The sequence below is a fragment of the Pleurodeles waltl genome, chromosome 3_1, assembly GCF_031143425.1.
Source record: "Pleurodeles waltl isolate 20211129_DDA chromosome 3_1, aPleWal1.hap1.20221129, whole genome shotgun sequence".
Classification (NCBI taxonomy): domain Eukaryota; kingdom Metazoa; phylum Chordata; class Amphibia; order Caudata; family Salamandridae; genus Pleurodeles; species Pleurodeles waltl.
The window spans coordinates 815,137,495-815,209,583 of NC_090440.1; positions in this window are offsets into that span (position 1 = coordinate 815,137,495).

Genomic DNA, 72,089 nt, shown 5'->3' on the forward strand with positions numbered 1-72,089 from the left:
TTCGACCGCTAAACCAGCAGCGCTCCCTCCCCCCCCCCCCACCCTCAGCGCCTCGAAACCCTGACGGGTACATAGCGCGCTTAATAAATATTATGATTGATTGATTGATTGATTGAGTCTCCCCAGTTGCTTCTCCTTCTTTCTAAAAGTGGATCCAATGTGCTGCTTCCTCATCCACTCCCAGTCTATCAAGGAAAACCTTTTTGATTTCTTCATAGGGTGTATTGCTCCTAGCAATATTGCACACATTTGGCCTGTTCAAAATGTAATAAAAAAGATTCTGGCTCCTCTCTGGAAGCCGTTTTCATTAGGAAATGGTTCGTTCATTGGGGTTAGAATCTCTTCCGTTGGCTAACCCTGAGGGGTAGATGTAATTGATCTTCTGATATGTTCAGCTTGAGTCCTGATCACATCTTTAAATACTTCAAAATCAGCTTTTGCCAATGACATGTGGCACTCTAATGACCATTCTAACTGTCACTGTCCTAGCCCTAGTTATTTTATGAAGTTGTCCATCTTGTATCAGTGGACTAAACTGCCCGCACTCCATCACTTGTGGCTTGGCAAATATAAAACTCTTGAAACTCTTGAAACATACACTGTGTTTTTCAAGTCAAGTTCTTCATTAAGTATTTCCCTTTAAGGGTTGTCCAAAGTGGCTAGGGACTCAGAGGATTTCTCAGTGTTCTCAATCTTTCTTTTCTTTTCATAGGGTCACCTTGGGGCTTGTTGCTGGCCTGTACCCTTAGAACAAACTAAAAAAAAAACAGGTAAAAGATTTTTTTATGGACTTATTTTTCTGTCCTTTCTCTACAGTAAGGCATCAGGATTATTTGAGTTATAGCTTGCTGTTTGTCTGGTAATGTATATCTTATCTTGCCTTCTTCTTTTTTCTTATCTTTCTGCACTTTTTTAGGCTCTATGGTGGGGGTGTTGTTCTTCTTCCTCAATAGTCCCCTGCTACTGCACTTAGTAAGCTTGCTTTAAATAAGGATGCTCAAACAAACATATACCTTCTGTCAGTTTTCCTTATCTTATACTGATTTCAAATTAAAATAAAAGATGCATGCTAAATAAAACAAACAACAGAAGGAACCACTCTGTGTAAAAAGGTAGCAAGTTAGACTCTCCCATCCCTCTAATGTTCTCCACCCGCCTCCTTGTGAACCCTTGAACCATTCTTGCACCTGGGTAAGTCATGCTCCTCTTGGAGCATGGCAGGGTGGTGCTGCTTTCTGGTCAGCTCCCTGGCTTTCCTCCACTTATACTTGAGTTACGTTTATCTCCTCTCCTGTTGTGGAGCGCATCTCTGCCTCTGCCCACTGGCAGCATTCTTTGCTGGTGGTGCGGCTCTCTTCCTCCTTCAGTAATATCAGTGTCCTGGCTTCTGTAGAGGTGAAGATGGGGACGTTGCTGTGGAATTGTTCCTCCTCTCTGCTGCAGTCCTTTTTCCCACTCAAAAAGGATTTCTGTCCTCTGCTGTCCACACTACTGTAATGTAGCTGGCTCCTCTGACTTCCTGCCTCGCGTCCTGAATAACCAGTCCGCTCTCGTCTTGGCGGGCATATAAAAAGTACTTAATCTCCTCTAGTCCTCTAGTTCCTCTTCAATTGCCGTCTCCTGGAAAAATAAATGTGTATTTTCTTTCAATATATGTAAAGAGGTATTGCGAGCATACCAGCAAGGGTCATAAGGTATATCATTCCCGGCCTCTCCCTCATCCTGGTGATACCACCCTACCATTAAACATACACGCAGTAATACTAAACAGAAGCAACTTCTCCTTCTTATGGATGTGCTACTCGCCATTTATGAACAACAAATATAACTATTCTGTACCACAAGCATCCTAAACATGCTCATTTGTATCTAAACTGGGCTTCATGTCACCCACATCACACTAAACGCAGCATCATTAGCAGCCAAGTACCCAGAATAAGACATGTCTGCAGCAGAGAGGACAAATTTGAAGAAAATATAAAGGAGCTTTCTGGATTATTTCAAATATGGGGTAATCCTCTATATGTCATACAGCAACAAATTGGTAAATCTTTGCAGTTACCAAGGGAAGACCTTATATGGAATATCAACAGCAGAATCAATAGTGACAGAATCACATTTATGGTTGACTATTATCCATCAGCTCCCAACTGCAGAAACATAATGAAAAACATATTCTCCTTATTATCCACTTGTGAAAAGCTGCAAAAGGTTTTTCTAAAACTACCTGCCATTCCTTACTGAAGATCTCCCTAGTTAAGATTTCTTATTATGAGAACTGAACTCAAGCAAGCTATAACAAATGGAGGGCACACTGCTGTTATTGTAAAGGTTTGTCTAATATGAATGCTTTCAACAAACATCATCAAGTAACTATGCAGTGCCAATTCCAAAGCTGTAAAAAACAATATGTAGGCCAAACAGTGAACTACTTTGGCACATGATTCAGGAACAACAAATCAGAAATAATTAATAAGAAACTAAGCCAGCCTGTAGCCAATCATTGAAACTTTACGGTCTCTCTGCTATCATTCCCTGTGGAAATGGCTTAAAGGAATAACTACTGTATGCACGAGAAACCTTCTGAATGTACCATTCAAATCATTGCATCCAGATGGACTGAACATCACTGACAATTCCACCTTACTGCATTATCTCAAAAGATCTCAGGATTGCATTGATTCCATAATGCAAATGGAATCTTCATTCATTAAGCTATCTATCTATCTATCTATCTATCTATCTATCTATCTATCTATCTATCTATCTATCTATCTATCTATCTATCTATCTATCTATCTATCTACTTGTCTATCTATCTATATATGCACACACACACATATGTATGCATGTAAGTGCTTGGGCTGATTGATTTTGTAATGAAAAATAGTGTGTCTGCAACCTAATGGGTTAAGGCACAACACTGGTAGTTAGAACCATTAATACGCCTGTTTTGAGTAACAGTATTGCCTTGAGAAGAGAAGTGTTGGATTAGGGAAAGCAGCCGTCTGACTGTGGGATAGTATAATGGCTGCATTGCCTAATCCTAGAATCTACAAAAGGATCTGAGATACAAGGCTACTCCTGGTCCTTTTGGAGGTCCTCAGCAACTTCCTTTCAGTTCTATACAGCCTTGACATGGGAATAAGGGAATCTAAATGAAGATCATAAATATCTTTCAACGATGTATCAGTTTAAAGTTGGCATACAGCTCATATTAGAGGATAATGTCATAACTAAGCAGCAACATCAGGTAAATATATAAGATAATGTACTTTATAGAAGCACTGAGCCTGTTAATTGGCAGTGACTAAATTGCAAAGGATGGTGAAGAGATGGTGCTATCTATGAAATAATATGTTATGCAATCCAACAGACTTCAGAAGGTGAAATTCCACAATGTATGTCAATGAGTTACTGTCCCTATACCCACATTGAAAATAATTACCTGGTGTCCTGCTTATAAAAAATGGTGGTCTCCTACCACCCGCTTGCACACCCTCTACATATACTCTCCTCCCCTATGTCCAAAATGAGAAATGAAATCCTAGCCATCTGCCACCCTGCAGTACTCTGTGCTTACCTCCCCTATCCTCAACCCAAACTTACAAACACCTGGCCTCTTGTCACCTACACCCACCACTCTTTGTGCCTCCTCTCCCTTCAAAAGCCAAACTCCGTGCACAAACATTGAGAGTGAATTGCTAGTGTTGTGCTCTGAATGCCACTTATCAGTGCTGTGTTATCTCCTATTCTTGTGTGTTTGGAAAGACCCACTGCTGACAGGTGAGAAGGTGGTAGGAGATGGCAACATGCTACCTGTATTCTGCAATTTCACCTCCTCACTTGAATGTCATCATATCCTGGCAAGGTGGCAGAACACAGGGGACTTAACAACATTAGAGGCAACTTTTGTTTCTCACTGTTGTTGTGTCCCAGGTCAGGGAGCCATGAAGAGGGCACAGCAGTGCAGCCTAAGCTGGCTAGAACATCTGCAGCTCGCCCTGTGGTGCTGGAGGGGATAGTGGCAGTACATTTAAGCTCTGAAGACAGGTCAGGTTCCTGTGTCTCCAGGTCAGAGGTTACAGGGGGGTATTTGCAGACTAGTAATTCCAGACCCACAGACACCAGCAATGACCAATAGCAGATTGGCCCCTGGGTAAACATCTCCTGGACACTTGTAATGAGGCCATGGTCAAAGGTGCTCAGATCACAAAGATGCTCCCCAGATTGCTTGAAACAAAGTAGAAAGCTGTGAAAACAGTGCCTTGACCAAGGATCTGATGAGCAGAAGGACTGTCAGTAGCACACCCTTCCTCCCTCATCCTCCTCACAGCAAATACCATGTGCCTTGTCAACGCAGTAAGGCAAGGAAGTGTTGATACTTCTGAATCATTACAAGGACATTTCAATGCAAATCCGGTGATTCACATAGAGACATCTTCACATTTGCCATTTCAAACGGCGAAATCCTGTGCATCTTCTTGCCCCCAGAGCAGACCATTGCCCAGAGGACCGAAATTTCAGAGATATCAATATACATTGTGGCCATAATTAAACAAAGTAGCACAGAATTTATCACAACTGCGTGCACAAAATTAGGCCTAATATCATTTGTCAGATGTAGTCATTATTGTATTCATTTCACTTTTCAGTCTTTATGTAAGCAGTTAATAATGAGTTATTTTTAGTGTTCAAAGTATTTTATTTCATTTAATAAAAAGACATGCAATCATATATAATTGCGATACAGGTAAAAAGTGGCAATTCGATACAATAATGTCAAACAGGTGGAATGCAATTTTCATGGAGAATATTGTGAGACATCATATATTTAGGACTGCAGTGCACCTGAAAAATGTCTATACTCCTCATGTAAGTGAGAACAACACTTTATAAATGATAGCTATGGAATCACTGTGGATCCGGGCCCACTTATAAGTTCCTCCCATATAAGATATCTAACAGCATGCATCGAGGAGTGGGTACAAATGTGATAAAACTTGTACATGTCATAACTGTGAGTGCATATTGTGGGGTATGTATATCATAATGATTTATCGCCTTGATGTCAGGAAGAGGACGCAAAAGAGAACTGGAAAGGTTAGTGGGGGGGGGGGTGAGTGAGATATACGGAGTCTAGGAGTAATTTTGTTTCGGATCCGGAGTCTGGCAGAGGATAAGTTGTACCCTGAATAGTATTCTTCCCTAATTATTTTTCTATGGAGCACCATTTTGCACTAGATATAGGCATAGAGGATTGCATATTAGACTGTAGGGTGTGTGCCCCTCTGAGATACTAGACCAATGCCTCACCAGGTATGATGAGAGAGAAAGTTAAATGATTTCCATTTGGAGAGGATAACTTTCACTGCAGTGGTCAAAAGAAGGTCTGACAGAGCCATATCACTGGTGTTAAGATTCACAGCAGTCACTGGAGCTCAGAGACTAAGAGCTACCATAGAAAAGCTTAGTGTTATATGTGTATCAAATATATCTGATAACTTGTTCTGTATTAGACGCCAATATGGTTCCAGGAGTTGGCATTCAAAGAACATGTGTTGTGGGAATCAATCTCTTAGTAGCAGTTCCAATATTTATGATTTTCTAACAGGTGTAGCTTATGTAGCCTAGATGGGGTCCAGTGTAGAAGGGTCATTGTAAAGAATTTGGATTGCATGAGAGAGGGGACAATTTTGTTACTTAACATGAATTTGCCAATCTTTTCCCAATTATTGTCAGTGATGTTGTTAAATATGTTTACATTTAAATGTTCAGTCCATTCAGTGTGCAATGCTGATGGCTGTGTTAGGTATGGGTCAGATAACAATTTGTAAATCTTTGAGGCAATATGCCCTGAGTGTTCCCATATTGCAAGTTGGGACGGAAAGAACAAGTGTTTGGTAAAAGTAAGCTTGGACAGATTCACTTTCATCTTTAGGAAACTATAGAAATCTAAATTGGAGAGGGTGTATATGCCGGCTAAAGCTGAAAAAGCAAGTTGATCATTGTTATTATCATGGAGATTCTTGATTAGCCCAATGCCCTTGGAGGCCCACTCAGATGCAACCTGTCTATCAACTTCTGTCTTAATCTTAGGGTTATGCCAAAGTGCCACCCATCTGGAGTTATGGATAGGATCCGGTAGACTTCTGTCCAGCAGTTTAATAGTATTCGCAGTATCTGTAAACATTCGTTGTGAATGGGTGGCAAGAATTTTGACATTGTAATAAATGAGCATGGACAAAAGGGAGAGCATATTTCCCATTTTATCTCTAGCTATCTGGGAGTATTGGGTGTTTCTGGGAGTAGCCAAATAGCGCCTTGGGTCACCAAAAAGGCTGATTGGTAGAGGTTCTAATGTGGCAGATTACAGCCAACATAAGGGGAGTTATTTTATCAATTTCCTGGTAGAAGCAGGTGGAGTGTTTAGTGATAACATGGAAGTCACTAAATTTACTATTGAGGTGATCATCATCATCAGAGTTTGAAGCCTGCCTGACCACAAAATGAACTTAGGTGGTGTGTTTCATTGTACAGTACAGCTTCCGTTAGATAAGTGCAGAACCAAATACCGACATATTTAAAATGTTTGGGCTGCCACTGAAGTCCTTAGTCACCCAGGTGTGAGGGAACTTACAGAAGATTTAGTGGAAAGGCCTCAGTTTTGTCCTCATTTACAGTGTAGCCAGAGACCTCTGAGAACGTCTTGATGATACTGGTAATACTCAGGACTGCAATTTCTATTACCGCTGAGAAGTTAAGAATGTCATCCTCTTAAGCTGTGGTTTTATAAAATTTAGATCTGAATTGAAGGCCTTTAATCACAGGGGCAGCATCGAGTAATTTAAATAAGGGGTCAATGGTGAGTAAAAAAAAAGCAAGTATGAAAGGGGGCAACCCTCTCTTGTACCTTGGTGCAGATCAAAGTATGAGGCGGTGGTGCCAATTCTCCTAATATTTGCTTTGGGATTTGTATATAATGCCATCACCATATTAATGCATGAGTTGCCAAGGTTATGGGACTCAAGGACAGTGTGGATAAAACGCCAGGATATTTTATTGAATGCCTTTTTGGCATCAAGTGCGATCGTTGCTGTTGGGAGTGAGGAAAGGGGGGACATTTCTATTATGTGGCAGAATATTAAAATATTGTCTCTGGCAAGATGACCCTTGACAAAGCACGTTTCGGAGTTGTGAATAAGTTTGGGTACGCAGTATTCTAGTCTGCTGGCTAGTACTTTAGCAACAATTTTGGCTTCCATATTTTGAAGAGAAATGAGACAGAAGTATTTAGGCCCGAATTCAATGCAGTTTAACACCAAAAAGAATATAGCGCTGGCTTTCGTCATTTTACAATGCCAGCCGGGTGCCGTATTAATAAAATGACACAAGCCAGTGCTAAACTTGGGCTAGTGTCTTAAAAAAAGAGGCTAGCCGGGTGGGGGTGGTGATAGGGAAGGAGACGGTTGTGTTTAAAAAAATTACGCTAGCCTGGTTAGAGGCAAAAAAATGCCCTTAACCAGACTAGTGCCATTTCCTGGCACACAACCACCAAAAACATGACTCCTGCTTTAGGAAAGACAGGAGTCATGCCCTGTAGGAAAGTACCCTCTTTTTGGCATGTTACCCCCAATTTCTCCCTGATGTCAGTGTGTTTGACTGTGTCACTGGAGTCCTGCTAACCAGGACCCGAGTGCTTATGCTCTCTCTCTCCTCTCAAATTTGTCACTACATACTGGTAACCCAGTATTTCATCCCAAATTGGCATACTGGTGCCCCCTTTTAAGTCCCTAGTACATGGTACTTATATGGTACCTAGGTACCCAGGACATTGGGGTTCCAGGGGATCCCTATGGGCTGCAGCATTACTTTTGTAACCCATAGGGAGCCGAGGCAAAGGCTTCTGCAGGACTACCATTGCAGCCTGCGTGAAATGGTGCATGCACCCTTTCACAGCCATTTTCACTGCACCAGGTCACTTATAAGTCTGGGTGCAAAGTACCTGTGTGTGAGGGCACCCCTGCACTAGGAGAGGTGCCCCCACATCATCCAGGACCATTTCCCCAGACTTCGTGAATGCAGGTACGCCATTTTATGCGTGCACTGGACATAGGTCAATACCTATGTCCAGCTTCACAAAGGTAACTCTGAATATGGCCATATAAGGTGTCTAACAGCTGGGAATTTTACCCCAATACTGATTCCAGTGGTGGCTTTACAATTCCATGCACTCTGGAGTCTCCACAGTGGACCCCCAGTACTGCCATACCAGCCTTCTGAGGTTTTCCAGGCAGCCCCAGCTGCTGCCACCTCACAGACAGATTTCTGCCCTCATGTTGCTTGAGCAGCTCAAGCCAAGGAAGGCAGAACAAAACAAAGCATTTCCTTTGGGAGAGGGCTGTTCGGCCCTCTACCTTTGGAAATAGGTGTTACAGGCATGGGAGAGGTAGCCTCCCAGTGCTGCTGGAAATGCTTTGAAGGACACAGATGCTGCCTTCCTTGCATAATCTAGTCTACACAGGTTCAGAGACCCCCATTCCCTGCTCTGGCGTGAAACTGGACAAAGGAAAGGGGAGTGACCACTCCCCTGTCCATCACCACCCTAGGGATAGTGACCAGAGCTCCTCAAGAGTGTCCCTGGGTTTTGCCATCTTGGATTCCAAGGTGGTGGGGCACTCTGGGAGCATCAGAGTGGCCAGTAGGTGAAGTCAGAGCCCTCCCCTGATAGATGCTTACCTGTGTAGCTGACCAATCTCCTTTTGAGGGCTATTTAGGGTCTCTCCTCTTGGTGTTTCTTCAGATTCAAATTGCAAGACTCCTGCAGGGATCCTCTGCATCCTTTACTTCATCTTCTACAGACAGAACTGCATCTGGACCCTCCAGGAACTCTACAAACTGCAACAAAGAAGCAAAGACGACTTCTGCAAAATTGCATCTTCAGCTCCTGCTGGCAACTGCAACTGTTTCCAGGTTGTGCATCCTCCAAGGACTGCCTGTCTTCAGCCTGCACCAGAAGAACCAAAGTAATCCCTCGTGAAGTGACGGAGTCACTTCCCTGCTTCAGCAGGCACCTCTCTGCAGGGACGACTGGTGGTGTGGGTCCCCTTGGCAGATGACGAGTGTGGATCCAGCAACACGGGTGGTAGACTAAAGTGACCCCGACAGTCCCAAGGTCCAGCTGTCCAACCTTGGTGGAAGTAAGAGCTTGCCTCCCCAAGCAAGGCAGTACCCCCATGCACCACATGATTTGCAGTTACCAAGGAATGTGTGCGACGTTCCACAAAGTCCTTTGTGCATAGCACAGGTTAGGCCCCCAGCACTCTACCCTGCGATGTACAGCTTCCTGATTGTGAGATCCCTTTGTGTTGTGCTGCATGGGCCTCCATTTTCACCTTCTTTGTCCCTGTGCAGTGGTACTCCTGTGCGCGCTGCCTGGTTGTCTGAGGGCTCTCTGAGTTGCTGAGAGCCCCCTCTGTCTCCCTCTCCAGGGGAGAGGGCACCAGGTCCCTCCTGGTCCCAGGCAGCGTCATTTACCACTAACCACAAGCTTTGTGCGTGCCAAGGCTTGTTGGTAGAATCCAGCAATGCAAACCAGACTGCAATCATCCATCCGGCGTGGGACATCTTCTGCACCAACCAGGAACCCGCATCTGTCTTCTTGGGTGCATAACTGAATTTGTCTTCTCACCGGTGGTTCTTCTTTCGCACCTTCATCCGGGTTAGTAGGGGCTCCTGTTCTCCCTGGACTCTGAGGTGCTTCTAGGACTTAGTCCCCGTCTTCCACAGGTCTTCAGGTCCAGGAATCCATCGTTGGTATCTTGCAGTCTCTTCTGGTTCTTGCATAATCTTCTATCATGACTTCTTGTGTGTTTCAGGAAACTTACTGTGATTTATTCCTGTTTTCCTGGGCTCTGGGGTGGGTTCTATTACTTCCCTTTGGTGTTTTCTTACACTCCCAGCGCCCCTCTACAGACTACACTTGCCTAGGTGGGAAACCGCCTTTCGCATTCAACTATTTTAGTTTATGATTTCTGTTCCCCCTAGGCCCATTGCAACCTATTGTGATTTTCACTATTTGCACTGTTTTCTACCTGTTTTTACAGGGTATAGTCTCTAAGGTATTTTTGGTGTTGTGTCACTAAAAATAAAGTACCTTTATTTTTGTAACACTGAGTATTTTCTTTCATGTTTGTAAGTACTGTGTGACTGCAGTGATATTGCAAGAGCGTTGCATTTCTCCTGGATCAGCCTTGGCTGCTCAGCTACAGCTGCCCCTAGACAGCCTGGCTTCTAGACACTGACTATGTTTCACAAATAAGGGATAACTAGACTTGGTATAAAGTGTAAGAACCTTTGGTACCCACTACAAACCAGGCCAGCCTCCTACATGCTCACCACCACAATGGCCAGCACATGGGGCAAGTGCCCCCTGGGCATGGCCATTGCACCCAGTGCCATGCGGGTGGGCCCCAAGTTAGTGCTCCTGATGGCAAACAAATAATATTTAAAAAGTACTTACCTGGACTTACCTGGGATGGGGTCCCCCGTCCTCCGGTGTCCCTCTGGTGGGGGTGGGGATGTTCCTGCGGCTTGGGTAGGGCACCTGTGGACCCATTCCATGGTGTTTAACCATGGAAATGGGTCCACAGGTCCCCTAACACCTGACCTGGTCTGACATAGGCGTTAAATCATGGCTTAGCACCATTATTCAGCCCCTCCTCCCACCCATGCATCATTTTAGCACAGGAGGATAAATATGGGGCTATGGGATAGCACCAGTTTTTGGATGGAAACGCCTACCTTGCATCTCATTGACGCAAGGCAGGTTCACTCATCCAAAAAATGGTGCAAACTAATATATTTTTATATTAGATGTGTCTAACATCAAAATATAAATATGGAGTTAAGTTTGCGCCGAATTTGCGTAAAAGAAAATGGCGCAAATGCGGCACAAAAGGAGTATAAATATGGGCCTAAGTCCCACATTTATACTTTTTTTGCACCACATTTGCGTATTTTTTGACACAAAAGCAGCACAAACTTACAAAATATAATTGTATTTTGTAAGTTTGCGCTGCTTTTGTGTCAGAAAATTATGCAAATATAGCACATTAAAAGTATTAATATGGGCCTTAGTATCTGAGTGGTCTTTTCATTCTTTGGGAAGAACTACTATCGTGATTGCGGACTCCATGCCAGATACCTAGCCCTGGAGAGCAACAGTTCTTTTTAGTTGTTTGATGAACGAGGACATAAAAACTTTATAAAAAATGCCTGTTTCTGTAGGCTGGTTCATACACATTCTCTCAGCACCAGAGATCGAAACCATGGAGAGGGAGTGGAGAAACTCTAGGTACAATTATTTGTTGCATAATGTTTGTGAAGTGTAGATTTTATCATAGAAGTCTTTTAAGACATCAAGAATTTCTTTAGTTTTAAATTTCTGGGAGCCATCTTGGGCCTTCATATGTGTAATTTGGTTTTGAGGTTGTTACATTTGACACTGGTGGTGAGTGTTTTCCCAGCTCTGTCGCATAGGAGTTGTCTAGATGTTTGTGTGTGAATACTAAGATATGCCCTCTTGCTTCTAATGAAATGATAGATATATTTACATTTTTTTAAATTGTCGAGTAGGGCCTTATTATTAGAGAGTCGAAATGCTTCTTTCTTTTTTATTTCAGCGCCTAAAGAATATAGGGCCATATGCACCAACGTTTGGTTTTGCGACTCGCAATTTGCAACCCCCTTGGGAATGGCGGCCCTCACAGGGATGGTTGTCTGCTGGAGACCGCAGACCACCATCTCTGTGACTGCTTTTAAATAAAGCAGTTTTTTTTTAAATGCAGCCCGTTTTCTAAAAAGGAAAACGAGATGCATTTCAAAATCAAAAAATGAAACGTTTTTGTTTAATTTTTTCAGAGCAAGCAGTTGTCCGTAAGATCACTGCCTGCTCTGAAAAACATTTTTCACTGACATTCACAAAGGGAAAGAGGTCCCATGGTGGACCCTTTCCCGTTTGCGAATGGGTTACCGAATCGCAAAAATGGGTTTGAACATGGGGACGTGCATTTTGCACCTCACAAACAGCCCATTCGCTGTTTGCGACGTGCAAAATCCTTCGTACACGTGGCCCCTAGTGTTCTCTTAATGTCACCATTTTCAAGTGCTTTATGTTTGATAATGTGTGCTCTGATGACTCATTTGAATACGTCCCACAAAATTAACGGGGAAATGACAGAGTGTTCCTTTTCTCTAAAAAAGTGATCTATTTCAAGCTTAAGATCCAGAGTGTCCAGGTCATTTACTAGTATTTCTTTATTTTAACACCAAAATTTGTTTCCGCTATTATCAGAGAGAATGTGGATTGACATTAAAACCGCAACATGATCTGAGACGAGAATGGGGTGTATCTTAGCAGTTGCCTTAAAAAGTGAGGTGTCTGCAAGTAAATAGTCTATGCATGAAAAAATTGAGTGAGGTGAGGAAAGAAAAGTTAAATCATTATCTTTGGAGTGATGTAATCTCCAAACATTGAGGAGGCGGTGTGAGAACCAAAGACTGAGCAATTGTTTATGTGCCCTTGGGGGTTCTACATTTGAAAGCAAAATGGCGGTCTAAGATTGGGTCTGGAGGGAGATTGAAATCCCCCCTCACTACTGTTTTAGAGGCTTGTGGAATGTCTGCTAATTTCTTATTGAAATTATGCCAGAATGTCAGGTCATCTATATTTGGGGCGTAAATGTTCATGATATAGAGATCGAGTCCCATTTTTCAGTCCAGTAAGTAACCACCTGCCATTGGTATTATGTTCTGGAGCTATGACAGTTAGATTACATTTTTTGGACCTTCTTCACACAAGCCTCAGAGCAAGCTACATCAGAGACCCAACCTTTCCTCATTAAAAGGGCTTCTTTGGAACCAATCTTAGTTTCTTGTAGTAGTACTATACCCCCAGCCAAATCCTTACATTAATGTAGGACTTTGGTTCTTTTAACAGGGTGGTTCAACCCCTTGGTATTCAAGGATGCAACATTTAGTGAGGACATTGGACAATTTTCTCAAGTGTTGATGGACGTCTTGGTTTAGGGGGCCTAGAAGAGGCCTTGAAAGACATTGGTTATCCCATTGTGGGACCAGATAGCTTACTCAGAAGGGGTGGGTTGTAGTGTAAAGAAACCGCCACAGGACCAACAGTCCACCAGGACCCCTCCCCCAGCAGAAGGAGAACCACCTGCAAACATTCCCTGCGAACCGGACTAAAGCCAGATACACTTGCCAAGACCCCTGCCTGGAAATGTGACTCTCCTGGTTGTCACCCTTGTGTCCCACACAGTCACCCTATTCACCTTGAACTGCCATTGCTCCCCTTCCTATGGCCCCTTGAACAATGCATCTGTGCTACAAATAGACTGGAACAATACCCTGGACTTTCCTCCATCATCACCCCATCCCATTGCACTTGTTCCTCTTTTTCTTAGCACTTCAATAAACACCCTTGGAAAAAATAGACGTATGGAGTATGTCAAATTTTTCAAACATGTATTCATTTAACCAGGTTCAAACAATGCAATTCAACTGTACAGTAAATTAGCTTATGTTAATGATCTGTAGTTGGCTGCAGTGATCACACCAAGAACTATTGTGAGGTGCCAACATCTGCAAAATGAATTGCCAAAAGGTACAGTAAGCGGGGATAGAAGTGGGAAATAACAGCATGCCAGTGCCACAGAAATTTTAAAAAAATACAATGAAATGTGAAGTAACACTGTCTTACCAGTGTGTCATTGGAAGTCCTGTCTGATGACTCCTGTTCGGTTGTCCTCATCCTCATCCTCTGCCTTCTCATCCTCACTGTCCACAGGGTCCACTGCTGCCACACGGGCATCTCCAGCCTCCTCCTCCTGCAGAAAAGGCACATGGTGCCTCAGGGCAAGGTTGTGCAACATGCAGGTTGCCACTATTATATGGCAGACCGTCTTGGGAGAGTAGCACAGGGATCCACCTGTTGGAGGCACCGGAACCTGGCCTTTAGGAGGCCAAAGGTCTGGTCTATAATCCTTCTGGTTTGCCCAGGTTGCCTCATTGTAACATTCTTCTGCCCTTGTCCTGGCATTTCTCACAGGGGTCAGCAGCCAAGATAGGTTGGGGTAACCACAGTCATCCTCAAGTATTGAGGGACAACCTTTCGCCACACACTATCTCAAATTGACCACAGCATACCCATATACCAACATATACTGGGTGGGGACCAGGGCTCACCTATTAGCCACACCCTGTGCCTCTGTAGTTGGCCCATCACATTTGGAATGCTGCTATTCCTCAGGACAAAGGCATCATGCACCGACCCTGGATACTTAGCATTGACGTGGGAGATGTACTGGTCTGCCAATCACACCATCTGTACATTCATAGAGTGGAAACTCTTATGATTTCTGTACACCTGTTCATTTTGACGGGGGGACAAATGCAATATGTGTTCCATCAATCGCCCCTATTATGTTGGGGATATGTCCCATTGCATAGAACTCGGCCTTCACTGTGGCCAAATCTTCCACCTGGGGAAATACAATGTAGCTGCACTTGTATTTAATCAGGACAGAAAACACTCTTGTCAGCACTATTGAGAACATTGGCTGTGACATTCCTGTTGCCAAGCCCACTGTCACTTGGAAAGAATTAGTTGCCAGGAAATGGAGCACAGATAGAACTTGCACAAGAGGGGGGATCCCAGTGGGGTGACAGATAGCCGATATCATGTCAGGCTACAATTGGGCACACAGCTCTGTGATTGTGGCCCTGTCAAGTCTATAGGTGAGTATTGTGTGCCTGTCCTCCATTGTTGCCAAGTCCACCAGGGGTCTGTACACGGGGATATATCTCCATCTCCTATTCATCTGCAGCGGTAACGATCTATGGGGCAAAAGAGTGAGGAGCCGGTCACAAACTGAACAATCGTGCTGGAGCAGAACATTGCATGCTGTTAGTTTGTAATAGGTCAGTGTGAATTGTCCTGTATGTCCACATTTAAACAGTGACGCAGCAATTATCCAGGGCTTGCTCCCACCCCTGAAATGGTGTCCGCCTGTCCTATGTAGATGGACAGGTGGAAGTGAGGTAATTCCGCTTACGTTGTGCGCCATGCAGGAGGCGGTCGGGAACCGTCGTGCAACTCCGCATTGGGTAACATTGAGCCCTATAGGTTACAGTGGCCAAAGGTGATCTAAGCCAGCGGTGACGGTATGCACCGCTGCGGACGTGACCGCCATTTTCTATCTGATTCCTCACTTGCTACCTGATCTTCAACTGGAGAGGACCTACACTGCATGTGCTGCTGTGACCTGTGTTTGGAACCTACCTTGGCCTGTGTGACTGGGGAAAGGGCGCATGTCTTCACTTCAGTGGAGTTGGAGAGACTTGTGGATGGGGTCCTGCCCCAGTATGGACTGCTGTATGGGCCTCCAGACCAACAGGTGAGAACACTGTGCGGACCCTGGGAGTCTACGCCAGGCGGAGCACCCACTGTCGGACACGGTGGGATGTGCAGGGGGTGCCCCGCGAACCCTGACCCCTTTGATGGCCTGCATACTGGTGGTGGCCTATCCAGAGCTGTATGGGAGCTTGAGGGCATCACAGCAGCCATAAGCGGGTGAGTACAGTGCCCATCATTACTACTAATGCCTGGTGGGGTGGTGGATGTGTGTCCTAGGCCAGACCTGACATTGCAGCATAGGTCCCCTGGTGGCTAGGGTTTTGAAGGGATAGTCCTGCTACCTAGCTCATAGGTATCTGCTACTGGTCAGGGCTGCATGGATCCCAGGTGTGCTGGATTTGCCGCAGTGTGCCCCTCCCCATTCCTTGGTGGCTAGCAATATCACTGGTAGTGCAAAGCACAGTGTGTAGGCCTGTTCCCTGTGTGTGAGTGTGAGTGTGCTGTGTACGCCAACGGTGGTGTTGGTGCAGCCATTGACCAAGTGTATCCTTTGTCTCTTCCTGCCCTTTTTTGTTTTGTCACCCTGTCCTTACGTGCATTAGCATCATCTGGCGGAGGAGCAGAGGCACCGGCGACGGAGGGAGCTGCATCCCACAGGACCCAGGAGGCAGAGTCCACCGACGCTGAGGGCCTCAGTGGTACGGAGGGCAAGGGGAGCACCATGGTGGGGACTGGAGGGGACAGTTCTGACACAGATACCTCCTCTGATGGAAGCTCCCTGTTGGTACCAGCACCCCCTCCCAGCAGCCCCTCATTGATGTGCCGGTGCCCGCTCACCCAGGAGGGTGTACATCTCCTTCACCCCAGGCACCTCAGGCCCTGCCCCAGTGAGCCCTGCTGCCCTGAGTGAGGAGGCTATTGACCTTGCTGAGATCCATCTCTGTAGGGCAGTCAACCATTGTGAATGCCATCCAGGAGCTGGCAGCCCAGATGCAACAGACTAATGCATTCCTGGAGGGCATTCACACTGGCTTGGTGGCCCAACAGAGATCAATCCAGGCTCTGGCCTCCTCTCTGATGGCAGCCATTGTCCCTGTTTCCATCCTCCCCCTCCAAATTCCTCTTCCCAATCCCATTCTCCTCAACCCCAACCTATCCCAAGCACACAGGCAGACGAGCATGCACACAAGACAACACACAAGAGTGGTTCAGGCAAACACAAGCACCACACTTCATCCCACAGGCACTCAGCCAAACACCATCCAAATGCCGAAATGCCGACATCCACAATTTCCACTGTGTCCCCCTCCTCTTCCACCTCCCTCCCTGTTCTGTCTACACTTACACCTGCATGCACTACACCATCATCTACTACCAGCATCACGACCACACCTAGCAGAACACACACCTCAATGGCAGACACCTCCACAAAAGCCATGCACACGGCCCCTGTGATCTCTCCCACTGTGTGTGCCCCCCCAAGGTACACAAACGCAAGCACCCAGACACCCAACAGCCATCCACATCACAACAGCATCCAGCCCATGCACCTGCACCCAAAATCAGCAGACAGACACCTCCTACAACCACTCCGTCTTCCTCCACTCTTAAACCTTCTCCCTCTTCCCTCCCCAGTGTCCCTAAAAAACTGTTCCTATCCACCACTGACCTTTTCCCTACCCCTTCCTCCATCCTGCACGTCTGGCCAGGGTGGCAAAAACCCAGGCAAGCACCTCAGCCACCCAGTCCACGGGCCCAGTTGGCACCATACCCACGTGTGGTGGGAAAGGATCCACGGCACATGTCCTGAGGGTGAAGGAGCCTGCACCAGGCAGCCTCAAGGGAAAGGAGCCTGCCACAGCTGCTGGAAGGAGCAAAGAGCCTACCCCACCTGCTGCCAGGAAGACTAAGGAGCCTGCCCCAGCTGCTGCCAGGAAGACTTAGGAGCCTGCCCCAGCTGCTGGTAAGAAGTCAAAGGAGCCTGCCCCAGCTGCTGCCAGGAAGACTAAGAAGCCTGCCCCAGCTGCTGCCGGAAGGAGCAAGGAGCCTGCCACACCTCCTGCCAGGAAGACTAAGGAGCCTGCCCCAGCTGCTGCCAAGAAGAGCAAGGAACCTGCACTAGCAAGCAGGAAAAACAAGGGACCTGGAACTGTTACAAAGCCCCCAACACCAACCACCACTGAGCAGCCGTCCAAGGCCGCAGGGGATGGGCAGGAGCCTCCCCCCCACCAGCAGCAGCAGCACCACCACTGAGCAGCCATCCGAGGCTGCAGGGGATGGGCACGAGCCTCCACCCACCAATAGCAGCAGCACCACCCCCACCACTGAGCAGCTGTCCGAGGCTGCATGGGATGGGCAGGAGCCTCCACCCCACCAGCAGCAGAACGACCACCACCACCACCACTGAGGAGCCATCCGAGGCTGCAGGGGATGGGCAGGAGCCTCCCCCCACCAGCAGCAGCAGCACCACCACTACCACCACCACTGAGCAGCCGTCCGAGGCTGCAGGGGATGGGCAGGAGCCTCACCCCACCAACAAGAGCAGCAGCAGCACCACCACCACCACCACTGAGCAGCCATCTGAGGCTGCAGGGGGTGGGCAGGAGCCTCCCCCCACCAGCAGCAGCAGCACCACCACCACCACTGAGCAGCCATCTGAGGCTGCAGGGGATGGGCAGGAGCCTCCCCCCCACCAGCAGCAGCAGCACCACCACCACCACCACTGAGCAGCCATCTGAGGCTGCAGGGGATGGGCAGGAGCCTCCCCCCACCAGCAGCAGCAGCACCAACAACACTGAGCAGCCGTCTGAGGCTTCAGGGGATGGGCAGGTGCCTCCCCCCCACCAGCAGCAGCACCACCACCGCCACTGAGCAGTCGCCTGAGGCTGCTGGGGATGGGCAGGAGCCTCCCCCCACCAGGAAGAGCAGCAGCAGCAGCACCACCACCACCACTGAGCAGCCGTCTGAGGCTTCAGGGGATGGGCAGGAGCCTCCCCCCACCAGCAGCAGCAGCACCACCACTACCACCACCACTGAGCAGCCGTCCGAGGCTGCAGGGGATGGGCAGGAGCCTCACCCCACCAACAAGAGCAGCAGCAGCCACACCACCACTGAGCAGCCATCTGAGGCTGCAGGGGATGGGCAGGAGCCTCCCCCCCACCAGCAGCAGCACCACCACTGAGCAGCCATCTGAGGCCGCAGGGGATGGGCAGGAGCCTCCCCCCACCAGCAGCAGCAGCACCACCAACACTGAGCAGCCGTCTGAGGCTGCAGGGGATGGGCAGGTACCTCCCCCCCACCAGCAGCAGCACCACCACTGAGCAGCCATCCGAGGCTGCTGAGGATAGGCAGGAGCCTCGTCCCACCAGCAGCAGCACCACCACCGCCACTAAGCAGCCGCCTGAGGCTGCTGGGGATGGGCAGGAGCCTCCCCCCACCAGCAAGAGCAGCAGCAGCAGCACCACCACCACCACTGAGCAGCCGTCTGAGGCTTCAGGGGATGGGCAAGAGCCTCCCCATCAGCAAGAGCAGCAGCACCACCACCACTGAGCAGCCGTCTGAGGCTGCAGGGGATGGGCAGAAGCCTCCCCCTACCAGCAGCAGCACTACAACCACAACCACTGAGCAGCTGTCCGAGGCTGCAGGGGATGGGCAGGAGCCTCCCCCCCATCAGCAGCAGCACCATCAGTGAGCAGCTGTCATGGCCGGCAGACAGTATGTAGTCCTGCCTCCATCGGCTGCTGTGCGGCCTGTCCCCAGCAAATCCAGTGGGTATGACACCCACCTGAGAGACAGTGACCTTGCACTCCCCAGGATGAAGAGCACAGGGCACGATGCCCCCTCCAGAACCATTGGGTAAGACACCCACCAACCCCAGCCTACCCAGGATCAAGAGCACAGGGCACAGTGCCCCCTCCAGAACCAGTGGGTAAGACACCCAAAAACCCCAGCCTCCCCAGGGTCAAGAGCACAGGGCACAATCCCCCCTCCAGAACCAGTGGCAAGATACCCACCAACCCCAGCCTCCCCAGGATCAAGATCACAGGGCACGATGGCCCCTCCAGAACCAGTGGGCAAGAGAACCCAACAACCCCAGCCTCCCCAGGATCAAGAGCACAGGGCACGATGCCCCTCCAGAACCAGTGGGCAAGACATCCACTTGAGAGACTGTGGCCTTGCACTCCCCAGGACCAAGCACAGGGCATGTTGCCTCCTCCAGAGCATGTGGGCAAGTCACCCACTTGAGAGACTGTGGCCTTGCACTCCCCAGGACCAAGCCCAGGGAATGTTGCGCCCACCAGGGCATGAGGGTAAGTCACCCACTTGAGAGACTGTGGCTTTGCACTCCCTAGGATCAAGCACAGAGCATGTTGCCCCCTCCAGAGCATGTGGACAAGTCATCCACTTGAGAGACTGTGGCCTTGCACTCCCTAAGATCAAGCACAGAGCATGTTGCCCCCTCCAGAGCATGAAGGGAAGTCACCCACTTGAGAGACTGTTGCCTTGCACTCCCCAGGACCAAGCACAGGGCATGTTGCCCCCTCCAGAGCATGTGGGTAAGTCACCCACTTGACAGACTGTGGCCTTGCACTTCCCAGGATCAAGCACTGGTCATGTTACCCCCTCCAGAGCATGTGGGGAAGTCACTCACTTGAGAGACTGTGGCCTTGCACTCCCCAGGACCAAACACTGGACATGTTGCCCCCTCCAGAGCCAGTGGTCTTGTTTCATCTGCCAGCTGAGGTGCCCCCCGTCTCCTGTCCCCCTGAGGTGCCTGCCTATTTCCGAACCGCTGCCCCTGCAGTTTTCTCTCTGTGTTGAGGCAGGTGCTATGTATGGCCTTGGACTTTGGCCTGTGGCCATGTGGACAACGTACATTGTGGACTGGGCAGGCTCCCTTTTTATGTACATATGTATATATCTCTTATCTTGCCTCACTTATTTATCTTGATGTGTTGCTCTCATTACATTCACTTTTTCTAAAATGTTTTGTCCTTGCATTATTACTCCGAGGTACAGGGTAATAATATTTTAGGAATGCAGCTGATTGTGTGTATGGTGTTGGGGGGTTGTGATTTGCGTGTGTCTGTCACTCTCCTTTTCCTCCCTTCCTCCCTTGTGTGCTAGGCATCTGTACTCACCGTTGTCGTCTTCACCGTCGTCGTCTTCGCCGTCGTTGTTGTTCGTGGTGGAGCAGCACGTAGAAGACCATGGGGAAGACATGCAGCTCGGGCTCCACAGTGGCGTGGTTGTTTCCTGTGCCTCCAATGGTGAGTCCTTTGACTTCTGAGCTCAGTTCCCTTCAGGCTTTTGATGTTGTTGGTACCACCCTGGAAAAGGTGGTGGTTTCCAGGGTCTTAATATGGTGGGTGGAACATTGACTTCCATCTGGCTGTAGGCTGCTACCGCTGTGGTGGCTGTTGTTCCCCCCCTGGCGGTCGGTGTGGTACATTGGCTGTCTATCGGAGATAACACCGCAATGGTGATAATTTGGCAGTAATTACCGCTGGCTTGTTGTCGTATTACTGCCACTTTTACACCAACCGCCAGGGTTGTAATGAGGGCCATAGTGGAATGCAGATGAAGCAGCTAAGTCTGGCATGAAAAGCTGGCTGGATAGAGGGAACACATGGGAATCACGAGGGTGAGAAAGATGCAGGATGCAGTAACATATCACATGGAATGGCATGTCATATTACATGGCATAATTAACATGAGCATCATAGTGTGTAATATTGCATGGTATGCTTAAACTGAACGTTATGGCATGACATGTTAAGTGGCACATATAACAAGAACATTGAGATCATATAAATGCATAAACATAAAAACTTAAGTCACAAACAAAATATATCCTGATAAATTAGCCCTATGCAGGTTACGCTCTGGCATAAGAGTTCTAGACATAGTTAGAGATCAGCAGGTCAAAGGAACAGTTGTAAGACCAAGTTCAATGTACTAGTCCTTGCAAGAGCATTGTGCCTGGAATGTAATGCATAAATATCTGATACAAACAAGTACACCATGTAGGGAAAGAGGTTCCTGAGTGTAAGCAAATGACGATCAATATATGGTAGCACAACAATATAGCATTAGTCAGAGTTGAGCGTGATGGCCTACATTCCTAGTGGTATGACAGGACAAAACATGTTCTTCCTGGAACAAAGGATTGATTTGGTGTTACTGATGAGTCAAATTTGGTAGAACTAACAGTGAGGGGGCCTACGAGGGCCTATGATCTACTTAGTAGGACCCACATGTGCATGTGTTCTAGAGTCTTCTGGTGGGAGAATAGTCAGATTTCTCAACCTAGGCTTCCATAGATGCATGCAGAGTAAGGCACGATATTGTTCTAGAACAGATTGCTAGATAGCTTATCGTTAGTTGTGACAATGTGTATGATCAGTAGTGAAACATAGTCAGTACCCTATCTGTAGTGTTACGGGTATCATATGGACACATTTATCAAGAGTTATGATATTAGCAGAACCAAAACCGCTGGTACAAACCCCAGTCTGTTAGTGAGCAAACCATGGATGGGTGTGCGTCAATTGGAAGGACCTATAACTACATGAGAGATCTGGGTTATTCACACAGGTGGTGTCTATTGACCACTAATTGATCTAGTTATCTTGCATGTGAGAGCAAGTGACTGACTGCAATCAATCCTAAAAAACATTGTATGTATAGAACATCTGAGCTTAAACAAGCATAGTGGAGCAATGTTAGGCAAACAACATTTAGACAGAAAGCAAATACATTGATGAAAGCCAGATGCCGTGATCTGGAATGAGAAACAGTAACTCTCGCACAAGGAGGAAATGACTAAACAAAAGGATATATCTATGCTGATGTTGGCGCAGGATCACTGTCAGGAGGAGCCAGGCAAGTGAAGACTTGTTGAAGTACTAGGAAGAGAGTCAGAGTCCACCTGGGATTCTGATTTGTTCTCTAGGAAGGTTGTTAGGTCAGACAGGTCTGAAAAGATTTTTGTTTGACTATGAGGAGGCGGATGATATACTAGGGTGGGTGACATCTTCCCCTCTGCATCTCAGTAACTCAGGGAACGTCCGTCTTTTCTTCTTACAGGACAGAGAGTAGGGGGCCCTTTAATCCGGGAGATCTGGAGAAAGGAGGGGTGGAGCCCCACACAGACCTCTGCGCACATAGGCGGTCATTCTGACCCTGGCGGTCAAAGACCGCCAGGGCGGAGGACCACGGGAGCACCGCCGACAGGCCGGCGGTGCTCCAATGGGGATTCCGACCGCGGCGGTAAAGCCGCGGTCGGACCGGCAATACTGGCGGGCTCCCGCCAGTGTACCGCCGCCCCATTGAATCCTCCAAGGCGGCGCAGCTTGCTGCGCCGCCGAGGGGATTCCGACCCCCCCTACCGCCATCCAGATCCCGGCGGTCCGACCGCCGGGATCCGGATGGCGGTAGGGGGGGTCGCGGGGCCCCTGGGGGCCCCTGCAGTGCCCATGCCACTGGCATGGGCATTGCAGGGGCCCCCGTAAGAGGGCCCCTAAATGTATTTCACTGTCTGCTGCGCAGACAGTGAAATACGCGACGGGTGCAACTGCACCCGTCGCACAGCTTCCACTCCGCCGGCTCGATTCCGAGCCGGCTTCATCGTGGAAGCCTCTTTCCCGCTGGGCTGGCGGGCGGCCTGAAGGCGACCGCCCGCCAGCCCAGCGGGAAAGTCAGAATTACCGCCGCGGTCTTTCGACCGCGGAACGGTAACCTGACGGCGGGACTTTGGCGGGCGGCCTCCGCCGCCCGCCAAGGTCAGAATGAGGGCCATAATCTCTACAACAGGGCCAAAGGAAGAGGAGAAGATGAACTCTCACCGATAGAGTGGTGTGTAGTGTGGTTAACGCTCTCAGGGAAGCACGGACCCGCAGGAGAACTGCCAAAAGGTGCCACAGAGAAACGGTCGATAGAGAATGCTTCTTTACCACAGGAGCCAAGACAGAGTGAAACAGTGATGTCAGCAGTGGAGTGGATCGAGAAAGGACCCGCCGAGGTTCCCAAAGTTCCAACTACGTTCCAGGAGGGACGTGGCCTAAGCATGTCCTCAGTGTGGTGTCCTTACATCTGGAGCTGGTGTCTAGAAGGAGAAAAAAGAAGATCATGAGAACCACAGACATTACACTGAAAGTACTTATACAAAATTCTACAATAAACTTCAGAACACTTTAAATGGGCTATTGTTCTCTCTTTCTGAAAACCCCCAACTTAAGTGGTGGAGAATACGTGCATAGACCCATCTGCACAAGATGAAAGTGGTTGCACTAAAACTACGAGAGAGCCAACAGAAACTGGAATGGGTAGTCACAAAGCACCTGAGCCAGGTGGAAATCAACCGCACCCTACTCAAGAATGCCATTCTGGCTCAGGGCAAAAACTTCACAAAGCTGTCAGAAGGACAAGTACAGTTAACCATAGGACTTTCCCAGAAAAGACACTATCCCGTGCCAGCTGCTATGATACATTTACAGATGTACTTCCCCATCGAAGATCCCATAACTTTCTTTCTTAACTTCAAGTGCTCTGCAAGAGCCAGTACATGGCAGCTGGAATGTTGGCCTTTCTATCTTGCTCCTTTGCTTACTGGGGATGCCCAGGCCACCTATCAGGTTGCAAACAAAGATGAGATGTCCACATATGATGAGATCAAGAAAATGATCCTTGACCGATTGGATGTAGGCAATGAGAGTCTTTGCCTTAAATTTCATAAGGAAAGGGGGGCACTCAGTGACACACAAAAGACACTGTTTATAAGATAAAAGACTCTGGAGAAAGGCGGTTAAAGTCTCAAAAGTCCATCAAAGAAGAAAAAATCAAGAAGATATATCTTGAGCAACTCATTGAAGCCCTGCCATTTCCTACCCAAAGGTGTGTAAGACAGCATGCCAAGCTTATTCTCGAACATGCAGTTGCGATGGCTATATCCTTTTCCTGGGTTCATATTAGGGGTGGTCACCTGTAGCCAGAAAAAAACACTCAAGATACCTACCGCCTCTCATTCAAAAAGCATTACAGGATTAAGGAGGCCATAAGGAACAGGAACACTGGCTCTGAGACTGTAGCTGCACCTAGACCACAATGCTACAAGTGTGGGGAGTGGGGACACATTTCTCATTTTTGCAAGCAAAAGAAAGAAAAGAATGAAGAAGAACCAATGGACATCAGCTATGTGCCCCATTCCATTCTGTATACTCAAGAGCTGGGAGCTGTTTATTACGTAAGTATACAGGTCAATGATCACTGGATAAGGGCCCTGTTAGACTTGGGTTGCAAGCAATCCATTGTGTGGGCTAATCTAGTACATTCCACACAAGTAGTTCTACATAAGGTAGTGGGGATTCAGTGTGTGCATGGGGATACGAAAACATACCCAGTGGCCACTTTGGTTTTAGGCGATACATCAGGACAGAAGTGCCTTATAGAGGTGGGAATACTTGCATCCTTACCTGAAGAAATTATCCTTGGCATTGACAATTATTTTTTAATTAATCTCTTGCAAAACAACCTGAAGGCGTTATCGTTTGATTATGATCCCTCTACACCAAGGAATGCTTTCCTTTCCCCTGAACCTTGGGTTCTTGATAGGAACTTTAGAACAGCCCAGCTGAATGACAGTACTTTAGTAAATGCTTGGCAACTCGCCATAGCCCAACGGGACATACCCAAGGTTTATCATACAGAAAGGTTGATAGCACAGGGTAGGTCAAACCAATGAGAAACACCAACTGTTGGTGGCTACTGATTTTAGGGAGCACATGCTCTTCTTCGCTTATTCTCACCTGGTGGGTGGGCACTGTGGTACTGAAAACACCAACAAAGCAATCTTACAACATTTCTATTGGCTGGGTATTTACACCCAAGTGAAGGACTACTGTCAGACCTGTGAGGTCTGTAAGAATACAAACTCCTATAAACCACTGGATTTTCCCTTACAACCCCTCCCCATAATTGGAAGACCATTCAATAGGGTAGGGATAGACTTAATAGGTCCCCTGCCATGCTCCACAAGAGGTTTCCAGTATGCTCTGGTCATTGTGGACTATTCTGTGGGATATCTGAAGGCTATACATTGAGAGCGCCAAATAGCAAGGTCATAGCACAACACCTCATAGAAGTATTTTCCAATATGGGCTTCCCAAGAGAAATCCTTATGGATTAGGAGACCCCCTCTGTCTCCAGATTAATGACACAGGTTTGTGAACAGCTAAACTTAAAACATCTAAAGACCTCTGTGTATCATCCCCAGCCTGATGGTATGGTCGAGAGGACTAACAGAAATCTCAAGCTAACGTTAAAGAAAATGTTGATGGTGAATGGCCGTGACTGAGACTCGTTACTTCCTCTGGCTCTTTTGTCCTCCGGGGAAAGGTACAAAGCAGCCTCAGTACTTTCCCAATTGAGCTCCTTTTTGGTCACCCCCCTCACACCCTACTGGAAATCACAAAGAAGGATTGGTAGAAGGATGCTGAGGGTGACGCAGGGGCCTTGTTAGACTATGGAAATCACCCTAAATCCTGCCTAGGAAAACTCCAAGCCCTAGCACAAGAAAACCTGGAGAGGAGCCAACAGGGAAAGAAACATTTTCACGATAAGGGGAAGAAATGGAGGGAATGTCAAACCAGAGACTTGGTCATGGACCTCTTACCAACCTCTTCTACCAGGATGAAAGCAGAATGGCAGGGTTCTTACAAAATCATAGAAAGAATAAGTAGAACCACCTACTGCATATAGGGTTCCCTAGGAAGGAACAGACGCACCATATTAATATGCTCAAGAAATGGTTAGAACCACCTCCTAAATCAGTTTAAACTACACAACCCAGGCAGACCGGGAGCCTGTAGCATCACAAAAGGATGATGGACAGAGTGCTGAACAATGCAAACACTCACCCCCAGTCACAGATGTGGGTTTACTCCATCGTTCTTTTTCTCACCATGCCACCTCAGTTTGGACCCAGCCAAATGCAAACCAGTCTTCACACAGTTTCTCATGGGAACAGTCCAGCCCGAACTGCCAAGCAAGGTCTTCCCTGGACCGGAAACAAGCATCCTGGGACCGGTTTTAGGGTATCACCCTTCATCGGCCAGGCTAGCTTGAATCCAGTGGCACAGCGAGCAAAGGACCCACGTCTGGGCATACCCTTCCCACTTAGGGCAACTTTAGCAACACAAAAGGATGATGGACGGAGTGGTGAACAATGCAAACACTCACCCCCAGTCACAGATCTGGGTTTAATCCATTGTTCTTTTGCTCACCATGTCACCCCAGTTTGGACCGAGCCATATGCAAGCCAGTCTCGACCCTGTTCCTCATGGGAACAGTCCAGCCTGAACTGCCAAGCCAGGTCCTCCCTGGACCGGAAACAAGCATCCGGGGAGCGGTTTCAGGGTATCACCCTTCATCAGCCAGCTAGCTTGAATCCAGTGGCACAGCGAGCAAGGGACCCACGTCTGGGCATACCCCTCCCACTTAGGGCAACTTTAGCAACACAAAAGGATGATGGCCGGAGTGCTGAACAATGCAAACACTCACCCCCAGTCACAGATCTGGACCGGGGTCCAGACCGGGAGCCTGTGCCAGCTCTCTGCAGCCCGGCAGCAGTGTGCCAGGCTGGAGAGTGCCTACTGCGCATGTGTGTTTGTCTGGCCTGAGACGGCTGGCCAAACACACATGCCCATGGAGGAGAGTGCACGGTGAACTCCCCTCGTCCTTGTCATCCCCAGCGCCCCGCCTCTTTAACTTCGTTTATGATCCTTTCATTATTAAAGGATTTGCAGAGGTTGTTGCTGGCGGGGGGGTGACGCTCCCCCACCACAGCAGAGGAGCCGCCACTGACTGCAGGATGTTCACCCAAAGACGTTGGCCTTCATTACGATCATGGCGCAATATAAAGAACAGGGTGACGGCCCCCAGCGGCAGCCGTCACCCACCGCCATGCTCCCGCCGCCAGGCAGCCTGGCGGCGGGATGAAACACCATCCACCAGGATAGCTGTGCTACCCTGCGGATAATGTTTCAAATGCCGTCAGCCCTTTCCTGGCGGGATGTCCTGCCAGGAAAAGGCTGGCGGAGGGGGTGCCCCGGGGCACCCCTGGGGGCCCCTGCACTGCCCATGCCCATGCACTGCCCCGTGCAGGCACCCGTCGCGCACGTCACTGCCTGATTTATGGGCAGTGACATGCACGACAGGTGATGCTGCACCTGCTGCACACCAAAATTGGCGGCAGCTCCTCATGAAGCCGCCCTCAATGTTGCGGCCGTGTTCCCCGCCAGGCCGGCAGGGAAAACATTATACGGCTGGCGGGTTTTCCAGGAGGCTGGCGGTCGATGGAAAGACCGCCAGCCCGAACATGGCGGGAAAACCCGCCGTGTTCGAAATGACCACCATATTCTGTGGCAATGACTTGAACAACCCAAAAAAGAAAAGAAAACCGGAAAAGATAAAGATACCACTGTAAGACTATGGAATGGCCATTAGAGTTAAAAACGCAAAAGTATTGCCTGCAATAATTACGACATGAAGTATGGATGCTATTAAGTTGATGAGATTTGTTTTTTAGACAAATGCAAATACTGAGTTAAAAAAGCATAGGTTTTGAGTATTTGATCTGTACATTGAACAGAAGTATTAGAAGTAATAGAAAAGAAAAAAAGAATTCTATCAAGAAACCTAAAAAACTGAATTGGTGCATTAAACAGGATAGTATTTAATTTAAAATTTCAATGCATTTTAGAGAAAAGCAACAAGGCGCAAAGGAGTTAAATAGCAAGTTGAAAAAACAAAGTAATGTGAATAGAAAGACATTTTTCTAAAACTCATTCACAGGTGAAACCGCATTGAAAATCTCAGATGTTAAGATATGACTAGTTCAATCTCTTGAGTTCCTGATTTTGATAGAGTAGGTAAGTAAAGAAATCCAGGTATTCTTAAGCAGGTTCAGGAATTGTGGATATATTTAGAATTATTGTGAACTAAACATTTGCTAAGGAATACTAATAAATGCCTTTTGTACAAGAGCAAGAATAAAACAATTAAAAAATGAAGCACCAGTCAGGGAAGAAGGGACTAGAGAAATTGAAAGGTGAAATTAACATACTCCAGGACAATCCTTGTCTTCTTATTCTCAACCGCATTTTCCCCCTTGAGCATCTCCTGAATCGCTGTTCTACAAAACAAGGCTTTTGGTGCATCTTGTGAGGTAGAGTGGTACAACATAGCTCTTGCTGGGCAAGTACGTGACTCCAAGGTTAGTGCATGTAGAAATGTGATACTCAGGCCAATTTTTACTACAAAATGATGCAAGCCAAGGAGCTCTGGGGCTGAAGATACATTCTCCCAGTGCCCTATTCACTGTTGTCAACAGAATTCCCAGCAAGTAGACATTTGTCCCTGGCCTCCTTCATTCTTGTGTGTGTTAAATGATGAGGCTGTATGGTATAGATGTCAACTGTCATCTGTTTCAGCCTCACTGGGCCTCCAAACTGTACACGCCAATGAGGACTGGGATAGCTGACATCTGACCTGGCATATGCCATCATGCCAGTTGCCGGTAGAGGTGTGAGAGTTTCTACTAGACCTATCAGGACTCTTACTTATATCTCTTTATGTGGTAGTAGCCTGTTGGTAGGAACGTTATATCAAATTTGTTTGACTGAATCACCAATTTCTTAGAAGGTAGGTCTGGATTCTGGATTCTCTGATAGATGGTTTGTTTGTAGGGACTGTGTTGGTTAACCACGTTTTTTCTGCTGCTACATTCAATGGGTTATCCTGCTGTGTTCATCTTTCATGGGTGTCTAAAGCTGCCCCTCTGAATGTCACATTTCCTAAAATTATAATCCATTATGAATTTCATCCTTTGGGTTGAGGTCTGTCCAATGTGAATTAAAACCTTTTTTAATTTGTTTTTTAATCAAAGAATCATTACAACGGAGAATAAAAATGAAAGAATGAGAGAGGGGAACCACAAATAGGCGTAAGTGGCAAGAAATCAAACTTATATAGTATCACAGAAATTAAGCCAATACAAACTAAGGTTCCCTGTTAAACCTAGACCAAATATGATCAAATTTATTAATCAAGCACATGCCCCTTGATTTAGCCAATGCCAGTTTCTGCCGGTAAATCTGTTTAAGGGTAGGCCACCACTCACTTACCACAGGGGGCATGTCGTAAACCCAAGCACTAACAATGCAAAGCCTCACTATCATAATGGCAATTGAAAGCAGCCAGTTAGTCCCTAAGTCTGCTCCCAGTCTATAGCCCAGCATGATTATGTATAAAGTGGATGTCGTCACTAATACACAGCTCAATAAGCTGACTCACATTGGCCCAATCCCCCACCCAGCATGGGACATGAAGAAAACATATGCAATATATCTGCTATGGGAAATCCACATTTGGGGCATGTAGGCTTTTCTGAGCTGATGAACCGAGCCCACCACACGATCCTACCGGGCGTGTAGTACAACATACCTATGGTTTTAAATAGTTGAACTCTTAGGTTAACCAAGTGAACCGACCCTTCAAATTCTCCCCACGCTGTCAAAATATCTGAGGAAGCCATAGCCTGGCCAAGAACAGTTCTCCATGTATCAGCAAGGAGGGAGCTATAATTTGCCAGATTGTGGCAAAAGCTATGCTACTAATTAAGGATTTCCTTGGAGCATATTGTAGGCATGAAAGCACGTCCGAACAGGGGGGTAAAGCTACCAAACGGCATTTTACAAAAAGATTGTCCTTATTCTGCAAATATCTAAAAAAGGTATAGGTATGGAGGTCGAGTCCACTTTGCAGATCTTCAAACTTGCTGAACCCACTGAGATCGTAAAGCTGTCCTAAGCATAGACCTCCCTGTTTAGCCCAGCCCTTGCCAACCTTATCATGAAAAATTGTGGGCAACAAGGGGTTGTCTCAGAGAGGCATAATAAGCAACAATGAGTATGTGGCAGAAAGTTCACACCAGATGCATATTATGTCCCTAATACACTTGAATCGCACCCGCTTAAAATAGTTGGGATCCCCAAGTCTGAACATGAACATTCTGCATTTATGCCCGAGCGCCATTAAGTATGGAAGCACGACTGGGTCTTGAGTATCCTTTGTAAGTAAAACACATGGACGCCCAGAGAAGGCTCCCCAAAAACACAGCTTAAAATCTGGGAGCTGAAAGCGCCCTTTATTATAGGGAAGCTTGATAAGGCGAAATGCACACCTAGCCTGCCTACATCCCCACTTAAAGCTACTAATAACTCCACCGAGTTGTTTAAAGAAGAAATTGGGGACTCATAGAGGAATAGAGGTAAATAGGTATAAAAACGTGGGTAAGATATTCATCTTAATAAAGTTGCACCTTCCGATAATACCTAGGGCGAGCCGGTTCAAATATTTTAACTTCATTGTGACCTCCCGCAAGAGAGGTCCATAGTCGAGTTTAAATATTTGCTCTATTCGTGGAGCGAGTTGAACCCCAAGGTAAGTAGCTGAGGAAGTAGCTCCCAATTTCGGGGTGTCCAGCAGAAAAGTAACCAGCACCTGGGTTTTATCAAGGTTTATTTTGTACCCCAAGAACTTACCAAGTCTACTAGCTTTGTTGTGAATATAGCCTAATGATACTGATGGGTTACGGGAATATATCGCAACATCATCCGCATAGGCCGTGATTTTGAGTTCACAGCCATGAGACAAAAATGGTTGAATATTGTTATTCTGATACAAAGTCTGCAAATATGGTTCTAGGTGTAGGACAAATAACAGCTGGGACAGTGGACACCCGTCTAATACTGCAATATATTCTAAAGGGGCTAGATAAAATCACAACATGCTGTAATTGAGCACTAGGACGGATATAGAAAGACTGCACCCACCTTAGAAAATGACCACTAAGGCCAAAGGCCCTCATTGTGATCCAAAGACTTTCCCACACAACCCGATCAAATGCCTTTTCCGCGTCCAGAAGTATCATACTCAAACTGAGGCCAGTTTTCTGCACCACGTCAAAATCTGCTATTGCCAAATTGACATAAGCCAAGGTATCACACCTGGAATTAAACCATGCTGATAGTGTGATACCAAATCAGGCATAGAGGGCACTAGCCAAAGAGCCAGGATCTTGGTGACTATTTTAGCATCTGAATTTATAAGAGAAATAGGTCAATCAGACCCAGGTTCCTCAGGAGGTTTACCTATCACTATCCGCAATAAATTCCAGGATGATGGGACCTCACCACTAACTCCACTAATGCCTATCTGCTGAATGACTTGAATGTGAGGAGGTAAAATATTTCTCTTAAATGTCTTATAGAATTCCAGTGGGATATCATCATCCCCAGCAACTTTGCCTGTAGGTAGTATCAATATTGCTTTGTTAATCTCATGGGCTGTAATGTCCTCCTGAAGAACAGAAAAGGACATCTTGCTTGAAGAAGATATATTAGCACTCGAAGGTAGCGCTTCAATCCAGACTCATTGGTCGGCTCACAAGGGCCATAGAGACCCTGATAAAAGATAGAGAATTGTGCTGTGATTGCCTCAGGGCCTGTCCACACCCTTTATCGAATGAATGCAACGCTAGGCCTGTCTGCAATCTGGTATGCCAAAATTAACCCTACTTGTTCCCCAAATTCATATTGGAGCAAAAGATGGGGTGTTGGATTTGCTGGACATAGAGGAGGAAGAGCCAGATGACTGCTGCTTGCTCAGTCTTGCAGATACTTTAGGAAGTAAGGGAGGATTTGAGAGTCTGGAAATCAAAGCTTTCACCTCCCCCTTGGAGACTACCCAGACGTAATAGAGCCGGCGGGCAATGTTGTTGTGCAGTGGGTGCAGTGGCACCCATCACACATTTCACTGACTGAAAATCGGGCAGTGAAATGCGCGAAGGGGCTGTGCCTGGGGGCCCCTGCACTGCCCATGCCAGTGCAGGGGCCCCAGGGGCACCCCGAGTCCCCTTACTGCCAGCCTTTCCATGGCGGTGTTTACCGTCATGGTCAGGCTGGCGGTAAGGGGAGTCGAAATCCCCAGGATTACGACCGCCGGGACTGCCATGGCGGTATACTGCCAGTGCTGGCGGTGTTACCACGGCGGTACTGCCATGGTCCAAATAAGGTGACGAGTACCGCCAGCCTGTTGGCCGTACTATCGCCACTACTGCCCTGGTGGTCACCGACCTCCAGGGTTGAAATGAGGGCCATAGTGCCTTGTGGACTCACCCCTCCTCCTTCGTCTTCAGCCAGGGCCCATGACATCTGATTCACCTTGCAGGTCCAGGAGCTGCAGATGTTGAGATAGAAACCAAGTTGCTACTTTGTATCTGTGGTGAGATTCCATAACAGTGTTACCTTTAGCCGCACCTCCTGGTAAGGCAGTAACTCCAATCGGTGCTGCTTCCATCAGAATTTCTGCAGGTGAGGGTTGGCCAGTCGTAACCGAGTCTGAAAACTCTGCTGCGTGTGCCCGGATAATGGAGACGGCAAAGCTCGAGCGAAGAAGCTCGAGCATTGGGCATCCCACTGGAGATTCCTTTGGTTCGGCAGTTTGCCAGGTGCCTTTCCAAATGTCCTTGTGTTTGCCTCTACTGTTTCCCAGTCTTGACTTATTCAAGTTTTGAGCTGCCCGGCTGCCATGAACACCGATAATGCAGGAAGGGGCCAACAGTTCCACACCCAGCAGCCGCTTACCCCGTCCCTTAGTACACCAGATGCACTCAGGAGCATAGCTATAAGTGAGCTGTGGGCTCTCTGGGTGAAAAGTTGCCACATACATCACAAAGGAAGCTGAGGACAGGGCAGAAATAGCTCTACAACGGGGGCCAGTGTTGAGGAAAGTCATTTCATGGATCCATCAAGGACAAGAGAGCCCGGAACATCGGGGTTCCAATCGAAGAGTCGTAGATGCAGTGGCCCAAAGCGGGAGTAGCCGGAGATGAGCTCTCTGTGGTGAGATCAGCCCACCATCTTCCCTAGCTCACCAACTTCAGATCCAAACCAAAACCTTATATGTTTGGCCGATAAGGGTGCCCCATAGAACATTTGTAAGTCATGTTTGGCCATATTCTTTAGTGCCTCATTGGGCCCTGCCCTGCATCCCTTGCACTTTGAACAGTGCATTTGTGAAAGGAGACAAACTGTTTGAAGCTGCTGATCTGCCTTTCTCTGTTGGCAGCAGACCGGTGCTTCACTTCTAAGGGGTGAGGGGACAGAAGGCAGACAACATGTGAATCTGATTGTGCACCTCATATGTGGGCCATAAACAGTGTTTCTCCCAACAGTTTCTTTGCCCCTGTGCCAGCATCTGTAATATGGTGTTATTTGAAAAGGCAGGACATTTGCTCATTTGCAAATGGTCATGCCCCTATGCAAATGAAGAAATACCCCTCTTTGATTGCACCAGTGCACACAATTACTCCACAAGCATCTGCCACCACTGTAATACCAAAGAGCAATTAGGACACTAAAAACAGTTAACGAGGTCTGTTTTGGCCCTAGGGTACTTTTTATAATACATTTGGAAAATAGTTAAAAGAATAATGTAGCAGAAGTACAACACATTTAATGAACATCTTGTAATTTGCTAATTGTTTTGCAAACCAATTTTGTTTGTCTCTCTAGGTGTTTTCAGGTGATGGGAGCGATTCGTAAATTAACTAAGAGAGATTGTGAAGTGTTTGTTAGCTCCACCCACCTTGCCCAATGGCTGTGGGTGCTGTAGTGGTCTTCACTGCTACCCTGCTCAAAGGGATGGTGGGGTATTTGTTTTAGAGTTCCCCCCTGCCCTTTAAAGGGTGGGCGTGTTTGCTTAGTATGTGGTGGTTGTGGCAGGTTTATTTTAGCCACCAGGCTTTGTCCACTGGCATGGGACTTACGCTCCACTACATTTACCATCCGTGGGGAATATTTTGCCCACCACTCTACCTTAACAAAGGGATGGGGTTGCTTTATAGCATCAAACCCTCTCTTGCCCCTGATTAAGACAGGTACAGGGATGCCTAAAACAATCCCAAACACCAGAGTCTCCAGAATCCAGCCTCCGTACCTTTGTCATTTGAAGATGATAACAGGGAAGATGTCAGCTACCCCAGTCATCCTTGCCATGCAAAATGGTGCAATAAAGAGAGACCTTGAACAGCTGTGAGCTGTCCCAGGTCCCAATTACCTCAAATATCGGGAAGGAGCACACTGCCTCTCACATTGCATTCTGGTAAATGTAGTATGCTTACTTCAAGTTGCTGTAGTTTTTTTTACCAAAGTTGGTTGAGGTAGTGCTGTTATTTCTGGATACATGCTGAATCCAGATGCACCACACTTGAAAATCTATCTCTTCCAGATTGTGAATTACATTGATAAAATGTAATATGGTAATCCAGATGTTAACCTATGGGAGAGACAGACCTTGCAGTAGTGAACATTGAATTTAAGAGTTTATCACTACCAGGACATGTAAAACTTCGAAGTACATGTCCAACTTTTTTAATACACTGACCCTACCCTTGGGACTGTCTAGGGCCCACCTTAGAGGTGCCTTTTATATATAAAAAGGACATTTTGAACCTGACAAAAGGTTTACTTTGCCAGGTTAACATGGCAGTTTGAAACTGCACACACAGGCTCTGCAATGGCAGGCCTGGGACAGGTTTAAGGGACTACTTCGGTGGGTGGAACAATCAGTGCAGCAGGCCCACCTGTAGCATCTAATTTATAGGGCCTGGGCACATGTAGTTCGCTCTACTAAGGACTTACAAGTAAATTAAATATGCCAACTGGGGATAAAACAATGTTACCACGTTTTATGGAAAGTGCACAAACACTTTAGCACTGGTTAGCAATGATAAAGTATGCAGAATCCAATGTCCCAAAAAACAGACAGTCTGAATGCAAAATGTTAAGAGAAACCACACCAAGGATACCAGGTTAGACATCTACCTGTTCAGTTTCTAGGTCGGGGTAACCCCTTCTAAAGGTGAATGCTCTGATTTATGGTACTACATTTCTGGCACTACCACATAGGCCCTGCGATGTCAAGGTCTGGGGTTTCCCTCTGACTTGGCGGTGATATGACTACTCCTCTAGTGGCCATGGTCTGTTCACTCAATGGAATGAAGTGTGAAGAGACTGTGACTGCTAGAAAAAAATCACAGTTTCTAAAGGAAAAAGAGTTGTGGAAAAAACAAAGCCTCCTAGAAACAGAATGTGGAATCTCAAACAATAAAAGGGTCCAAGGGGTGAGGAGAAAGGGGCTAGAACAGGGAGAGTAACAAGGAGAAAACTAGAAGAGCTTCTAAGAGTGTGGACTTACTGAAGAACTTAGACTGGGGTACTACACATTGTGTGACACAAAACAACCCTTTTTATATGATTCAGGCAGGAACAGGAAGTTGCTCCATGTTCGAATGGTCTAAGCCGAAGGAATCTTTGAGATCATTCATCTTGGACAGGGATTGACCTCAAATAACCTTGGGAAGTGATTCCTATAACAGGATTCCAGAAACTTCCTGCTCCCTTGTGGTAGGAGAAGCTGCTGAACTTGAAGAGCTTGGCCAGAGACTGAGGCAATGCAGCCGTTCGACTAGAAGTGAGTAGCGCACACCTCAATGCCTCATTAGGTGAAGTGGGATTAAAATCGGTGAGGTCGTCTCACTGCTTGCTGTGGCACAACAAGTGGCCACATTCAAGTTGGACGCCAGTGCTGCAGGACTGTGAACTGAGCAAGTCAAGAGAGGAACGCTGGTGATGGGGACTTTTGAGACACATATATCAGAAGTAGAAAATCAGTGCTACAAAATTCACTGACTGACTTGGAATCTTCACCAATGTAAAGATGACTCAGCACAATGAAAATTAAGAAGCCTGCCGATGGCCATCACTGCTGAGTCTGTCAGTCATACACATCTTGCAATAATAACTAGGCACCCACTGATGAGTATCTGAGAATCAGGCAAGCACTCCATTCTGGACCCAGCCAGCATGTCATACAATTTATTGCAGGTTGCTGCCCTGATCAATACTCCCCAGTAATTTAACTACCAGGCCAGTTATGAACTTGAGTGACAAAAATATTATTGATGGTCGAGGGGGGATAACTCCCTAGTTGTTAACTAACTCACCACCAAGTATTTTAAAGTAAGTGGAAACAAGGGAGGCCAGTAACAAAGGGCAGAGTGGGCGTTGCCCCACTAGCAAAAAAGAAATAAAATCCACTGAGCTGCCTTAACAGAGGCCTTGGAGATGCTCAGTTTCTGGCAGTATTCTAGAACTCAATGGGCCTGAGGGTTTTCTCGCCCTGGAGGCTCAAGGCAGCAGTGTGGTGTCAGGGAGGTAGGCTTTGCATTTTGTAATGCTGGTGTATTTGCTTGTTTTGGGGCGTTTAGTTCTGTGGCCCAGAGTGTGGCCCACACAGCTCAGGGAACAGAGAGCAAAAGTGTGACTTCCCCCCCCCCACACACCCGAAACAGATATGGATTTGAGCTTTTGTTTAGAAGAGGAAGAGCTATGGGAGGAACCAACAGTGTATTTGGTACACGTGAGGGGAAAAGAGGACGGAGCACTCCAACCCACTAAAAATCAAGCCGCTCTTAAAAGGTCACACTTTTAAACCTGGATGCATAACAAACTAGAATATTTTAATTTAGATTTTCTTTCTTTCTTGCAATATTTTTCTGCACGAGGGTACTGGGTGTACCCACCATCTGAGGGGCTGCCATCACATTATCGCAATGGTTTACTCTCTTGAAGTGCGCTTGGAATACTGGCCTCTACTATTGCCCTCGGAGCACTGCATGCTGATCTTCTGAAAGTTCCACTCACGTGAGCGACTCCCCCACCCTAAGATGCCTGTGTTCCACGGCGCACCCCAGGATGTGAAGTAAACTTAAAGAAATAGCTCCTCGGTATAGCACAGCCTTCAACCAGGTGCTGTATAGGCCATGACAATACTACGTCGTTGTTATGATATAATGTTCATGACCCCTGTCGGCCTCATTTAACGCTCACTGCTCTCTGCTACAACCTGTTGTCTGACAGGAATCCGCTGCGTGATGGGTTTCCTACTTCTGGGTTTCTTACTTCGGGACCGTATCGTCCCTAGATTTTCTCTTTCCCCATCCTGGAACCCAGAAGGATAGAGGGGCATATTTATACTCCGTTTGCGCCGAATTTGCGTCGTTTTTTTCGACGCAAATTCGACCCAAAACGAACTCCATATTTATACTTTGGCGTTAGACGCGTCTAGCGCCAAACTTCATGGAGTTAGCGTCATTTTTTTGCGTGAACACCTTCCTTGCGTTAATGATATGCAAGGTAGGCGTTCCCGTCTTAAAAAATGACTGCGATGCATATGCGTCGTATTTATACTCCCGGGCAAAAATTACGCCCGGGAGTGGGCGGGACAAAAAAAACCGCATTTGCTCCGGATTTTAGCGCCTGGGTCAGGGCAGGCGTTAAGGGACCTGTGGGCTCAGAATGAGCCCAGAGGTGCCCTCCCAAGCCCCCAGGGACACCCCCTGCCACCCTTGCCCACCCCAGGAGGACACCCAAGGATGGAGGGACCCATCCCAGGGAAGAAAAGGTAAGTTGTGGTAAGTATTTTTTTTGGCATAGGGGGGCCTGATTTGTGCCCCCCTACATGCCACTATGCCCAATGACCATGCCCAGGGGACAGAAGTCCCCTGGGCATGGCCATTGGGCAAGGGGTCATGACTCCTGTCTTTGCTAAGACAGGAGTCATGTTAATGGCGTCTGGGCGCCCAAAAAATGGCGCAAATCGGGTTAAGACTTTTTTTTGCCTCAGCCTGACTTGCCCCATTTTTGGACGCCCAAACGCCATTTTTCCCTACGCCGGCGCTGCCTGGTGTACGTAGTTTTTTTTCATGCACACCAGGCAGCGCCGGTCGGCTAACGCCGGCTAATGCCATTCAATAAATACGGCGCCCGCATGGTGCTTCAGAATGGCGTTAGCCGGCGCTAATTTTTTTGGCGCAAAACTGCGTTAGCGCAGTTTTGCATCAAAGAGTATAAATATGGGCCAGAGTTTTTGTAGCTCCTGCAAAAATTTGCCTGAATTCAGAGAATTTTTTTTGGAAAAACCAAGCGAGTCATAGATGTAATTACAAATATGTTTATAAGGCAAAAGTGACGCACTGTCATTTACAGCTCTGTTCTGCACAAGAAACAGGCTGTGGCTGGTCGTGGGTTTGGTTTATGGATGAGCTGACTCAGCCTTTCATCCTTCCTGATGTAGGTAGCAGGAAGACCACCATTAAGTTGGGTAAACACAATTGGGTATTAAGGGTCCATATAGGATGGGCTACCATTGCCAGTCATACTTCAGACACAGACTAATAACTGCCATTCAGACTGGTAACAGCGCAGCCTGCTACCGTAGTGCCTGGAAGTCAATAGTAATTAGCGCTGCAAAAGCACACTTTCAAGATTATTAATATCTCCTCTCATCACCAGGTTGGTAAAAATATAGGCCATCTGTTCGTTTTAGGAGTCTACAAGGGTCCGGACAATGCACTTAAAGCGCACTTATATTAATCTGTAACCTGACCTTGTTGTTTTCATTTACTTAGTCTGTGATCATTTATAGTTAGAAAAGCTCAAGCTCCTGCAGTATCGGAAGGGGTGGGAAGCTGCCAGTGTACAGAACATTCCTGCTCTGCCCTCAACTGGCACTTCCCGGGGGGTCGTCGTTAGCGCGTCCTTGTGGCCTCCTGCAGCCTTGTTGATACTAGGACTTGTTTCTCTGCTTGTCCTCCATAAAAATACCCTTCCCCAACACACCTTAGAACCTAGGAGTACTCCTGCTGGACTCTGCTTGAGTGGCTGAGGGGCAAAGAGGGTTTCATGCAGCTGCAGATTTAAGTCTGTGTGTACATGCAGGGTGGATAGTGAGGGGTGTGCCTGTATTACTGCAGAGTGAGTTGTGTGAGTGAATGAGTGTGGGAGAGCAGTGTGCATGTATGTGTACAGGGTAATGAGAGGCCACTCAGTGAGTGGCAAGACTGTATGGGTGCGGGATGTGCCATTGTGTGTGTGTGTTGTGAATGGTGTGCTTATCTGATTGAATAATTAGTTGCGTGATTTTAGGAATACGGAGTAATACGCTTTCACGAGTGCACTGTGAGTGGTGTGAATGCACTAGATGAGAGGTGTGCCCTTGTGGGCGGCATAATGCTTGTGTGAACGTAGGCTGGGCAAAGCAGCTTGCGTGTATGAAGATTGCTGGCTGAACGGAGCGATGACTGTGTGAGTGGTGTGTCTGCGTGAGTTCAGGGGGAGTGAAGTCGGTGATTCCATTTACAGTTTTTTCCAGGTTTCCTTGCAATATATGCTGAAAATGTATCATCTGCACCCATTTTCTCTTGCATTTTCTTTCAGGGGACAGCCCCCCTCACTGCCCCTCTGCATATATGATTCAAGCTCCCACTTTATATTAAGCTTAACGCTTTCGGCCCCACCAATTTTACAATGCACCAGACGCCACTGAGTGGACACCAAACGACACCATAATCATCACTCTAATTCTTTACACTCTTACTTATTTGCTTTGTTAGTTTTTGATAAGCATAGGCACAGAGCTAAAACAGGAGCCCTACTATTCATTTGTCTCTCACAATATTTTGTCCTGTTTCTGTTGTCAGCGAACATGAAAGACAGTGCCAAAAAGCGAAAAGTTACTGCCTCCAATGATGATGTATCCAATGTTGTCTGACTCACTGGGAAGAAAACAATCTGAATGATAATGATTTTTAAAGCAACTTTATTTTAATTGAAGATAAATTATGACGGAATGCTTGAGCATACTTGTCTAAATGCTTTTTACAAGCTGCAATTTCCATTCGGCCACAATTGCAATCTGACAAATTCTGGCAGAATCAATAAAAGCTTGTTTGCATAGGGGAATTTTAAAGTCAGCAATTTCGTATGACAGCAGTCTGCAAGGCAGATTAATCATCATACAGAAATCAAATATTCTTGGCACACGCTTTGCATCGATATGGGATTTTTTAAATTATTCCTTGCAGAGGTATCTTTGGAAACTTTCATATGACGTAATCTCTCATTTTAGTAAATGCCCAATGGGTTGCCAAGAAAGTAGCTGTCTGATCTCACTTGGCAAGCGTCTTCAGTGAAATGAATCGATGAGTGCCTTCTCTAAAGACAGGATTAGCTACACAGCAGCTAAGCATATTCATTGCAGCAACACTAACAGACCCTCATGAGATCCGTCGATGCTTAAATAGAAGAAATGAAGGGAAAAACAAACAGAGTTTAAACAAATGAAGGTAGAAGCCACATAGTGCTCCAGTTCAATTACAAGCATTGCCGTTTCCCATGTCTCATGTTTATTTATGTTTCCTATCATCAGTACTCGAAAGCAGTTTAAAACAGGCAGTGACAAAGGTAATAGGTCTGGTTTTCATGTGGTAAAGAATGCAAGAACAGACAAGTACAAACGCTGCTGTGGTAGGTATGGTGGTGAGAATGGTAATAGAGGTATTCGTTTTGCTGGTAATGGTGGTGGTGGTAGTGCTGATGCTGATATTGGTTATGGCAATGGTTGAGGTGAAGGTGGTGGTGGTAATGGTGGCAGTATTAATAGTAGTGGTATTAATGGAGGTGGTTTTAGTTATGGTGGTAACAAAGGTAGTGGTGATAATGGGTTGCACTTGAGTCCTGACAAAACATTTAAAAAGCCTATTCCATTTAAAAAAAAGGCTACCTCAGTAAAAGGAAATTCGAAAAAGATTGCTTTCCGTACACAATTCATAGATGAGATCCAGAATAGAATGTGTATTATAATGATTTGCCATCTATTTCAGAAGTAACATATTCCCTCATGCCTTGCAATGCCAGCAACTCATAGGATATGAAATGATGCACCAAGCAGCCAATAAAAGCATGGCATGAGAGAGTAATATTTCTCTGGGTGGAGCCAAAAAACACTCTGGGTATATTTTAAAGAATCGGTAACACTATGTCTTGCACACAGTTGCACTATTTAAGCCAAACCTAAAAATAAATTAGGCTGTCACAATGTGACACCATATTAATCTTTCATTGCTCCTATTAACATGTTTTGCTAGTCAAAAACTGTGTCCTGCAGTTGTATGTAATCCCAAAATCTGAACACCAAAGTGGCAAATTCTGTTGCTCCAGAAGGGATTATGCCACATAAAATTTTTAAGTGCTGCCTACGGATAGCTTCATGTGTGTTCAGTAAAATGAATGTTGTAACATATATACATTCATGTTGAAGAGTGGATTTGCACCAGCCTTAAATTGCAATTGGTTAATTGTGATGTCAATCAACCATTGGAAGCAATCTGCACGGCCCATATGTGTAACGAGGTGTTTTCTTTATGTGTGTTGGTGTAGTCTTGAATATCCTGTTACAATGTGAGCCTTTGGTTAGTTGTCGACATTGGCTTTTATGTCGAGTGACAGCATTTTGATTTTGTACCTCTTTTTACTGGACAGTTTGTGCTCTTGCCTGCAGTGTGATGGACTATATTACGCAGTATGTGTTTTATAGATTTTTTTGTTATACTGTGACTTTTTATATGGTTTATTTATTTTTCATATAGAGATCCTGAGTACAGTGCACTAAAGGTTAGTGTGGTTTTCGTTTGTTCTAATATGCTTCAATATTATTATTTGTAAGCAAATGTCAAAGCGTTATGGTTTTCAAGAGCACTCTTTTTTAGGTATGGTGTAAGCAAAGGCCTTTTGATTTTATTAAAACTATGACCCTCATTATGACCTTTGGTGGTAAATCCCACTTACCGCCGCGGTGACGGCCGCCAACTTACCATCGTGGATGTGAACATCCGTTCGCCATATTATGACACACACACACACTAAACCGACAGAATACTGCCACAAACACAAATCCGCCAGATCAAGGATAAGTGGTAAAGTGTTGTTACAAACACCCACATCGTCACGCCAACAAAACAATGCCCTCCACAACACAACATTGGCCAATACTAAAAACACACCTGACACTGATACACGCCCACCCACAGCAATATAAAATACACACCCATATTACCCATAACCCTTTATGAACGCAAAAAATAGCCAAGAGACAGACACGCTAATCACAGACACAACTACACACACCACTAACACGCAGCCATCTGTCACGCACCCCACCACATTAGAACCCCACCACATTATTCAACACCCACTGCACAACACACTACACCCATGTTCCGACAAAGCCACCCCCATTTCACAGATGAGGAGTTGCGGGTCATGGTGGAGGAAATAGTCAGAGTAGAGCCACAGCTGTTTGGAGCACAGGTACAGCAAATATCCATAGCAAGGCAGATGGAGCTATGGCAGAGAACTGTGGACTGGGTGAAGGCTGTGGAACAGCATCGAAGAACAAGGGACGGCATCAGGAACAGGTGGGATGACCTGTGGGAGAAGGTACATTCCATGGCAGCAAGGCACCAGCTCGCCATCCAGAGAACTGGCGGTGGACCCCCACCACCTCCCCCACAGCTGACAGCATGGGAGAAACAAGTCTTGGCAATACTGCATCCTGAGGGACTCACTGAAGTAGCCGGAGGACTGGACACTGGGGAGTCAACATTTATGACGTATCACCCCCCCATACCTGCATGCCATCTCACCCCCTTACCCTGGCTCCAAACACTCAACTCCATTCCACACAGTGCACCTAAACACATGACTAACCCCAGTGTCAAGTCCAGCATGTAATACCCACTGCATGTACATCCCTCCCAGCCCTGCATGTACACCCACCACCTATGCATGCACAGCATGGAGAACTAACAATCCCACAATTCATCACAATTCAGAAACAAAGGTGGAAGGGCAACAGCAACGATATAGGGAAGCTAGGGATGTAGAATATGTCACAGACATGATGCATAATACATCACTTACATCCCCGCGGGTGCCCCAGCCAATCCCAGCGGCAAGGAGGTGTCACGGCTATCCAGTCCCCCAAAAGAAGATGCCCCCAGTGATGACAGTAACTCTGGACATCTGGATGAACCTCCTGGCCCATGAGGGACCACTGGTCAGTCGGCCACCCCAGCCCACTACCAGTCCACCACAGAGCCTTCTCTCTCAGTATCCAACACCACAGCACCCAACCAACCACCCCACACCTCTGTCCCCAGAACAGGTCAATTAGCAGTATGCCGACCTGTACAGGGACCCCAGTGCACACCTCACAGCCAAGACAATGAGGGTCCTGGGGTCAGTGTCAGTGGCAGTGGGCACACCGTTCAGGGGACACAGGCATAGGGACACAGGGACACTGGGAGAACAGCTGTGTGCCACGGGAAAGGCCAGGATCAGGGAACCGACTGTCCTGGAGGTACTCACTAATATCCTGGGGGATTACCAACAATCCCAGGACAAGATGGGCCAGATTCTTGTCATCATGCAGGAGAACCAGTGGCTGCAGGAGGTACACCATCAGGAGATCATGAAAGATTTGCAGGCCCTCAACACCACCATGATCTCCATAGCTGGTTGATATGGGCAACACAATGAGGGAATATACAGCAAACCAGCGGGCCCCTTCCACTAGCCAGTCAACTGAACAGCCCACCACATCTGCTGCAGCTAGTGGACAGGAGGCCCTGCCACAGGACCCACAGGCCACCAGCACCCCTCCCCCTGCAGAAGGTGAACCACCCTGCAAACGTTCCCTGTGACCCAGACAGATGCCAGAGACACATGCCAAGACCAAGACCACTGCCAGGAAATTAGACTCTCATGAATGTCCCCTTTGTGACCCACTGTGTCACCTTGTCCACTTTGAACTGTCTTTGCTCCCCTTCCTATGGCCCCTTGGACACTGGACCTATGCTACAAACAGACTGGACCAATACCCTGGACTTACCTCTACCATCACCCATTCCATTGCACTATTCCTTCTATAAATTTCACTACAATAAACACACATAAATGCACACTGAGTGAGTGGAAACTCTTCCTATTCCTGAACAGCTGTTCATTGTGCCGGGGGGGATACAAACGCAATATGTGTTCCTTCAATCGCCCCAATAATATTTGGTATATGCCCCATTCCATGAAATCCAGCCTTCACAGTGGCCAAGTCTTCAACTTGGGGGAAATCGATGTAGCTGCACATGTGTTTGACCAAGGCAGACAAAACCCTTGCCAGCACGATTCAGAACATTGGCTGCGACATTCCTGCTGCCAAGCCCACTGTCACTTGGAAAGAACCAGTTGCCAGGAAATGAAGCACTGATAGAACTTGCACAAGAGAGGGGATCCCAGTGGGATGACGGATAGCTGATATCAGATCATCCTCCAATTGTGCAGACAGCTCTGTGATTGTGGCCCTGTCCAGTCCATAGGAGTATAATGTGCCTGCTCTCCAGTGTATCCAAGTCCTCAAGGGGGTCTGTCCACGGGGTCTTGTCTCCTCCTCCTGTTCCTCCACAATGGTAGGTATCTAAGGGACACAAGAGTGAGTAGGGTGTCACAAATTGAACAATGGATCCACCACATTAGTGTACATAGAGCATGTATGTAATCGGACAATGTGAATGGCAATGTATGTGCAATTTATAGCAATGACACAGTTTCTAATTTCAGAATGTTGTCCACCACCTTAAAATAGTGACCGCCTGTCCTGTAAGTATGGTTAGGTGGAAGTGAGGTAAGTCCGCCGGTGTTGGGAGTAATGACGGAAGGCGGTCTTGCACTGCCATGCTATTTCTCATTGGCTAAAATGGGGCTCTGTGGAGTACAGTGTCCAATGAGGATCACCGGCGGCTGTGATGGTGTACACAGCCGCGGATGTGACTGCCATTTTCTGTCTAAAACCTCACTTGATTCCTGACTTTCCACAGGACAAGACCTCCACTGTGTGTGCTGCTGTGACCTGTGTCTGGATCCTGCCATGGCCCGTATGACCAGGAAAGGGCCCCTGCCTTCACTTCAGAGGAGGTAGAGCGCCTGGTGGATGGGTTCCTACCCCTGTATGGACAGCTGTATGAGCCTCCAGACCAACAGCTGAGTACACAATGGGCATGATGCATGTGACAAGGTTGCATGGAGATGTGTGTGCTAGCAGTGTGTCATTTGGGTGGGGGGTATGTCTGGTGGTATTGTACATGCAGGGCTCCGGGTGATGTGTGTGCCAATGGAGATGGAAATGGGATTTGTGGGCCATATGTGGGACAGGCTGGATTGTATGGTTAATGGTGTCCTCCTGTCTATATTACTTCTGCAGGTCAGTGCCCATCAGAAGAAGAGATTGTGGCGAGCTATCGCCAAGGACGTGCGGACCCTGGGGGTCTATAGCAGGCGGAGCACCCACTGTAGGAAAAATTGGAAAAAAGTGGGATGACCTGAGATGCTGGGCCCGGAAGACCGCGGAGGCCCAGCTGGGGATGGCCTCCCAATGAGGGCGGGGTGCCAGTCGGAACCTGACCCTCCTGATGGCCCGCATACTGGCGGTGGCCTACCCAGAGCTGGATGGGGACTTGAGGGCAGCACAGCAGCCACAAGGGGGTGAGTACAGTGAGCGTGACAACATTTATTGTTGGGAGGCATGAGATCCTGGTGGTGAGTTTCAGTTAGTGGCGGACCCTTAATGCCAGCTCAGCCATTGCTGCGTGATCCAGCTCAAGGTAAATGTAGAGCAAAATCTAGTAACCTAGCTAGGTTGCATTCCATGTCAGACAGGGCCTAGTGGGTCCCAGGAGGGGTGCAGTTGGGGGTGGTTGGCTCTCATCTTGCTGTGGCACCTAGCCAATGGAATGCCTGTGCGATGCATAGTGCTCAATCCTGATCCCTGTGTGTGATGGTAATGTGTGTGCCAACTGTGGTGTTGGTGCTGTAATTGATCGAGTGCTCCCTTTCTCTCTACCCCTCCTATTTTCTTCTGTCATCCTGTCCTTGTGTGCATCAGCATCATCTGGAGGAGGAGCAGGTTCACCGGCGACTGAGGGAGTTGCATTCCACAGGACCCAGGAGGCAGAGTCCACTGACGCTGAGGGCACCAGTGGGGTGGGGGTGAGGGGAGCACCAAAGTGCAGACAGGAGGAGCCAACAGTGACTCTGATTCTTCTCCGATGGAAGCTCCCTGGTGGTGGCGGACACCTCTGGAACCATACCAGCTACATGTACAGCTGCCACCCCGTACCCACACCGCCCTCCCAATAGCCCCCCAATGAGTTGCCCGTGCCCGCTCACCCAGGAGGGTGGGCATCTCCTTCACCCCAGGCACCTCAGGCCCTGCCCCAGTGAGCCCTGCTGCCCTCAGTGAGGAGGCTATTGACCTCCTGTGATCCATCTCTGTAGGGCAGTCAACCATTGTGAATTCCATCCAGGGGCTGGCATTCCAGATGCAGCAACGCAATGCATACTTGGAGGGCATCCACAGTGGGTTGACGGCCCTACAAAGATTGTTTTAAGCTCTGGCCGCCTTTCTGATGGCAGCCATTGTCCCTGTTCCTACTGTCCCCCCTCCAACTACCACTTCCCTGTCCCAGTCTCCTCAACTCCAACCCCTTCCAGGCACAGATATAGACAAGTATGCACACAAAGCATCACACAAGGGTAGCACAGTCAAACACAGGCAGCACACTTCAGGCCACAAGCACTCACACAAACAGCATGTCATGGTTTACTCGCCGCTTACGGCTCGGGCCAACTGGAACTGCAGGATGGTCTCGATCCCTGTAGGTCCTGCCTTGACCAAGGTAAGGGCGACCTTCTCTGATAGCCATGGGGCTGCTGACAATGGGATGTCAAAAGGCAGTACGTGCCCTCCAGAAGGAGTCCCAGGAAAAACCTATAGGGAAAAAACCTCTATGACTGGAACTCCGTGGAACAGAGAATAAGCACAAGAAAAAGGTAAGTCTTCCAACAAAAAGAAAACAATCACTGGAAGAAAATGGAACAGGTGAGGAAAAAGGGCTGGGGAAAAACAACCGGAGCATGATCACCATCAAAGGTAGTGTTGCAGCACAAGGAGAGCAAGAATCACACTCCTTATATACCCTAAAACAGGAAGTGACATACAGGAAGGTAAAAGACGCCATGTTGGATTGGGAAAGGACTATAGGAGAACATAGATGAAGACACCATTTTAGAAAAGGAACCAATGCATGCAAGGAAAGAGGTAGAAGAAGGGCATGCTGGGAGAAAGAAGAACATGGCTCCTATTTGGAAGAATGAAGGAAAGAAGAAAAGGAGAACAAAGAGAAAAGAGAAAAGAAGACAGAGAAAAAGAACAGGTAACACCAGGTAAGTGAGGGGTGGGGGAGACCCTACTTCTAATTTCGAGGGCACGCCGTGCCCTGAACTCGCCGAGGCCCGATGCCCAATCTAGAGCCTCATGCCAGATAACTCATGAAAAAGGGGCAGCGGAAAGCCCTGCAGCCAAGAAAACGAACCGCAGCCCTAGCCACGCCCGAGCCGATAGTCCTGCTCAGGTTGCGGCATGGCACAACAGACAGTTGCACACACATCCACATCCACTGCCTCCACTGTCTCTCCCTCCTCTTCCTCCTCCCTCACAGCAACATCCGCACTCACACCTGCATGCACTACATCAACAGCCACCATCACCATCACCACATCAAGCAGCACACACCTCACGTGCAGACACCTCCACAACATCCATCCATGCTTCTCCTTTATCCTCTCCCACCCTGTCTACCCCCACCTCCTAAGAGACACGAACGCACGCACTCAGACACCCAACAGCCATCCACCTCACATACCCACACTATCCAAGCATCTGCACCCAAGTCCAGCAGACGTAAACCTCTGACAACCACTACCTCAACCTCCACTCCCATCCCTCCTCCCACATCCTGCCCCAACGTCCCTAAGAAACCTTTCCTTGCCCAACTTGACCTCTTCCCTCCCCCTCCACCCCCCTGTCCTGCCCTTCAGAGCGGGGTCCCAACGACCTATCCCAGCACCTCAGCCAAACAGTCTGCCACTGCTCCCATCAAATCATCAGCTGCTGGCACAAAGGGGCGCCATAGTGTGATGGTCGCCACTCCTACTGAGGGCACACTTCTGTCTCAGAAAGGGAGGACTAGGGTGGTGAGAAGCAAGGGAAAGGAGATGGGGACAGTGGAGGCAACTCCTAGTCCTGGAGGCAAGGACATAAGTGACATGTCAAAGGCCAAGGGGACCCTTTACAAGAGGGGACACATGGATCCCCCTCCACCAGCAAAGAAAGGGAAGGTTCCCACTAAACCACCAATGAAAGGGAAGGTTTCCACTCAACCACCAATGAAAGAGAAGGTTCCCACTCAACCACCAATGAAAGGCAAGAGGCCCACTCAACCACCAATGAAAGACAAGAGGCCCACTCCACAAGCAGAGGGCAAGGAGCCCCGACCTCCAGCTGAGGCACAGTAACCCTCACCTCCAAAACAGGCACAGCAGCCCTCACCTCCAGCTGAGGCACAGGAGCCCTCACCTCCAACACAGGCACAGCAGCCCTCACCTCCAGCTGAGGCACAGGAGCCCCCACCTCCAGCACAGGCACAACAGCCCTCACCTCCATCTGAGGCACATGAGCTCTCACCTCCAGCACAAGCACAGCAACCCTCACCTCCAGCTGAGGCACAGGAGCCCCCACCTCCAGCACAGGCACAGCAGCCCTCACCTCCAGCAGAGGGCATGTAGTCCACACTCCAGGGACTGTTGTACAAGGAATCCCCTCCAAAACCAGTGGTAACGTTCCCCACTTCAGAGACTGTGGCCTTGCACTCCCCACCAAAGACAAATGGGCATGGAGCCCCCTCCAGAAGCAGTGGGCAAGTTCCCCACTTTAGAGACTGTGGTCTTGCACTCCCCACCAAAGACAAATGGGCATGGAGCCCCCTCCAGAAGCAGTGGGCAAGTTCCCCACTTCAGAGACTGTGGCCTTGCACTCCCCACCAAAGACAAATGGGCATGCAACCCCCTCCGGGATCAGTGGGCAAGTTTCCCACTTCAGCTGAGGTACCCCTCCACCCCTCCCCCCTGAGGTGCCAGCCCATTTCCAACATGGTGCCCCTGAACAGTGAATTCCGGATTGTGTCAGGAGTCAAGTTGGGCCTTGGACTGTGGCCATGTGGCCCTTTTGTACTTTGGACTGGCCATTGGCCCGCTCTGCACATTGTCGCCTGCATTTGTATTCGAATGGAAAATATGGTGGCTGTTGGCATCAAATGACAGTGTTTGTTGATTATCATTGTGGTCCTTGTTTAATTTTAACGTGTATCCTGTGACATTGCTTTAACTCTGCAGCTGGTTCTATGTATGGTGTCTGTGTGAATGGTGTGTGTTGTGAGTATGTGTGTCACTCTCCTTTTCCTCCATCCCTCCCTTGTGTGTTAGACGGGTGTACTCACCGTCGTCGTCTTCATCGCCATTGGTGTTCCAGGAGGTCCATGACGTAGAAGAGCATCGGGAAGACTTGAAGTTCCGGTTCCATGGCGGCGGCAGAGTCCTCTGTGTACTTGTTGGTGAGTCTTTCGTTTTCTATGTTATGTTTCTGCCAGGCTTTCGACGGTGTTGGTACCACTCCGGAAATCCTGGTGGTTTGCTATCTCATAATATGGTGGGCAGTACCTTGTCTTCTGCCTGGCTGTTGATGGCTAGTGCCATGGTCAGTGGTGTTAACGCCCCGGCGGTTGGTGTCATTGGCTGTCTATGGGAGGTATCACTGCCATGGTCATAATTTGGTGGTAATTACCATCAGCCTATTGGCGGTATTACCGCCACTTTAACAGTCACCACCAATGTCATAATGACCCCCTGCATGTATAATATAGCTACTTATAGGGACTTCAGCCAGCCCTCTTTATCCTATAGTTTCTTATGGAGTCATTCACATTTTTCTTCTGCCTAATACAGCATACTGAATGAGGTAGGAGGTCTGCCCAGATCAACTCTTGGAAAATTTTACTGTGAGACAACATTCTGCCCTCTAACAAGGAGCACATCTACATACAAAGTAGTTTCCTTTATTGCCAGGGATTACAATTCAAATGTGTGATTTTTTAGAACAAAAATATTTCTGCTGTTAATGTTTTTTTAGATTGATGAGGGCCCAGCAGCTTTCCCAACAATAAAGTTTTGCAAAAAACATGACAAAAACAAACAAATAAAAAACACAGACAAAACAAGCATTAACAAATGCAGAAGACTGGCTGCTAATACCAGACGTATGTCTTTGCCAATGCTTGCTTTGTAGAAAGTTGCACCAGTGCATGCAGTATTTTTTTGGTGTGCATGGTGAAGCATTTAATTTTTTTGCAGTGTGCATGGTTTGGAGTGATGCAGAGCTCCTTATATCGATGGTCAGATTAGCATTTTTCATAAAAAAAAAAAATTCTGAAAAATTTATAATTATTCATATCCATACAATTTATTTCAATGAAAATGTCAAGTTGTCCCATCGTAGGAATTAGCAGTAGCAAATGAACACCAGTCACAGGGCTGGTGTATCCTGTTTAACTTCATAGAGATTCATACCTCCATCTCCCATTCTCCCCCAAATTCTTTGCTGTGCAGTGTCGTATGCAGCTTACCACATGTCTCTGAATCTACCATCTGTGGCCACACTCTGTTTCTTAACTATACTGTATACAAGAGGGTCGGGTGGGACTGCAGCACACTTTTTGGAGGAGTGCCAGTGGTGCAACACATGTCAAATGAGTTCTTCATTCCTCACATGTTAATGTGGACCTTAATTTAGGTAAGATCTCCATACATTATGCAGTGGGGCTTTTATTTACTGAGTTGTTTGTGCTTGCATTGCGATCTGCTAAAACTCATGCTTAATAACTGTGTCTGTCTCCAAAGATCCCCCAGGACTCCTGGTGCACTCCTACTTCATTTCCTCCACGCCTCCTGATGAAGCACCTAAACCTGCTTTTATGGCTCCAACTCACCCATCCATGATGAAGTTCATATCGACCATAGCAACACTCACTGATGATTGTGAGGCTGGAACACTCACGATCTTTTATTGCCTCTGTCGCACACAGCACAGGTCAATAGACAGTGGGGATTTAGCCACTTCCACCCTTCAACGTGCACATTGATGTGGTGCACAAGCACTTTTTGGGTCTACCTGTCCACACTACACGTTGGCCATCCATTCTACCCAGCACTTCAAATGTTTAGTGCACCTAGGGGGGGCAAAAGATCATTTAACATGTTGCTGCTATGCCTGTTGGGTTGCACAATGTAGTGGTTTAACACCTGATGCATTTCATATGGCACTTACTCAATATCACTAATGCCTTCCATGGTGTGATTAGACACAGGAGGAAAATAGTATCTTTTTCAAAATTCTGTGGTGCAGAATCCCTATTATTAGCGTCTTAAAAATTGAAACTAATATCACAAGGGACGCTTTACAGCATCATTGATTTTGAATAGGGACAAGGACAGTGAGCTATAAATGCATCTTTAATCAATATTGTGCACAATCATGTTAAAATGTTTCAGTTTTAAAGTTGTATGCACTATTTGAAAATGAAAATCAAGCTGACCTACCTGTTTTAGTTATGTGCATTGTTCTTTTTATTTTCTAACATCTGTACAGTTAAGGAGGTGATGCGTTTTGCCAGACAAATCCCATCTGCAGTATTTAGCTTCCAGATGCAAAGCTCAGAAGTAACAATGGAAATCAGGCTCACATATTCACATTCTGTCTGGACTGCTTGAGTAGTTTAAGTTATATTCTTCTGTTTGTCAGCATGTGAATATCTTGATCCTCCTGCTTTGGTATGGTACTTGAGGCAAGTTTTGGTAAGCGCTTGAACAATAACACAATAACATTTTCATTTGCAAAAAGTGGTGCAAATTGTGCATCAGCTTTTTGTGAATGGAAATACATTTTGCATTTGACCAATGTACTAATAGGTAGGTGTAAGAAATTGGGTTATTAGTTGTGCAGAAAGTGAGGCCTGTGCAAGTACTAGATCCTTATCCTTAGTGTCTCCCTATTGCAAACTAAACGCCCAATTTGAGCCCTTGACTCTCTCAAGGCAGCTAAGCACGGCAGTCCAAGGCCTCTTCAGGGGAGGTGGTGTGGGCTTGCAGTCCCAGGTTACTGGCACACAATAGCAACACTCAATAAATGATTGTCTAGTCAGTGATTTTCCTTTGAAAAAGGAAAAGCACAAGTGGTATGCATACACTGAAACATACTATGTATTTGTTTACAAATGCATACATAAAGTAGATGGAAATATCTTCGGTGACATTCTGAAATCACATTTGACCCCTGTTGGGTCATGACCCCACAATAATATTAACAACCCCTACCTATGCCATATGTGTAGGAGGCTGGCCTGGTTTGTAGTGGGTGCCAAAGGTACTTACACCTCATACCAGGTCCAGTTATCCCTTATTAGTGAAATGTAGTCAGTGTCTACAAGCCAGGCTGTCGAGAGGCAGAGCAGCCAAGGCTGAACTAGGAGACATGCAAAACTCTTGCATTACCACTGTAGTCACACAGTACTTATACATATGAAAGACAATACTCAGTGTTTTAAAAATAAAGGTACTTTATTTTAGTGACGCAATGCCAAAAATACTTTGTAGGCTTAACTCCCTTAGGAGGTAAGTAAATTACACAATATATACACTAGTAACCAGAAACAGGTAAGTACACTGTAGGAAAACAGTGCAAATAGTGAAAATCACCATAGGTTGCAATGGGCCTAGGAGGAACACAAATCATATGCTAAAAATAGTGGAATGCGAAAGTTGGTTACCCACCTAGGCAAGTGTAGTGTGTAGAGGGGCACTTGGAGTGTAAGAAAACACCAAAGGTAAGTAATGTACCCCACCCCAGAGCCCAGGAAAGCAGGAGTAAAACACAGCAAGTTCCCTAAAAGACACTAGAAGTCATGATAGAAGATGATGCAAGAACCAGAAGTGACTGCAAGACACAAATGATGGATTCCTGGATCTGAAGACCTGTGGAAGAAGGGGACGAAGTCCAATAAGCACTGAAGAGTCCAGGAAGAACAGTAGCCCAAGTTAACCCAGATGAAGATGCAAAAGAAGAACCACCAGTGAGAAGACAAAGTCAGTATTGCCCCAAAGAAGACAGATGCGGGTTCCTGGTTGGTGCAGAAGATGTCCCATGCCGAATGGATGAATGCAGTCTGGTTTGCATCCCTGGATTCTACCAACAAGCCTTGGCACACAAAAAGCTTGCAGTTAGGGGAAAATGGCGCTGCCTGGGACCAGGAGGGACCTGGTGGCCTCTACCCAGGAGGGGGAGACAGAGAGGGCTCCCAGCAACTCAGAGAGCCCTCAGAAGACCAGGCAGTGTGCCCAGGAGTCCCACAGCATGGGGACAAAGGAAGTGCAAATGGAGGCCCATGCAGCATGACACAAAGGATTCCCACGCCACCGGAGGACAACTCAGGAAGCTGTGCATCGCAGGATGGAGTACTGGGGGCCTAAGCTGTTCTGTGCATGAAGAACGTCTTGGAAGGTCGCACACAAGCCTTGGCAGCTGCAAGTCACACGGTGCACGGGGGTACTGTCTTGCATGGGAAACCAAGCCCTTACCTCCACCAAAATTGGACAGCTCGATGTTGGGACTACCGGAGTCACTTTAGTCCACCACCTGTGTCACTGGATCCATGCCTGTCATCTGGAAAGGGGACCCAAGCCACCGGTCGTCACTACACAGAGATGTCTGCTGAAGCAGGGAAGTGACTCCATCACTCCACAGGAAATTCCTTTGGTTCTTATGGTGCAGGCTGAAGACAGGCAGTCCTCGGAGGATGCACGACCTGGAAACTGTTGCAGTTGCTGGCAGGAGCTGAGGATACAATGTTGCAGAAGTCATCTTAGCTTCTTTGTTGCAGTTTTATAGAGTTCCTGGAGCAGTCAGCGATTGATCCTTCGGTAGAAGATGAAGTAAAGGATGCATAGGATTCCTGCTGGAGTCTTGCAATCCGGATCTGAAGACACACCCAGAGGCGAGACCCTAAATAGCCCTGAGAGGGGGATTGGTCACCTAACCAGGTAAGCACCTATCAGGAGGGGTCTCTGACATCTGCAAAAACAACAAGTGATGGACGGAATGCTGAACATTGTCAAACATTCACCCCCAGTACAGTGATCTGGGCCTAAATCCATCGTTTTTTTGCTGCCCATGCCATTCCAGTTTGGACCCAGCCATATGCAAATCAGTCTTGACCCTGTTCCCCATGGGAACAGTACATCCCGAACTGCTAGGCCAGGTCTTCCCTGGACTGGAAACAAGCATCCTGGGACCGGTTTCGGGGTTTCACCCCTCATCAGCCAGGCTAGCTTGAATTCAGTGGCATGGGAAGCACGGGACCCACGTCTGCAAAAACAACAAGTGATGCACGGAATGCTGAACATTGTCAAACATTCACCCCCAGTACAGTGATCTGGGCCTAAATCCATCGTTTTGTTTGCTGCCCATGCCATTCCAGTTTGGACCCAGCCATATGCAAATCAGTCTTGACCCTGTTCCCCATGGGAACAGTACAGCCCGAACTGCTAGGCCAGATCTTCCCTGGACTGGAAACAAGCATCCTGGGACTGGTTTCAGGGTTTCACCCCTCATCAGCCAGGCTAGCTTGAATCCAGTGGCAAGGGAAACACGGGACCCACGTCTGGGCATACCCTTCCCACTTAGGGCGACAAATGCAAAAACAACAAATGATGGACGGAATGCTGAACATTGTCAAACATTCACCCCCAGTACAGTGATCTGGGCCTAAATCCATCGTTTTTTTGCTGCCCATGCCATTCCAGTTTTGACCCAGCTGTATGCAAATCAGTCTTGACCCTGTTCCCCATGGGAACAGTCCAGCCCGAACTGCTAGGCCAGGTCTTCCCTGGACTGGAAACAAGCATCCTGGGACCAGTTTTGGGGTTTCACCTGCTGGCACTGGCCATTCAGATGCTCCCAGAGTGCCCCACCAACTTGGAATCCAAGATGGTAAAACCCAGGGACAATCTAGAGGAGCTCTGGGTACCACCCCTGGTGTGGTGATGTACAGGGGAGTGGTCACTCCCCTTTCCTTTGTCCAGTTTCAAGCCAGAGCAGGGACTGGGGGTTCCTGAACTGTGGTAGACTGGTTTATGCAAGGAGGTCACCATCTGTGCCCTTCAAAGCATTTCCAGAGGCTATGGAAGGATACCCCTCCCATGCCTGGGACACCTATATCCAAATGGAGAGGGTGTAACACCCCTTTCCTACAGGAAATGCATTGTTCTGCCTTCCTGAGATTGACCTGCTCAATCCCCAGGAGGGCAGAAGCCTGTCTGTAAGGTGGCAGCAGCTGGGGCTGCAGTGAAAACCTCAGAAGACTGGTATGGCAGTACTGGGGGTCCATGGTGGAGCCCGCAGGGTGGATGGAATTGTGAAACCAATACTGGAATCAGTATTGGGGTACAATTCCCAGTTTTTAGACACCTTGCATGGCCATATTCGCAATCACCATTGTGAAGCTGGACATAGCTATTGACCTATGTGCAGTGCACATTTAAAATGGCACCCCCACACTCACGAAGTCTGGGAAGATGGGCCTGGACAACATAGGGGCACCTCTGCTAGTGCAGGGGTGCCATCACACACAGGTACTTTGCACCCAGCCTTTAGGGTCTGAAGGTGACATATAGGTGACTTATAAGTGACCTGGTGCAGTGAAAATGGCTGTGAAAAAATGCATGCACTATTTCACAGAGGCTGCAGTGGCAGTCCTGTAGAAGCCTATGTATGGGCTCCTTATGGGTGGCAAAAGAAATGCTGCAGCCCATAAGGATCCCCTGGACCCTAATGCACTGGGGACCTAGGTACCATATACTAGGGACTTATAAAGGGTGTCCAGTATGCCAAGTTGGAGTGAAATACTGGGTTACCAGTATGCAAGTACAAAGTCGGAACCAGAGAGAGCATAAGCACTGGAGTTCTGGTTAGCAGGACTCCAGTGACACAGTTAAGCATACTGACAAAGACAGTGAAATAGACTGACAAGTAGGCCACAAACCAGGAGCACTGGAGTCCTGGCTAGCAGGATCCCAGAGACACAATTCAAACACACTGACAAACATTGACAAAAAGGCCAAAAATGGTGGTAACCATGCTAGAAAGAGGCTACTTTCTAAGAAGATGCAACAACACGCCATGTAAGGGGATGTCATCTGAAATGAAGGAGGCTTATTGGCTTTTTCAAGGGGTCAACACATCACTATATAAGGCAAGCCTATTGGCATTGTCAATGAGTCATTCCATCAGTATTTAAGGCAAGCCTATTGGCTTTCTCTAGGGGTCACAACATTGTAGGACCTGTAATCACTTGTTAAAAATCACCATCATATCAATGGGCATTAGTAACCATTTTTAAACACAATCATTATTGTTACTAAAAGCATTGCAAGGTTTACCAAAAATCATTGTCAGCAATATAGTTTAAATAATGCATTGAAAATCAGTACATTGTGTATCTGAGTCTTTCTTTCATTTCTTTGGCCTCGTAAAATGCAGCAGGGAACTAACCCCGGGGGGTCCATGCACTCCCAAGCTGTAGAGCAAAAGCTGCTGCTCTAGAAGTCGTTTAAATAATAATCCCTGTGTTGGAGGGCTATGATGTGCCCTCAGTGAAATTGTAATTTTGCCAGAGTAATATTTGAGAGCAAAATAAGAAATCTGAATGCAAATGGCAGTGTTTTGAATGCGAGTAGCAGTTACTTTGATGTATGTGGTCAGCAAATGATTCAGGTAGATCTTTTACACAAGCGGATCATTCAGGTAAATATTAAGCACAAAACTACAAATCCAGACAGGTGCAGCAATGTTTTGAAGATGAGCAACCAGAGTGTGGGATAAACTTTGAGTAACTATGGATAATTTTGCAGTAATTGTACGTAATTATGCTACACAAAATGATGTCAGTTACGCTCACCCATACTTATAATTCTCCTGTGCTGTGAGACTCAGGCAAAGTTTTGTTAAGTTTATATATTCAACAAGGGCAAACCTATGTGCCCACTGGACACGGATCAAGATATGTCTATCTGAACAAAACATGATGTGGGACCTTGTCTCTGAGTTAGAGGACTCTACCATCTACTTAGCGTCATAATTTGGATCCAACTTAATTGAGCAGAAGCAACAAGTCAGAAACCACAGCACCAGACTAAGCAAACATTTATCTTACACATGTATTGCATCCATACATAAACAATTTGATGTGAAAAAGGTGAATATAGTGCAGATGACGCAGTGCTCACACAGTGAATGTATTTACAATATAATTCAAAAGACACTGTAGACTCCCAAAATGGTTGTGTAATCACATTTAAAAAAAGGAACATAGGGAAGTTCCAGCAAATCCACAATCCCATCCTATTAGTTGCAAATGTGAACCAATTGGGGGGCTTTGTTGACATTTCAACCCCAAATTGTTTAAGGGGTCTCCTCAGGATGTAGTCAGCTGACTACCACACCTGCACATATAGGAAACAAAGAGCAGAAAAACCTAAGCACCAGCACTTTTAAACATTGTGCTAAAAACAAGTGGTTTGCATCACCTCTCGAGTTACTCACCACCATTGTGTGGGTGTAGATATCATCAATTATCTGTATTGAATAAATCTACAACAAACCCAAGCCATAAATTACAAAACTAAAATTCTACTGTCTGAAGTTCATTCACTCCACCTCCGTTCAGAGTACCCATGGTGATTGGTGCTCAGAGAGATGGGGCTCCACCATTCCCAAAACCTCAAGACTCTAAACCAAGTGGTCATGTGCTGAGTGCCTAAAAGGCTCACCTAGTAGTGTGAACAATCCTACCTCCAAGTGTGGACAGTTTGCTGAGTGGCTCATCTCACAATGAATAACATCTAGTACCACCGTGCTCCCACATCCACATCCACATAATCATTTGCTAATAGCTAAACATATCTGTTGCGCATCTACTGGTAAGTGAGGAGCCGATGGTGTCTTCATTATAGTTTGTCATTCTGGTCCCTGACTCGAGTGTAAACAGCGATTTATAAAATTATTGTATGTGGAAAACCACTCATGGCTCCAAGAGTCTTGCTTCTATAAATATTGTCCCCTCAATGTGATAGCCACAATCTAACACACCTTGTACATTACTGAATAATCTAATACAAATGAGGAACAAAAGGGAGAAGCTAGCTGAAACTCAAATCTTCAGCAAATCTGTATCAAAAATATAATTCTTTGCCTGCTACCACAGAGTAGGAGAATGCTAAACTCCTCACTTCATTTTTGCCCACATTCTTGCTACCCTCTGGGAGGACAGCAAAGCCGAACATATAGCTGTGACCCCAAGAGGAGGGTTTGCCTTGCACTAGCACTAATAAGCACATTGGATTACTGTGGACGAGGACACATGCTGGGCTCACCCAGGCATGTGTCCGGGTGAAGACCAGGCTAAAAGCGGGCCAGTCTGTGCCCGTCCGCGGCCGACCATGGTTGGGGCTACTATCTAACTTCTTCAGGAAGCCTATACTCTCTCTGCGATTTCCATCGCATTGCAAGTAAGACCCTTTTGATTTTTGAGGAACTGTGAGACACTCCTCCACAAAGGGAGATACCTTCAGGATCCAGGTGAAGGGGAAAGGAAAAGCTGTACCCTCTAAAATCCATTGGGTACAAGGCTGTGCAACAATTTTTTTTTTTAGCTGGAGCTATCAGTCAATCAATCAATCAAATCAGTTTGGCCAAGAGGGGCCTTCCTTTGGATTTGGGGGCCACTTTGGATGATCCTTTAGTGGGTATCCCCCTAAAGATCAAGTTGTGCAAGGGGGGCCCATGGTGTCCATGGTAGGTAAGGTATCTTTGCCTGCTTAACCTGTTGAACCCACCCAGGACAAGTATCACCGCATTGTTGAAGTCCCATTGCCAAGCGTAAATAAAAACTGAAATATATTAGTGCTGACAAATGGTTACCACTAACTGCACTAACTATGTCTGGTTCACTCACCTGAAAAGCAGGACATTTGCAGGGGCAAGGAATAGCACGCGGATCTCCCAGAACGCCTCTCAAAACTACTAGTTGGTTACAGGAGTCTTGATAGGTGAATCAAAGGAAAGGGGAATGGGATGAGAGAGAAGAGAAAATACTGGAATGCCTGTACCGCCTGGTCCAGCCCAGCACCCATTACTGCTTCAGGAGTGTAAGGGTCCTTGTTGGTGTTCCTCCATCTGTATGCCATCAGCGGTGTTTGTCTGGAGAGGAAGAGAAGGACATATGGGGATTAGTGCTGCTCACCTAGGGGGAGTTAGAGAGTCTCAATATAACTACCACTAGAACCCCTAATCAACTTGACCGATGACTTTCTAATCTCTACTCGCAGTATGTTACATGTTCTATGACCAAGTGGTACTGGATATGTCCCTCTGACCACAAGGTAGGGTTCAAGGAAACACACAGGGGAAAAACAAAGTCTAACACTCACACGTACACTGGAAGTGGTACTTCTGTGTATTGATCCTTCATGTTTCAGTCATAAATCAACATAAGGTGGGACAATTGTTCATCTCTTAATACTCTGTAGTACATCACAATAAGTCATCTGGATATGTCACAGTGAGAATGGCAGAGATAACTTAATGAAAGGACGCTGCCCGCATTTTGTCACACATGCATCACACAGAAGTACACAAGCAACAAAGTATTGCACACAAAAAAGAAACAAGAAAGCCAAGCAGGGTCTGGTTGTTAAAGTTATTATCCACCATCATGATTTCAGTTTTGCCACCTTTACGTTTAAGACAGCATTTAACCATCCATTCTGCCATTTCCTTCAGACAGGGTGCAAGTTGTTGCACTTCTGAGCAGTTATCTGGGGAGAGGGACAAAGCTATTTGAGTATCATCTGTATATGTGACTATTGAAAAACCAAATGTTTGTACAGCCTCCACCAGGAGGCACATATAAATGTTGAAAAGAGTAAGGCTCCATGAAGATCCTTGAGGTACTCCACATTTCTAAGGGCCTATATTTGAGTAATATGTTGTGTCTGGAACTTGAAAACTCATATTCTTAAGAAATTACCTAAGCCAGTTTAACACACTGTCACTTACACCCACATTTGCAAGTCTCTGTTTAAGTGCAGAGTGGGCTACAGTATTGAATGCAGCACTTATGTCCAAAAGTATAACTGCCGCAGAACCCACTTGCTCCAGGAACATTTTAAGTTCTTCCACTATCACCATAATGCCGTTTTAGTACTATGCTGGGATCTAAGGGCCAGATGTATCAAACATTTTGGCGATTGCAAAAATGCTTTTTGGGATGTATGAAGTCCAATCTGTGATTCGGTAACTTGTTACCGAATCGCAAATTGGATTTGTGACTACAATTCGGTATTAGGAAGGGCCGTGTCAAGGGAGTCCCTTCCTAATACCTAATTGCAGAGGTATTTATGATTGTTTTGTGACCGTGAATGCGGTCGCAAAACAATCACAGTTAACACCAATTTCAGATTTGTGCTAACCCATTCGCAAAGAGGAAGGGGTCACTATGGGACCCCTTCCTCTTTGTGAATGCATGCAAAAAAATTTTTTAAGAGCAGGCAGTGGTCCCACGGACCACTGCCTCCTCTTAACAAATGAAAAGAAAACTTTTCATTTTTCTTTTTTAAACGCATCCCGTTTTCCTTTAAGGAAAACAGGCTGCATTTAAAAAAAGATTGCTTTATTTAAAAGCAATCACAGACATGGTGGTCTTCTGAGCTTAGCATGCTACTATCCCTGTGATTGTAGCCATTCGCAATGGGTCACAAATTGCGACCTATCTCATGAATATTAAGGAGGTAGGTCCATCTGTGAGCCCCTGCGATGTTGTAGTTATAAGCAAATGTGAGTGTGGATGTGGAAGCATGCTGGTACTGGACGCTATTCACTGTGAGAGGAGCCACTCAGCATACTGTTCACACTTGGAGGTGGGATTGCTCACACTACTAGGTGAGCATTTTAAGTTTTAACTGCATGACCACTCAGTCTATTTCTATAGTGCTGCTAATAACCCCAGAGGGTGTCCAGGCACTTGCAGGGCCCGAGGGTTCAGTCGAACAGCAAGGTCTTGAGTGCCCTTCAGAATTCCAAAAGAGAGGCAGTGGTCCGTAGTTGCAGGGGAGTTCATTCTTTCTTTGTCTTTGCCCCAAGGAAGGAGAAGGGAGTGTGCTTCTGCTTCAGTGGATGTTGGGGATGTTGGTGAGCAAGACATACATGGAGCGTAGCTGCCTGGATGATTGATGGAAGCTCAGGCGGTGGCTGATGTAGGTTGGTCCCTGGTTGTGTAGTGCCTTGAACGTGTGGCTCTTCAACTCGAATTGGCATCTCTTCTGCTATGACATTCTGTATGGTCTGAAGTCTCTGTAGGAGGTGTGTTGCCATCGTCCAGTTGGCTGGTGATTATGGCCTGTGTGACGGTGTGTCTTGTGTCATGTGGGAGCCATTTGAAGATTTTTCGTAGCATGAGTTAGGTGTCGTCTGCGAGGGATATGATATTTGGTCCGTTGGATGTGATGATGTTGGCCAAGGGGTTCATGTAGGTGCTGAAGAGGGTGGGGCTGAAGGATGAGCCTTAGGGGTCCTGCAGATGATGTCCTTGGGTTCGGAGTTGAACAGTGCCTTCTGTGTAATTCCGGGAGGAAGAAGGCAATCCATTTGAGTGCACCCGCTTAGACTCTCGAAGTGGTGCAGCCTTATGATCATTGTGTGGTGGGATACAATGTTGAATGCCACTGAGAGGTTGAGGAGGATCAGTGTTGCTGTCTCTCCCTGGTCAAGAAGGGCTCAGTTGTCGTCAATAGATCTGATCATGGCCGCCTCAGTGCTGTGGTTGCTGCAGAATTCAGACTGGGAAATGTTGAGAAGAAAATTCTACTCCAGATGATCTGTGAATTGCTTGTTGATGGTCTTCTCCAGGATCTTGGCCGGGAATGGGAGCAAGGAGATGGGGTGGTAGTTTTTGAGTTAGCTGGGGTCGGTGGATGGCTTCTTGAGTAGTGGTTTGACCTCAGCGTGTTTCCAGTCTTCGTGGAAAGTGGCCGTAGTTACTTAAGTATTAAACAGGGTGGTGAGTTTGTGGTGGATCCTGTGGCTTTCGAGGTTGAAGATGTGGTGTGGGAAAGGATTCGTTGGAGCTTATGAGTGAACAGAGTTCATGATGGTGGTGGTGTCCTGGGGATGAACTAGTTCCACGTGATCAGTTGATTTTGGAAGTTTGGCGTTTGGGCTGGGGTTCAAAGTTTTCGTAGATGGTGGTGATCTTGTTGTGGAAGAAGTTGGTGAGATGTTGCAGATGGGTGATGCTGTTCTCTGTGGCCTGATGATGTTGCAGAGTTCTTTGCTGTGGCTGGAGCTGGATTCGAGGCTGACGGCTAGGGAGATCTTCTTCTTCTCCCTCAGCAGCCAGTGGTAGAAATTAAGGGAGTTCTTGAAGGTGGTCCTGTCGGAGGTGTCCTTGCATGATCACCATGATCTTTCTAATCACTTGCTGTAATGTTTTGCTGTTCTCAGTTCTTCAGTGTACCACCTGGCTTGTTTGGTGGATTTCCTGTGTCCGCTGGTCTTGATGGGGAGTAATGCTGTTGGCACAGTTGATAATCCAGGTGCTGAAGTTATTGACACTCTGGTCCAAGTTTGTGGCAGTGTCTGGGTTGAATGTTGCACAGAGCAGACAGGCTTAACTTAGAAGGTAATGTGTAAAGCATTTGTGCAATAACTCATACAGTAACACAGTGAAAATACCACCAAAGACTCCACACCAAATTTGAAAAATAGAGGATATTTATTTGAGTAAAACAAGACCAAAACGTCAAAAATCCAAACAGTAGAAGTTGAGTTATCTTTAAGATTGAGGCCCTGATCCAGAAGTTGGCGGAGGGGAATACTCTGTCACAAATGTGAAACATATCCCGTCTACCGCATTACGATCCAATTATGTCCCATGGGGATTGTAAAATGGCAGATGGGATAGCTGTCATGGTTGTGACAGAGTATTCCCTGCGCTGAGTTCTAAATCAGGCCCTTAATTTAAAGTAGTACTTAAAAGTCACTGGCGGTCAAAAGGTTAATTGAGGTTGCGATGGACCGGGCCAAATCCAAAGTTCAGGCTGACCGCAATGGAGGGTAGGCCAGCTATGGGACCAAGACTGGCCCTGCTGATAAAGTGCTTTGGATGGAGCAAGAATTGTTGAAGAATCAGTGAGAGGAGTCAAGGCGGTGCCGTGCCATTGTTGAACCCGCGGTTGGAGGTGGAGCATCAGCACTGATCCTCACAGTCGAGGAAGGCTTTGTTGTCGAACCCCTTGACAATGCAGGTGCTGCGTCGATGTTGAGCCGCAATGTCTGTTGGTGTCGAGCTGCACAGTCCGTCAAGGTGAGGTCATCAAGGAGCTGCTGCTTCACCATCAGAGGATGGTGTGTCAGCTCTGGTCAGCTCAAAGGTCCCTGATGCATCAATGTTGAGGTGGAAAAAACTGAAGAAACCTACCTCTGAGGCCCATAGCTTGGAGGGGTGCCTCAGGCAAGGGTGAGACTCACAGAAGGCAGAATCCAGAGGACTTGCAAGCAGTCTTTGATGTCCCTCAGACTGCAGGAGAGCAGAGGGCAAACCATCAAGCCCTTGAAGGTCACCTTGCAGGGAAGGCAGAGTCCTTCTAGTAGAGTCAGGGAGCAGCAGACAACAGAGCAACAAGCAGAAAAGCAGTCTTTCCAGAAAAGCTGTCAAGTTGAGTCCTTTGGGCACCCCTGCAGTCCCCCTAAAAGAGGTTCAGTTCCAGATCCAGAAGTGCCTGATTTTAGGGGGTCACAGACCTACTATTTATACCCGAAAGTACCCTTGGATTGTGGGAATCTTAAAACCATGGCTTTGAAGTGCCACAGTATCCCTTTCAACCAAGTCCTGTCTGCCAGGCTATCTGTGGGAGGTACTCAGCCCTTTTTGTGTGGGGTCAGGTGACTACACTTTGAAGTGTAAGTATGAGCCCTTCCCGTCCTTCCTGCCCAGGAAGACCTATCGGTATACAGATGAGTGCAGATGCAGTTGAGTGTTCTGTATTTGTGGCTGTCTGGATGGAATGCAGAAATGTAGCTGTACCCAGCGCAATCCAGATGTGTATTGGAGACAGGCAGTAAGGCACACATAGCAGTAAGAGCAGAGAAATGCCTGGTTTCTAAAAGTAGTATTTCTAAAATAGTAGTTTTACATCTGATTTAGTAGCAAAGAGGATTTATCACTACCATTCCATTCATGAAACATGATGTAGCTACTCATTTCTGATCAGGAATTACAGTTTAAAAGTATATTAAGGAATTCCCAGTGCTGGCTTATGAGAGGGGGTAGGCCTCACATTAGTGAAAAAAGATCTTTGAGAGATTTTCACTATCAGTACATATAAAACTTAAACGCACATTTCCTGCCTTTTAAATACACTGCACCCTGCCCCATGAGTCACATAAAGCACACCTTAGGGCTGACTTCTACATAGGAAAAGGGAGGTTTCGGTCATGGTAAAGGGTTTTAAATGCCAAGTCCTTATGTAGGTGGTACAAGCTGTGCTGGAGGCCCATTAGTAGCATTTAATGTACAGGCCCTAGGCATATGTAGTTCACTTGACTAGGCACTTACAAGTAAATTAAATGTGCCATTTGTGTAGGAGCCAATATTACCCTGTTTAGGGAAGAGTGAACAAGCACTTTAGCAGTGATCAGCAGTGATAACATGCACAGAGTCCTAAAAACCATCACAAACGAGTTCAGAAAAATGGAGGAAGGCAGGCAAAAAATTGGGGGAATACCACCCTCAGGCTATTAGGTCTAACAGATGTGTTGAAGGCGTTGGTTCATTGGGTCCCTGATACTTTGCCCCAGCTGCTGTGAAGGGGAGCTGGGTAGCATGGATGTGGCAGTACAAGGGCTGGAGATGTTAAAGTGGATGATGGAGTGGTCGATCCAGGTGAGTTCGCTGACGTGGCTGTACTTGAGCCGGTTGTTGGAGGTGAAGATAGGGGTTCAGCATGTGTCCTGTGGGGTAAGTGCGGTCGTGACGGGTTGGGTGAGTCAGATGTTGCCATTGTTTCTGCCATTGAGGGCGTTCAGGTGGAGGCTTAGGTTGCCGTGGAAGATGTTGTCATTGGAGTCCATGGTGAGTAGGGAAATGAGGTCGGTGATGATGTCGCAGAAGCTGGGGTGTGGACCTGGGGATCTGTAGGTGAGGGTGTATCTAATGATGGACTTCCTGTCTGTTTGGAGTTTTAAGTTGAGGTCATTGTGGGCACTGGATGGTTTCTTTGTGGAGGATGGTCATCCCTCCTCTCGGCTTGTTGATGCAATTCTGGTGTGTCATCTTGTATCTGTTGAGCGTTGCTGTGGAGATGTTACAGCGCACAAAGTGGTGAGCCAGGTCTCAGTGAGGAAGACAACATCTGGGGCAAAGCTGGTAATGAGGACCCACCTCTCAATGGCATGCTTGTAGAATGAGCATGTGTTGAGTATGATTCAGGTGAGCTGTTGCCCTGCTAGTGTGGTGTGCTGTTCCGCGATGTGGTGGGCGTTGTGCTGATGAGGGAGTTGTTGTTGCAGATGAAGGTGCAGTGAGTGCAGGTGAAAGGCCCTACTGTAGAGTGCTGAGGGGCACAACAGCAGTGTTTACTGAGGTGTCCGGGGTCCAGGGCAGAGAGTTCGGCAGCGGTGGGAAGGGTGGGGGACCAGGGTTACTGGTGTTGGGCACGATCCTGGTAGGGACAAGTGCAGACGGGCTTGACTTTGGCATGCCAGCGGCGCGCTCGCTGCACATGGCCACTGTGCATAGCTGCTGTGCAGCAGCGCTGCAGTCTCCATTTTTTTAGGTCCTGGGAGGTGGAAGAGGAGCTGGGTTAATGGAAAGTGCTGCTACTTAGGTTTTTTCATTCTTTGTTTCCTATATATGCATGTGTGATAGTCAGATGACTACATCCTGAGGAGAGCCCATAAATAATTTGGGTTAAAAGCGTTAACAATGCCTCCAGCACCAATTGGCTAACATTTGCGATTAGGGATTGTGGATTTGCTGGAACTTCCTAATGTTTACATGTTTAATTAAATGTGATTATACAACCATTGGGGACTGTACAGTGTCTTTAATATTATATGTTGTAAATACAGTAACCATGTGAACACTGCATTGCCTGCACTGTGCTCACCTTTTTCACATCAAATTGTATATGTATGGATGCAATACATGTATGACAAAATGTTTTACTGTTGTTTCTGAATTGCTGTTTCTGCTTTATTAGGTTGGATCCAATTTATGATGCTAAGTAGATGGGAGAGCTCTCTAATACAGAGATAAGGTCTTTCGTTTTGAATGAGTCCCACATGACATTTTGTTAAGATAGACAAAGTTTTGTTAAAGTCACTGCAAATTCTGCAGCCCCCACTACACTTTAGGATTATGTTGGTGGTGCCCTTCTCCTCCTTGGAGGACCAAAAAGGAGGGGGAGATGAAAACATAAGCCAGTCCAGGGCATTCTGATGGATATATCTACGCGTACATTCCTCACCTTTTGAATATTCCAGTGCGCAGCGCTTGACGGAAACTTTTCCACAGCTCTTCACGTCAATGAGGACATCTCAATACTCCGTCTAATGTCATCAGAGCCATAAGAAGTCCTCGCCTACGTGCTGACGTCAGTTTCACTCACCTTTTTTCTGTGCCTTTGAGGCGAACCAGTGAAAACCAACATCACAAACACAGCGTGTGCAAACTTTACCCAATAATTTATATACATTTATATAAAAACATCCAATATATATATATAATATATGTATATATAATTTGCAACATATATACAATATATACACACAATTTCCTTCTTGGTATATCCAGACAGGCAACAGGGAGGTAGGTGGACCAGAATCCATAGGTAGACACCGTATCAACCAGAAAAGGTGTTACCAAAGGAAAGTAGCTTGTTCTTCTGATGGATGCATCTACCTGTGGATTCCTCACCTTTTGAATAGAGTCCCAAAGTGGACCCGCACTCAGAAGTGAGTGCCCATCTGTCTATACTAAGAAATCCTATAGCACTGAGGAGGCAAAATGACCACCTCTCCTCACTTCTGGGTCCAAGCAGTAATGTTTTGTGAAAGTGTGGAGGGAAGCCCAAGTTGCTGCCTTGCAAATATCAACAACAGGTACACCTCTAGTCTAAGCCGAAGTAGCAGGCTTAGCTCTGGTCAAATTAGCTCTTATGCCCTCAGAATGTTCCTTATTTGCGATAGCAGAACATATTTGGATGCAAAGTATGACCCACCAAGACAATGTGGACAGGAGACAGACCAAGTCCCCTGCTTGCACTAGGACCAGTAGGGAGTGAAGTTAACACAACCCATCCCCCCAGACACAGGCACTGGAGCAGGCGATCTGTCCAACTAGCTTTCCTTGCAGCCAGGAGATGGGGTTCTCCGTTCACTCAGTTTGCCCCTGTGGAATTAGACACCCCCTGGATGAATAATCATTCATGGGGGGGTTACATGCAGGATCGTTCCCCCAGCAGAAATACTTGCATTAGGATGCACCGACCCCCCAAGCACTGGCCTGACTGTGGGTTTCTTTAGAAGCTGATGCAGAGTACCACACGCTCCATTTCTCAGCAATAGTTCAAAGGAGACATTTTGCTCTGTGTGGTGCACTCTAGCCATCAGGAGCTTTTTCCATAGGCTTCCAAGAAGGGTGCATTCTGTGGGGAGCTGGTTTTACTGGCTGCACCAGCTCTTGTCTTTGCTTGGCTCCTGGTGCTTCTCTCCTTCTGCTGGGCACAGAAGTAAAGGTCTTCCCCCAACTGATTCTCAGGGAGCATAAGGGGCTAGCGCCACTGACTCTTGAGAGACCTATCTGGTCCTGGAGGTCAGCTGGAGTCCAAAGTCCTGAGTCCATCATGCAGGGCACCATGCGGCTTCCCTTTCCAACTATTCATGGTGTTGCTTCTGCCCCCAACCATCTACTTAGTGTCATAATTTGGATCCAACTTAATTGAGCAGAAGCAACAAGTCAGAAACCACAGCACCATACTAAGTAAACATTTATCTTACACATGTATTGCATCCATACATAGACAATTTGATGTGAAAAAGGTGAATATAGTGCAGATGACGCAGTGGTCACACAGTGAATGTATTTACAATATAATTCAAAAGACACTGTAGACTCCCAAAATGGTTGTGTAATCACATTTAAACAAAGGAACATAGGGAAGTTCCAGCAAATCCACAATCCCATCCTATTAGTTGCAAATGTGAACCAATTGGGGGGCTTTGTTGACATTTCAACCCCAAATTGTTTAAGGGGTCTCCTCAGGATGTAGTCAGCTGACTACCACACCTGCACATATAGGAAACAAAGAGCAGAAAAACCTAAGTACCAGCACTTTTAAACATTGTGCTAAAAACAAGTGGTTTGCATCACCTCTCGAGTTACTCACCACCATTGTGTGGGTGTAGATATCATCAATTATCTGTATTGAGTAAATCTACAACAAACCCAAGCCATAAATTACAAAACTAAAATTCTACTGTCTGAAGTTCATTCACTCCACCTCCGTTCAGAGTACCCATGGTGATTGGTGCTCAGAGAGATGGGGCTCCACCATTCCCAAAACCTCAAGACTCTAAACCGAGTGGTCATGTGCTGAGTGCCTAAAAGGCTCACCTAGTAGTGTGAACAATCCTACCTCCAAGTGTGGACAGTTTGCTGAGTGGCTCATCTCACAATGAATAACATCTAGTACCACCGTGCTCCCACATCCACATCCACATAATCATTTGCTAATAGCTAAACATATCTGTTGCGCATCTACTGGTAAGTGAGGAGCCGATGGTGTCTTCATTATAGTTTGTCATTCTGGTCCCTGACTCGAGTGTAAACCGCGATTTATAAAATTATTGGATTTGGAAAACCACTCATGGCTCCAAAAGTCTTGCTTCTATAAATATTGTCCCCTCAATGTGATAGCCACAATCTAACACACCTTGTACATTACTGAATAATCTAATACAAATGAGGAACAAAAGGGAGAAGCTAGCTGAAACTCAAATCTTCAGCAAATCTGTATCAAAAATATAATTGTTTGCCTGCTACCACAGAGTAGGAGAATGCTAAACTCCTCACTTCATTTTTGCCCACATTCTTGCTACCCTCTGGGAGGACAGCAAAGCCGAACATATAGCTGTGACCCCAAGAGGAGGGTTTGCCTTGCACTAGCACTAATAAGCACGTTGGATTACTGTGGACCAGGACACATGCTGGGCTCACCCAGGCATGTGTCCGGGTGAAGACCAGGCTAAAAGCGGGCCAGTCTGTGCCCGTCCGCGGCCGACCATGTTGGGGCTACTATCTAACTTCTTCAGGAAGCCTATACTCTCTCTGCGATTTCCATCGCATTGCAAGTAAGACCCTTTTGATTTTTGAGGAACTGTGAGACACTCCTCCACAAAGGGAGATACCTTCAGGATCCAGGTGAAGGGGAAAGGAAAAGCTGTACCCTCTAAAATCCATTGGGTACAAGGCTGTGCAACAATTGTTTTTTTTTTAGCTGGAGCTATCAGTCAATCAATCAATCAAATCAGTTTGGCCAAGAGGGGCCTTCCTTTGGATTTGGGGGCCACTTTGGATGATCCTTTAGTGGGTATCCCCCTAAAGATCAAGTTGTGCAAGGGGGGCCCATGGTGTCCATGGTAGGTAAGGTATCTTTGCCTGCTTAACCTGTTGAACCCACCCAGGACAAGTATCACCTTATTGTTGAAGTCCCATTGCCAAGCGTAAATAAAAACTGAAATATATTAGTGCTGACAAATGGTTACCACTAACTGCACTAACTATGTCTGGTTCACTCACCTGAAAAGCAGGACATTTGCAGGGGCAAGGAATAGCACCCTGATCTCCCAGAACGCCTCTCGAAACTACTAGTTGGTTACAGGAGTCTTGATAGGTGAATCAAAGGAAAGGGGAATGGGATGATAGAGAAGAGAAAATACTGGAATGCCTTTATCGCCTGGTCCAGCCCAGCACCCATTACTGCTTCAGGAGTGTAAGGGTCCTTGTTGGTGTTCCTCCATCTGTATGCCATCAGCGGTGTTTGTCTGGAGAGGAAGAGAAGGACATATGGGGATTAGTGCTGCTCACCTAGGGGGAGTTAGAGAGTCTCAATATAACTACCACTAGAACCCCTAATCAACTTGACCGATGACTTTCTAATCTCTTCTCGCAGTATGTTACATGTTCTATGACCAAGTGGTACTGGATACGTCCCTCTGACCACAAGGTAGGGTTCAAGGAAACACACAGGGGAAAAACAAAGTCTAACACTCGCACGTACACTGGAAGTGGTACTTCTGTGTATTGATCCTTCATGTTTCAGTCATAAATCAACATAAGGTGGGACAATTGTTCATCTCTTAATACTCTGTAGTACATCACAATAAGTCATCTGGATATGTCACAGTGAGAATGGCAGAGATAACTTAATGAAAGGACGCTGTCCGCATTTTGTCACACATGCATCACACAGAAGTACACAAGCAACAAAGTATTGCACACAAAAAAGAAACAAGAAAGCCAAGCAGGGTCTGGTTGTTAAAGTTATTATCCACCATCATGATTTCAGTTTTGCCACCATTACGTTTAAGACAGCATTTAACCATCCATTCTGCCATTTCCTTCAGACAGGGTGCAAGTTGTTACACTTCTGAGCAGTTATCTGGGAGAGGGACAAAGCTATTTGAGTATCATCTGTATATGTGACTATTGAAAAACCAAATGTTTGTACAGCCTCCACCAGGAGGCACATATAAATATTGAAAAGAGTAAGGCTCAATGAAGATCCCTGAGGTACTCCACATTTCTAAGGACCTATATTTGAGTAATATGTTGTGTCTGGAACTTGAAAACTCATATTCTTAAGAAATTACCTAAGCCAGTTTAACACACTGTCACTTACACCCACATTTGCAAGTCTCTGTTTAAGTGCCGAGTGGGCTACAGTATTGAATGCAGCACTTAGGTCCAAAAGTATAACTGCCGCAGAACCCACTTGCTCCAGGAACATTTTAAGTTCTTCCACTATCACCATAATGCCGTTTTAGTACTATGCTGGGATCTAAGGGCCAGATGTATCAAACATTTTTGCGATTGCAAAAATGCTTTTTGGGATGTATGAAGTCCAATCTGTGATTCGGTAACCTGTTACCGAATCGCAAATTGGATTTGTGACTACAATTCGGTATTAGGAAGGGCCGTGTCAAGGGAGTCCCTTCCTAATACCTAATTGCAGAGGTATTTATGATTGTTTTGTGACCGTGAATGCGGTCGCAAAACAATCACAGTTAACACCAATTTCAGATTTGTGCTAACCCATTCGCAAAGAGGAAGGGGTCACTATGGGACCCCTTCCTCTTTGTGAATGCATGCAAAAAACATTTTTAAGAGCAGGCAGTGGTCCCACGGACCACTGCCTCCTCTTAACAAATGAAAAGAAAACCTTTCATTTTTCTTTTTTAAACGGATCCCGTTTTCCTTTAAGGAAAACAGGCTGCATTTAAAAAAAGATTGCTTTATTTAAAA